Genomic DNA, 72,089 nt, shown 5'->3' on the forward strand with positions numbered 1-72,089 from the left:
TGACTTCACTCAGTATGACAATCTCTAGGTACATCCATGTTGCTGCAAATGGCATTATTTCATGCTTTTTTATGGCTGAGTAATAGTCCATTGTATACATGTACCACATCTTCTTTATCCATTCCTCCATCGATGAACATTTAGGTTGCGTCCGTGTCCTAGCTATTGTAAATAGTGCTGCAGTGAACACTGGGGTGCATGTATCTTTTTGACTTATGGTTTTCTCTGGGTATATGCCCAGGACTGGGATTGCTGGATCATATGGTAGCTCTGTTATCATTATTCACATTTTACAATTGAAGTTAAGTAACAGTGGTACATATCTTACACTTATGAAGGTAAAGTGCTTGTCTGAATTTATGCTGGTGTGCAGTGTGGACTAGATATAACCCAAGCTTTTGATTTCACAGATGGCAGGTTTACATACCATATGATAATGCCTGTCCACTTTATGTCTCTGAGGCATATGTAAAATCATAAACACAGTTATTTTTTCAGGGACACTGTGAAACAGCTGCAGTAAATAATAACTATTAGTTATGTGTCCACAAGTAATAATAATAATAATAAACAATATCCTCATCCTCCTTTTAATATTAATTTATCAGTTTGTTTTAGATTCCAGCCTGTATAAGACTCATTGTTAGCCATTGCTAGAAATTTTTAGTATTTTTGCCTTTTTTTTTCAACCCAGAATCCTGGCCAAACCAAGAAATGTTGCTCTCTGTACAACTGAATAGAGTGAATAGTTTTTTTCCCCCTAGTTAATGTTTTCATCCAGTTTTAAATTTTTGAATATCCCAAATTGCCGTAGGGTCTTATTCCCAACTCTACACTCCATGTAGGCTCAAGATTTTATCTCCTTTTCCCATGTGACTATAATGCCCCAACTCCTCTGTTACAAACCAACAATCCCCTCAAAATAGCCACTGACTGCAAGGTCTGATTTATACGTCATGGTCTGATTTTTTGTTCTCTTTTCATTTGTGAAAGGAAAATAATCTTCACCTGCACACCAGTGCTTACATACATATATTTTATCTTTTTCACACATATACATACAAACACACAGTAGTGTGGGTTGGAACATAGAACTTTTCTGATACTTTGATAACAAAGTTCCATGTCAAATTGTAGGGGATTTTACAAATTGATGTTTGTTGCTAGATTAGCATAAAGTACAGATTAAAACCTATAAATAAGAATATTTTATTCTGGGTTCATGCATAGACATCCTAATGTTCAACCAACCTTCCTGAATTGATTTTAGAGATTTCTGCAAGTAGTTATTTCCTTCCACATTTTCACTGATGTCGGGTCTCTTTATTACAACAAAGTTCGTTACTTCTCAAGGAAAAGCACACTTTTTATGGAACAGATTTTATTTATTTATTTTTTTTTTGCGGTACGCGGGCCTCTCACTGCGGTGGCCTCTCCCGTTGCGGAGCACAGGCTCCGGACGCGCAGGCCCAGCAGCCACGGCTTACGGTCCCACGGCGGTCCCACGCTCTGCGGCATGTGGGATCCTCCCGGACCAGGGCACGAATCCGTGTCCCCTGCATCGGCAGGCGGACTCTCAACCACTGCACCACCAGGGAAGCCCTGGAACAGACTTTAAATTGCTTTGTGATAAGAAACCCACTGATGTATATAATTACATAATTCCCTGACACACACACACACACACACACACACACACACACACACACTTCTTCATGGTCTATGAAACAGTATCACATTATCTCATTTCAGTATTAGAACGACACTAAGGAATAATCAGGATAAAGATTGGACCTCACTTTGAAGATGGGAAAATACACAAAAAGGGAATGAGAAGTTACTAGTGTGAATTAGTGGTTCAATCAGGACATGTATCCAATTATTCAGGTACTTTTTAATTATATATATTTTTCTTAAAGTGACTAATAGAACTTTCCCTGATAGGAGATTTAATAACGAAACTATAAAATGGGACCCTAGGCAGCCACTTACTTATGCTTTTGACCCATGGTGGTCTAAAGAGATGATCATTTATTAATTAATTGATTCAGTAATTTAAATGTTTAATTATGCATTGAGTTTCTACAATGTGACAAGAATTAGGTGAGAAACTATATGTTTTACTCATTTAAATATTTAGATGCTTTATTCTCCAGATACATAATGTACTAATTTAATCAGTTCTGTTTCTACACTGTAGAGAAAGTTAATAACACAAGTAGCAATCAAAGATAATCATTGTAACTTGGTGCTACAGATGAATCATACCTCTCCCCCATGGAATAGCACGGATGTATGATTACATATTTAACTCCTGTCCAAGATGCAACTACCAGGAAGGCTCTCTCTACCTCTTCAGCATCACCCTGACCTTATTCTTCCAATCACTGTCAGGATACAGAATGAAATAAATGTGATAATGGAGACAGTATTTGAAATTGGGATAATCTAAGATACCAAGTAGCTATATTTAGTGCTCACTCCATTTTATGCTATTAAATGTATGTCTTTATATAAATTCATTTGTGAATATAACTTCCTCATTTGTTTACTATAGGGGCAAATTCCAGATCTGAATACTACCATACCCAGGACAAGTTTTGAAAATTTGGTTTTCCATAAACGTAGTTGCTTTTTGTTTGTTTACCCCAAGTAGATGATCAGGCTTATATGAGAGATTTTTCTTTTGCCATAAATATATTTCACTAGGTGAATAGTATATAATGCCTCAATATAAAATTCTAATATAATAATTGGTTTTGAGGAATAATCTGTCCGAACCTTCACAATATAAAGTTACTATTAGTGGCTTGTAGAAGTGTGGCGTATTTCAGTTTTTTTGTAATGAACATAGATGGATGGAAGGCAAGGTTAAATGACCATCACTGTGTGGGTTAATAAAAAGATACTTCATTAGTGCACTTAACACTCCAACCAAATATTTATTTAAGAAATGAAGACATTCTTGTAGTTCTAATATAAAATCTGAAAATTCTAGTATGGCACCTTGAAGTCATACACATATAGATTTGTTTCCCATTTCTTCCATTTGCACAATTTGGCTTCTCTGAGTTTACATTTATTCACTGTGTAATGATGATAGAAAGCAACCACCTTAGGGGTTGCTTTGGTGATTAATATGTATGTACATATATATGTATATGTACACACAGTTATATATTTATAGTTATATATATTTATATATATTTATGGTTATATATATAATATATATGTAGTTATATATTTATATACAATAGCTTATCAAAGTACATGAGAAAACACAGGTACTTGTCAAATATTAGCCAGTTATTACATTTTCAATGGTTTCTACTCCCTTTAAGTACTCTTTAAAGCCATACATGTCAAATAGACATAATAATAGTAGTTTCTTAGCCTGTCAGTGAGGTTCAGGATATTTGTGCTGCTTTACCATGAATCCAGTAAGTCAAAGAGTGTTTACAGGCTTTAAAAACATCATCCCTTTAAGATGTAAAGAAAAATATCCATCTGTGTCATTATCCTTTACAACATTAAGGCCAATTAAAACAGAAAATATTACCTGCTTATAATCAAAGTAGGACAATTTGAAAGTTGTGAATTTAGTTTAATTAGAAATTTAGCTGAAATAATAGGATTGCTACCATTAAATGTATCAAGAGATCGTTTAACAAAATTGGTGAGACAAAGTAAAAATAGAAGATAAGAACTTCAGCTTTCTCCCCAAGTAGTATTTAAGATCATTTATTTCAGATCAGACACAAGGAAAAGGCCACTTACTAAATATGAACAGTAATATTCATGTTCCTTATCAAATAGATTATAACTTTTGTTGCAGAGAATTTAATGTATTGCATGAGAAGTCAGATAGAAGTTATTCCTGTTATCTGCTGTTTCCTGACATTTTCTCATGACCCTGTGTAAGGAGAGTCTCTAAGGAGAATATTATCAGTTCTTTACATTTGACTATAATCAAAGAACATTTCTACGAGCAAGGACTTTCCCCTACCCCAAATCACCATCATACACCAGTTTTCAGCCCTAAATTCAGTGCACTGAACTTTGTGGCAAATGGCAGGCGTGGTGCAGCCTGATAAAATGTGGATTCTCAGACTGAGCCTTTGCATTGTAAGGACAATGCATCTTATTAAGCCTCAACATGTCTGCTTGGTGATTCTCTCCCAGTTGCCAGAAAAGATGGATGAGATGCACATTGTGTTCATTCAGCAAACCAACATTTATAAACATGAAGTAGAAACCAATAGAGATTTCATCAGTCTGGAGGAAAAGGAAAAAATTAAATAAATAAACATAATAAACTATGAAGGAAAATTACCAGGGATATATATACACACACTCAAACAAACACTTCAAAAAAAAAAATTGGAAATGTCCAATCAGTAAATTTCAATATTTTAAATTTGTATTTTATAATGTTATGTATGTAAATTGGATTCACTGACTATTTCTAAGCAACTTAAAGTATTGTCACTGAAAGTGGGCGTCCTGCTGCCCACTACTCAAAAGCCAATAAAGAGGCGATGGTTGGTGAAAAGGAAAGTTTCCTTTATTTCAGAGGCCAGTAACGGAAGGAGGGGAGGAGGGCGGACTCCTGTCCAAAGGTCGACTCCCCCCCAAACCTCCCCCACCCCCGCTCGCAATCAGTGGGCAAGAGCTTTTATAGATTGAGGGAGGGGGTACATTCAGAAACAGCACAGTCAGCTCTGACCATCATCTTGAAATTAGTCATGCGGTGGTCTGATCAGCATCATCTTAATTGTTTAAAGAACAATTAGTCTTTAGTTCCAGGGTTGGTTTGTTCCCATTTCTTTGAGGCCAGTTCTCAGAATTGTGGCAGCTTATGTCATGGCTACAGTCTGGTCATCATGTAGTTAACTTCTTCCACCTGGTGAGGGTTTCAGTCTCTATAAGACAGCTCAATGGACATGGCTCAGAATATTATGTATAGCCCTTGAGGAGGAAGTATAGGTCCTTGACGTTGCTTAATGACTATTATTATCTGGTCTCCTTTGACTGTTTTCCTTTGCTTCTGCAATTTTTCACTTCTCTGATTAACTTGTTATTTGGCTAAAGTTTTTCTACAGGCAAAAGGCAGGCTGAGGACACGGGGGGCAAGAATCATAGGGGGCTGCTCCATTTCAGCATCTAATATATATATATATAATTCTGATCAGTTGGGGAATTAAGTATATAAGTATTTCACGATATGGTGAAACCAGCTCCAAAATTTTCAGGTGCTCAGCATTCTCACTAACTTTAAGAATAATTTTTAGACAAGAGGAATTTCTAACTCTTGCAATCCCCACAAGCCTCTTCATTTTAGAAATGTAACTATTGTTTGCTTTTATTTCCGTTACAACTGGTAACTAACACCTTATCTAATGAACTTGTATATGGCTTTTAGATATGTGTTAAACAGGGAAACGTTTAAATAAAGGTGATTCAGATGCATCTACAGTACAGACCTTCATAAAAAGTCAGTTGTGGGCTTCCCTGGTGGCGCAGTGGTTGAGAGTCCACCTGCCGATGCAGGGGATGCGGGTTCGTGCCCCGGCCTGGGAAGATCCCACGTGCCGCGGAGCAGCTGGGCCCGTGAGCCACGGCCGCTGAGCCCGTGCGTCCGGAGCCTGTGCTCCGCAACGGGAGAGGCCACAACAGTGAGAGGCCCGCGTACCGCTAAAAAAAAAAAAAAAAAAAAAGTCAGTCGTTTCTCGGGCCTGGGTGTTTTTCACATGAAAGTGTTTGGGTTCAGTGATTTTAATTGCTATGGAAATCAGATGTCTGTCCCAGATAGGTTTCTGTCAATCCTGCTGAGATTTTGCTGCAAAGGCAGAGAGCTGTTAAGAGTCCTAAGTTTCTTGTACATACTCAGCTTTTCTTGACATTGGATGAGAAGAAATGAAAAGTTTGCTGATTCCTAGGTTTCAGGATCTTTGTCAATCCTCTGCCATCCAGTAGAAGAAGAAATAAAGAATAATTGTAGAAAAAGTCAGTTCAGGCTTTTTTTAATTTATAAAGTTTATATTTTTTGAAATAGTTCAGATAATGAATACATCATATATTAGAAAATAAGAAAAATATTACAAAGCAAGCAAATAAAAAAAGCACTATGAAGCAAAACTTGATAATGTTTTGACACTTTCACATCCAAAGTGTTTTTAGCATGAAATATGTAATTATCTCGTAGGAATCAATCTATACATGCACTTTTATCTTTTTTTTAACTTTACATAAAATCATGAGTGTTTCCTATGTATTCAAAGGTTCATTTTAGTTTTTAATGTTTGTGTGCTTGTGCCATCGTTTATTAATTTCTTTATATCCGGGTGTTTGTAATTATCAGTGTGTGGTAATTATTGCTAGCTTTTTGTTGTTATCACAAACTCTAAGGCGGTCTCCATAAACACCGTCTCCTGGTGTTCACAACTTTCAATATTCCCTCTTCTTAGTGTGGGCAGGACCTGTGTGTGACTGGCTTCTAACTAATAGCATACAGCATAGAAAATAGCATGTGATTATGCTACATAAGATTGTAATATTTATCTTGCTAGAAAATTCTGTGGCTGCCTCTGAAGCAGCAAGCTGCCATACAGGAGTTGCCCTACAGAGAGGGCCACATGGCAAGGAACTGAGGTGCCTCTGGCTGACAGCCAGAAGGAAAACAGGGCTCACAGACTGGCAGCCTGCAAGGAGCTGAATGCTCCCCAGTGTGTGAGCTTAGGGGCAGATCTTCCCCAGCTGAGCCTCAGAGGAGAGCCCAGCCCTGGCCTAAACCTCAGCTGCAGCTTTACGAGAGGCCTTGCTAAATCATCTGCAGACTCCTGAACCATAGAAGCTGTGAGATAATAAATGCATGCTAAGCTTTTGATAGTATTGCTATGCCACAGTAGAAAACTTGTAAAAATGTTATAAATAATGCGGAGATGAACCACATTATACAAAATTCACTGTTCTGCTCTAAGTATATTTCTGAGGACATACTTTTAGAATAGATTATTAATGGCCTAAAAGATATTGAACATTTTAATAGTCCTGACTTTAAAAACGTATCTACCATACTATCCCCAAAGAAAAAACTTTCTATTGTAAAAGTAATTTTACCCTGGAAAATTTAGGAAATATGATTATATCAGCAAATTTTGTAAGAAAAACATGAATAATCTTAAATGTCAGTTGTTACTGTATGCCAGACGCTGTTCTAAGCACTTTACATGCCTTAACTTATATTGGATTTGCTCACAATCATGTGAGAACTATACTATTATCATACCGAATTTACAGGTGAGAAATTTGAGATGAAAGGGGAGATTTGCTAACTTGTCTAGCATAACAAAGCTCCTAAAATGTTGAGCTGGGATTCTGAGCCAGGTAAGTTGTCTCTAAAAGATGTCCTCTTAAATACTTTGCTCAAACGCTTGCTATGTAAATGGATACTGTATACCTACAAAATGCTATAAATATGTTAAAATATGGAATATATCACCAAGTTAACCCTTCAGAATCACTTTTTACTACTGGATCTTGTTGAAGTTCTATTGAGCTAGGGCATTTATTGACTGTGCCTCACCGTTTGTTCATTTATTCATGTGGCGAATATGAATGGATCATCTGCTAAGTCCTGGGCGTGATAGTAATAAACAAATATGGGTTCAGAGCATGCTTCTAGCATGGAAGGATGGATATGATAAACTAAATTCCACAAATGTGAAGTGCTCTGAAACAAAACACATGGCTATTTAAGAGGATATAATAAGGAGATCTGGGGAGTAAGGTCAGGCTTCTTTGAGGAAGGAGTCTAATTTGACATCTGAAGGATGAATAGTAATTAATTCATAGAAAAAAAGAGGTTGACATTCCACACATAGAGGACACCATGTGTACTGGCCCTATCCATAAGGAACACGGTTATTTCATAACCTTGAAAGATGACCCATGTTGTTAAACAACACAAAGGGAGACAGAGAGTGGCATAAAATATAGCTGGTGAGATATGCAAGTATAGAGCATGAAAAGCTTTATAGATCTACTAAATATTTTTGTCTCTATCATAAAAGCAATAGGCAATAATTGAATAGATTTAAAGGAGGCCTCATGTTCATATTTGCATTTAACATAAGATACTTCAGGATAACTCAGCTTACAGAATTGACAGAGCACATGATATAGACCTATCCTAATAAACTGCTCAATCAGAAAAAAAGCTTGGACAAAATTCAAAATCTATCTGCTTGTGGGCTGAAGAGCTAATAACAGCGTTAAGAATTACTGGGATAAAATTCTGCAAGGACAGTCCCAGGGTGTGTCTTAATCTGCTAGGGCAGCTGTAACAAAGTACCATCGACTGCAAGGCTTATAATAACACAAATTCATTTCTTATGGTTCTGGAGACTGGAAGTATGAGATCAGGCTGCCAGCAGAGTCAAGTTCTGGTGAGAACCTGCTTTTTGGTTCATAGACAGCCATCTATTTATTCCCTGTGTCCTTACAGGATAGAAGGAATGAGGGAGCTCAATGGAGTCCCTTGTATAAGGGCACCAATCCCATTCATGAAGGCTTTACCCTCATGACCTAATCACCTCCCAAAGGCTTACCTCCTAATACCATCATATTGGAGGTTAGAATTGCAATAAATGAATTTTGGGGGAAGAAAAATATTCAGTTTACAGCAGGGTAGAATCAAGTATGGGGATCTGCTTTTATCTCTGAGGCCAAGTCTAGCATGGGAACCTAAGAGTTTAGAGGCTAAGACTTGTTAAAGCCTCTCCAGGTTAAGGGCTAAGGGATCAGGGTTCAGCTCCCCCTAAAGTTTAGGAAATAGCCCTACAGAGCCTTCTTCCCATGAGACTGAAACAGCCAAGGTTTCTTTACAAAAGGAAGAATGAACCAGAAGAGGAATCATGCACAGACGTCTGTGCAATTTTAAACTGTCTCTGAAATTGGATTAAGAAGATCCTTGAATATTAATGTCAGGCACCTGGCCACAGCATATGCAATTCCTCATGAGAATGTTATCCTAGCCTTCAAGTTACTTCTACAAAAGTTTTGCAAATTCAGTGCCTGACACATTAAAAAAAAAAAAAAAAAAAAAGACATTATATGAGAAGAACACATGGCTAAAAACCAACAGAAACAGTAGACAACTCCAGATGTTTAGGTTGTCAGAACCAGATTTTAAGATAACTATAATTACTATGTTCAAAAGAATTTTTAAAATCTGACTGTGGTGGTGCAGAAGGTATTAGATTAACTCTCCCACAATTAACAACTCTGAATCTGGATAGGGCACAGTAGAAAATGCATTGCTTGTTCTTAAAGGAACGTACAAGATAAATTCAACACACACCCTAGATTTCTGCCGGGATGCATGTTCCAAACCATGGCACAGGGAAGGAGAGTCAAAACAGAAAGCAGGCATCTTCTGGGTCAGAGCCGTAGAGCTCAGCATTTGTGGCTACTGAGCTGGAGGGAATTTGTGGAGGCAAAGTTGAGCAAAGGAGGGAACTGAGAATCTTCAAAACTTTGCCTAGGAATTCCTTAGAGTCTTTGAACAAATACTAAGCAGTGCAAGGCCTGCCATGGTGATGTATAGTTCATTGTCATTATATCTTAAATGAGAAATATGAAGAAAACCCCTGTGTTTTAAGCAAAAGGCAAGGTGCAATGAATTAAGGCCCACCACAAACCCTGTTTTAACATCTTTATTGAAGTCTAATGCATAAGTAGATTACAGCATTCATTCTGCAAATTCCATGAAAAAGCCTGCAATTTCTGCTCCAAATTCCTAAAGCCAGTATTATCCGGTGATTATGACTGAAAAACAAGAACTGAGTTCAGAAGGTTGCAGCATGTTAAATTTACAGAGAATATTTGAGCTTTCTGGATATGTAAGTTCATTCACCATCCCCTAGGGGTAAGCTACATATCATGAAATTTCCTGTTACTCTCAGGACTAACTGTTAACGGCTTCCCATAACTTACAGATACAATTTCTTAGATTTCTACTCTCCTTTGGATCTGACCCTAACCTCCTATTCAGGCCTCAGTCTCTGATGCCCTGTACCTCACACCTGATAACATTGTTGCAAAATAGTTAATTCTTATATATGACTGGCCTTGCATACCTTAAATTTGAAGTGCCCTTTCTCCCCTTGCCTTCCTACAAAACGAAAAAATTACTTATCCTTCAAAGCTCATTTTGCGATAATTTCTCCAAGGTTTTTAGCTAGAATCTCCATAATATTCTATGAAATTCCTCTCCCTAAAATTATCCTCATAACATTTTAAAAAATTTCCCCATCCTTGAAATGAATAAGAGGTTTAAGGACTTTCAAAACTCATATATATATATATATATATATACACGCATATATATATATACATATATATATACACACACATATATCCTTTGAAAACTACGTTTTAATCTATCTCACAACTCATTTGAGATCTGATATTCATCATATCTTGGCATCTCAGTCAAAACTCTCCATGTAACATTCTTTACAGTAATTATCTCACAGTAATTATCTCAGAGAGAATAATCAATCATCCTGCATGCCTGTCTTTCCCACTAGACCATAGTCTGGGACTATGTCTCAATCACCTTTTTCATTTTATACAGATTATCACTCACATACCACTGTCCCAGAAAACTCTTTCTGAGTCATTTGCCATTCTACCCTTTTCAATACTAGATAGAGATGAAAATAGTATCTCATTGTGGAATATACAGATCATAAAGCAGAGCTATTTTCTTTTTGTTCCTTTTGGTATTTCTAACCTCTCTTAGTTCCTAGCATAAATTACTAAATCAATAAATATGTGTTGAAAGAAAGAAGATATAATTAGATGAATGGTTATATAAACAGAAAATAAGATGAAAGGACATATACATAATTTTTGGTTAATATTTAATAAATGTTTGTTGAATGAATATTTTAGAATGCCCTGAGCTGCCTGCCTTTATAAGCAACAGTGTAAGAAAATGTATTATTAGAAAACAAAGAGACAGGTAAAATTTTAAGCAGAAAAAATTAAATTTTCCAGCCTGCAATACTCTTTATTGAAACACTTCTGACCCTTACTAGTATCATAAAAATTGATTTATTTTACCAAAGTTTTACTACATACCCAATAATGTATGCTTCTCTGTTTTTCACACAACAGGATTACAAGGTAGGTGTTTAAAATGTCTTGATGGACACTAATAGTTATAATAAATATAGATAACTTTATTGGTTAGTTAGCTGTATGTCAGGCTCTCTTCTCATTTTATCTTCATAGCCATCTGATGAACTAGATACAATGTCACATTTTACAGGTGCATAAACTGTAGCTCAAAGAAATCATACAACTTGATTAAATTCTAAAGATAGCAAATTCCCATTTCATATCCCAATTTTCTCTCCTAACTACAATGTCTCTATTCTTTCTACTATAATAGGTTGTATTTCAACCTATTATAGTAGAATAGTTGAAGTTGTACATTTGTGGGGGAAAAACGTTCCTCTAAACTTCTGAGACTACCTCATATTCTTTCCGTGCTATTAGACAAATGATTTTACTTGAAAAGGCTGTCAATGTGACTTGGTTAACTTGTATAGTGCTTACTCGTTTCATGTGAAGTTGCCACTTAATACACATTCCCATTAGAAATATCAGGAAACTTATCAAAATCATAAAATAGTCAAGCATAGAAGCTTCCCATTTCACTCATAACCTTGCCATGTTCCCTGTGTTCAAGCAAAGGACAGTTCCATTGATTAAAGAAAATGTGAAAGTGAGAATAAGAGGCAGTGTAATACAAACAAAATGCATGACAAACTTAATCAAATATGTGGGAATAGAGAGAAAGTGTACAAGTTAACAAAAGTTATATAGGTTGTAAAAACAAGTTATAAAGATACTTCTCTCATCTCTCGAATTGTTGCAATGTGGGAATACTGTGTAACAGATATGAATAAAATATCCTTTTGTAAATACTCCTGAAAGGTTTTTATTCTTTATTCTCTGTCATTATGCTGTAGAGCAGGAAATAATGGGAAGAAAATATACTGCCTATTTAAATAAGTTTCTTTACATTTTAAATATGATAATGTGATGAATAATATTCTCTCTACTGTACTAGTCTGAGTGAAACAAGGCCTTTTCATTTCCTGGCTTATTCCTAATCAAAAGTCAGAATAACAGCTTTTTAAAAACTTATTTTGTACATCAACAGAAAAGTTCTGACACAACTCTTGCTCCCACCATAGCCAGATTTTTTATATTAAGGTGCTTTATGCATCCATAATATTATATTTTTATAATAAAATGTATTATTTATGTATTCATGTATTCAGTAAGTATGAATTCAGTTCCTACTATGCACCAGGAACTCATCTAAGTGCCCATAGATAATTCATTGATTCATAAAATAAATCAAATCTCAACACTTGAGGGATTCTTGTTCTGGTTGGAGAAAAGAGAAAATAAATACACAAATGAACATAAAAGGAAGCATTGATAAATGCAGTAAAGATAGTGAAGATAGAAGTGAAATTGCTACAGAAAGTGGCAGGTATGGGTTCTTTTAATTTCTGTATATATATGCACACATATATATGTGTATATATTTAATACATACATACACACATACCTATACATACACATAAATTGTCCCCTAAATGTTGTCATGCTAAAATCCAGCAGAAGTTTTGAAGAAGATGAACAGTGAGTGTGGAGTCCCTGAGATGGGAGCAAACTTATGTGTTCAAGAGACAGAAAGTAATCCAGCGTGGCTTGATCTTAGTGAATGGGTGGATAAAAGGAACAGAATTAGGTGATCAGAGAGGACTTTATAAACCATGATAAAAAACTTTTAATTCACTGTATTTTACAAAGAGGGCTTTAAGTAAGGAAATGACATTATCTGATTAATTTTGTTGGCTTGAACTAAGTCTATAGCAATGAAAATGGTAAAATGGCAAAAAGAAATACATATTTTGGAGACAGAGGCTTCAGTAATTATTGATGGATTGACTGTGAGGGTTCAAGAAAGAAAGACATCAACGATGACTCTTAGGTTTGTGGCCTTAATATCTGTGTGGATGGTGGTTCAATTGACTGCAGGCCAAAGAATCAATAGCTTTGTTATGGTCAGAATAATCCTGAGAGGGCTAAGAGATGAGATGTCAAGTAGAGAGTTGAATATAATGGGGAAGAGAGAAGAGCCTGGACTCTGGAGTACACTTGAGCCATCAGTATATACATAGTACTTAAAGTAAGTGAGCTGCATAAGATCATTTAGGAGAAAGAGTGTAAAAAGAACTAAAAAGAGGAGGCGACTAAGTGCATAGCTCTAGAGCACTCCAACATTTACAGACCCGGTAGGAAGATTTCCTCTTCTGCCCATGAAGGATTAACTGTTACAGGAATTGCCACCCACCTCACTTAACTAGAAAACTGTACAAAATATACAAAACAACTATTTTCAGACATTGTGTAATAGATATTGTCTAATTGTAAGAATGTGATCCCTAAGAAAAGAGAAACCAGTGACCTGAACCCTAAAATTTCCCTAGCTTACAACCTAGAGGCAGTTTCCAGCCTCCTGAATAGGGAGGGCCACTCAAACAGAGCCCAGGAGTCTTGCTAAACTGAGGAGACAGAGATTGGATTTCGGGGAGACAAGACAGCTAGAATTTGTGGAGCTGAGTACTGGAGAGGAGAATGTTTCCAAAAGAGGACTCTAGAATTCCTGGGAAGGGTCTCCTGGGTGAATGTCATGATCTACATATGCATGAAGTGAAACTCCATGAAGGTGGAGAAAGAACTGCCAGAATGTTAGTGAGCCACAAATTCCCAGAGCTCACAGTGGGCTGTAAATATTCATGTTCTCACCAACCAGTAGGGAAGACTTTGCCATCCACAGACATTGGAAGGCATCTCATCAGCCGTTGTCCTACCAAATCTTAAAAGAAAATCTGAAAATGATCCAACTAATTGCAAATTACTTAACTACATGACAGGTAAAACCTTACACTATTTAAAGGAATAAACAAAATCCAGCACCCAGCAACAAAAAGTCACAATGTTTGTCATCCCATCAAAAATTACCAGCCATGCAAAGAGGTAGGGGAATATAATACACAACCCAAAAAAACCTGATCAGTAGAAATAGATTCAGAAATGACAGAGATAATAAAATTAAACCACAAAACACCTGTTATAAATGAAGTGCCACATCAAGAAAGTGGAGAAAACATGAATGTAATGAGAAAAAAAGTGGACAGTACACAAAGATTGAAATTTAACTTATAGAGAAGAAAAATGCAATATCTGAAATTCATAATATCCCAAATGGCATTAATGTTGAATTAGACTCTGAGGAAGAAATATTAGTGAACTTGAAAACATTACTGTAGAGCCATTCAAAATAAGGCACAAAAATAAAGGGTAAAACACTGAAAAACAAAATAAGAGGGTGTAGAATACCTATGAGAAAATATAAAGTAATACGATATACATAAAATTGGAGTCTCAAACAATAGAAGCAGAAAGTTATTTGAAGAAATAATGGACAGACTTTTTCCAAATGTGGTGAAAAATAAACCCCCAAGTTCTAAGAAACTAAATAAACTCTAAGAGAAGATATTTTTTAAAAATCACAACAAAGTTCACAATAATAAAATTTCTAAAAGCTAGTGATTATATATATAATATATATACATATATAATATATGTATATATTTTCCACAGAATAAAAAATATATATAATTAAATATAAATATATTTATAAATAAATATAAATATATTTACATTTAATTATATATATAATAAAATATATTCCACAGAATAAAAGATATGTTAAGTACAAAGGAATAAATATAAGGCTTTTTCAGAATTCTTTCAGCAGACTATTTTCATAAACAAGCCATAAGAAAATGGAGAGATACCTTGAAATACTTAAAAATAAAAATTTTCAAACTACATTCTTAGAGAAAATGTCTTCCCAAATTGAAGGAACAAATTAAATTTTTTCAGACCAATAAGAGTTACGGTAATTAATTGCCAATAGATTTGATCTACAGTGAAAGTTAAAAAGGAAATTCTTTAAAAAAAGAGAAAAAATTATGCCAAAGGGAGATATGAAAATACACCAACCAAAATGAAGATTATCAGCAATGGTAAATAAATGTCAAGGTGTTATTTTTCACTTTGAAGTTCTATAAAAGATCCTTTTAAACAAAAATTAGAAAAATGAATTGACTGTTTATAACACTTAACAAGATGGGGTCAAAATTGAAGGATACTTTTGTAAGGTTTCAATATAGGACATGAGCTATATAATATTATTCAAAAGCAGATTTTCCAATTGTGCATAAGTTAAATATGTACATTGGAAAGGTGTAATAGGAAAGAAGGAGCCTGCAAAAGATAAAATAAAGGACAAGACAGTAAATATAAAGAAGGAAGCATACAAAAAAGTATAGGATCAAAGAAACCTTAGAGGGCTTCCCTGGTGGCCCAGTGGTTAAGAATCTGCCTGCCAATGTAGGGGACACGAGTTTAAGCCCTGGTCTGGGAAGATCGCACATGCCGCAGAGCAATTAAGCCTGTGTGCCACAGCTACTGACCCTGCGCTCTAGAGCCCGCGAGCCACAGCTACTGAGCCTGCGAGCCACAACTACTGAGCCCACATGGCACAACTACTGAAGCCCGCGCGGCTAGAGCCCGTGCTCTGCAACAAGAGAAGCCACCACAATGAGAAGCCCGCGCACCGCAACGAAGAGCAGCCCCCGCTCGCCGAAACTAGAGAAAGCCCGTGCGGAGCAACGAAGACCCAACACAGCCAAAAATAAAAAAATAAAATAAATACATTTAAAGAAAAAGAAAAAAGAAACCTTAGAAATTAAGGAAAAAGAGAATGGTCATTTATGTCAAATGTTGCTGATAACCTCTTTAACTCATTGATTAAAAAAGAAACGAAAGCTTATGATGTGACAGTCATCTCAATACAAATTGAAAAAAAAAACCCACAAAATATCCTACCTTCAGGGATGTTTTATTTTATTTTAATGAAGAGTAAATAGTTTGAGCAACATGACAATGGAGAATTAACCATTATGCTTTAGCATGCTATATATATATAATTGGTAACTTAATCAGAGCTGCTTTTGTGGAGTGATGAGAATTGAAGGCTGATAAGACTATGTGGTAAGTTAAGTTGGTTGAGGAAAAATATTCTAGACATCTAAGCACAGTTCCCTTTCTGTGTCTCTGATCAGAATTGCAGCAAATGTCAGAGTAAAATCCAACATTTGCATGAGAAATGGAAATAACAATTTGCTTGAACTAAATGAGGTTTATATGCTAGAGCTGGTGGGAAGCTTAGCCCCACCCCAACTAGGATGAAGGCACAGTAAAAGTAAGCATCTTTCAAGGAAAATTTTCTCGGAAGATAACAGAAGTAAACAGCAAAGGAATTCGAGGTCAAGCAAGGGAGTGTTTTAGTTTCGTTAATACTGTTTGGTTTTGTGTCTTATAGAAGATATTAAGCTTTTTTTCCCCTTAAATTTAGAATAAATCTAGATGCAGGGAGGTTTATAATGCAGGAAAACACGATAGAATTTTGGAGGGGATAGGGTTTCTATACTTCGTATGGAAGGTTTGTCTTATACCGAAGTAGAGACAGATGTTCTCTTGCAGCAAGAGGAAATGAAGGGCATGCATGTGCAGATGTGAGTAGGGCAGAGGAATTGCTGGTGGTGACAAGAGGTATTTTAAGGTGATCATGACTACTTTCTCTACAAATTAGAAGGCAAAGTCATCGACTGACCCTGAGAGTTGGGGAGCGCTGCTGAGCGTTAGAGGAAAGTGCGCTAAGTAAAAGGATGTCTTGGGAAGTGGAATAGAAATTGTGCTAGGGAAGTACAGGAGGTTTGTCTTGTGAATGATGGTGTGAAATCTTTGGTTATAAATATGAGGTGAGATTCAGACGAATGCAGCAAATAGTTTTAAGCAGAGTTGAAGGTTTTGTAGGTGAGAAAAGGCAAGAAAGTTGAGACTGTTTGAAAGGGATTGATTATAGCGCTGAGCTATGGAATCCAAATCAGGAGAGACAAGTGATGACATGAGAAGGGTGTGATACGTTTTTAAAAACAATGAAATAAAACTACAATAGATAAATAAATGACTATCACAATTAAGTCAGAAACTGATAGATTTGTATAACTAGAGTGGGCTATCGATGCTGATATTCATAGTGTGATGTTTGAAATCAAGAGTTTAGAGTGTGTATAGCTCTGGTTCCAAGATATGACAATGGAGGTATATGGCTGAGATGAGCTATAAGGAAAAGATAACTGGAGTTAACAGGTGAAGCAACTGACATATAGGAGGTTGAATGGGTCACCCACATAAATGACTCAATCATATCAGATCCAATGCTGTCTTCTCATAACATTTTTTTAATTTAAAATTAAATGACAAACTGGAAGAAAATGTTTACAACCTATATCACAGATATATCCCTAATATAAAAGCACTTTTAAAAAAGAAGAGAAAGTAGATCTTGTTCTTGTTTTTGTATTGTTTTTTGGAGGAAATATTAGGAAAAGACCTAGGCATAAGCTACCATTGTCTTGAGCCTGGAAGTCCCAAATATGATTTCAACTACAACATAATACTGAGGCTATGAGTCAACACAAATACAGTTGCCTAACCCCATGCTGTATAAACCAAAGTAAGATTAAATAACTTTAACATCTTAAGTCACCTTAAAAACAAGTATAATTATATCATATAAAGCATAAATTGATATATTATAGGCCTACCTTCTGCTAATATATCATAGTAGCTTTTTGATTCAAGTATGTTTTTCATGGCCCACTATAAAAATGATCTTTGATAGATAAAATATCTCATGTGAAACTTAGGCATTGGTCATACAAAAGGTAATATCCATGTTAAAACACCTTCGTGCTTATCACAATTACAGACCTCCAAATCCAATAAGGTACACCTTCCCATAAGCCTCTGCAAAGGGTAACACTACAAAAGCTGCATTATTTACAATCAAGTGTGATACACAGTAGACTCAGTGTGTTTAAACCATTATTTAGCAAAGATAGAGAATACTGGACATGATTGTTTAGGTTGGCTTTTTGAGTATTTATTATGTAGATGCCACTGAATAAATTAATATGTGGGAAAGGTAACCTAGATGCTTTAACAATTACTCTCCAGTTAAAGTAATATTTTAAATTTGAGAGAGCTCATTATTTTAAAAACACCATCCTTCACTGAATAACATCAGCAATCACCAAACTGAAAAATGTCAAGTTAGTTTTGAAAAGTATCTAATAAATCAAGATATTATTTGCATTGTCAAAGAAATTAAAAATCACAATGAAACTCTCAGAAAAAGAAAAACTGTGAGTCATATTAAAGCACAGATTCCTTTCAACACTTAAGACTCGAGGCCATATAAAGTCAAGGTTGCTGTAAACTTTTTTTTTTTTTTTTTTTTTTTTTGCGGTACGCAGGCCTCTCACTGTTGTGGCCTCTCCCGTTGCGGAGCACAGGCTCCAGACGCGCAGGCTCAGCGGCCGTGGCTCACGGGACCAGCCGCTCCGCGGCATGTGGGATCTTCCCGGACCCGGGCACGAACCCGTGTCCCCTGCATCGGCAGGCGGAGTCCACTGCGCCACCAGGGAAGCCCTGCTGTAAACTTTTTTGAAAAAGGAAAACCAGGCCAGATTAGAAGTGAGAAAAATGTAGTAAAAGTTCACAGAAAAGAGGAGACCCCAGAGATATGGGAAGGGAATATCAGCCTTTGATTTGGTAATTTAATCAAAACTGAGTGTTAATTAAATTTATTCTCTTTGGGTTTCCTGAAATATACCTGATATCCTCTTATTTTGCTGTCCAATATTGTAGAAACTATCCATTAAAGTAAATATATGTTCTACAGTCACAACATTTTAAAAAGAGATCAATCTAAGGGATATTAGCATATGTAAAATTCCAAAATTAGAATTGTTTCCTTCAAATTAATACATGATGTGCTAGAAATAAAATAATATAGATGGACTCTTGCTGAACAGGAGTATCCTCCTCCACAAAATCTGCCTCATCTTCTTTCTTACTCTTTATAGGAAGATTTTTTGAAAATTTCTGATGATTACTTCCACAAATATAAATAATAAAAATTTATCTTTATTGTATGTTGAAGATTGTGGCTCCTCTATAGTTCCTGCTAATTTTAAATTCAACATTTCTCCAACAAGATAGATTTATTTTACTTTTGTTTTCACTCACGTTGTACTCAGATTATTTATAATACCATTCTTTTCTAATTCAATAACTACTGTTTTTATTAGTTGTTTTCCTGTAATGTATAAGTGATAATTATTTTTAACTGGTTATTTGGAAATAATCTGAAATTTATGGAGTTTATAAGAATGAGAATATTACAAAGACCATCCATATGCCCTGTCTTAGTCCTTTTGGGCTGCTGTAATAAAAATGTCATAGACAGGTTAGCTTATAAGCAACAAAATTTAATTCTCACAGTTCTGGGTAGTCCAAGGTCAAGGCAGCAGCATGGTATGTAGTGGGGTCAGGGCCCCCTTCCTCGTTCTTAGCCAGAGCCTTTTTGCTGTGTCCTTAGTGGTAGAAGGGGCTAAGGATCTGTGGGGATTTTCTTGTAAGAATACTAATCCCACTTATGAAGGCTCCACTCTCATGACCTAAACACCTCCCAAAGTCCCCACCTCTACATACTATCATCTTTGGGGTTAAAATTTCAACATATGAATTTGGGGAGGACACAAACATTCAGATACCAGCACACTCTATATCTAGAATCACATATTGATAACATTTTACCCTGTTTCCTTTACCACTTGCTACCAATCTCTCTCTCTCTCTCTCTCTCTTAACTTTTATTTATCACTTATTTTTTTTTTTTTCTGGACCATGTGAGAGTAACATGTGTACATCAAACCCTTTACCCCTAAACACTTCAGTGTTTATTAGCCAACAACAGGGATATTTTCTATATAACAACAGTATTTTTTAATAATAACAAATTTAACATCTAAACAATACTTTCATCAAATATTCCATCTATATTCCAGTTGTAACAATTACTCTTTATTTTCATTTTCTACAAACTTAAGTGAAATATTTAATTCAGTCTCTTTAAAATATAATACAAGTGCTGGCAATGTGTGAAGAGAAGTAGATGTGTTACATTGGAAATTTGAATTGTGGTAACATTTTTGGATGTATTTTAAAACATTTCCAAAAATCTTTAAATAGGCATGCCCATGAATTCTATTTCTATTAATTTCTAAGGAAATAATAATAAATGTCTCCATGCTTTTAAGTTAGAGAAGTGCCTATCCCAATAATATTTATAAACATTTAAATTATAGAAAATATTTAAATATTCATCAGAGAAACAACCTGAAAGAACAAAGTAATAGCAATTATTATCTCTATTTGGTAAGAATACAGCAAATTTTCTTCTGTTTTAGATCTATGTTTGCCAGATTTTATATCATGAAAAACTATAACAAAAAAGTATTTATTGAGTGTTTTAAAATATGTATGCAAATTTTAAGCCCTTACATGTATTACACCATGTAATTATCAAATAAATCTGTAAGTTAGGGGTTAATATTATTTGTTTGTTTAAATGAGGAACATTATGCCCAGAGTTATTGAGGAAAATAGGAGAAAGTGCTAGAGCAAGGATTTTTACAAGAAAATCTAGCTCTAGACCTTATGCTCTTAAATCTTATGCCATAATGAATGTGCTACCTTTGCAATAGGGAAAAAAGAACATACAAATGACTTCGAAAAATTGTAATATATTATTAGAACAGTGATTTAGAATAATTTCAATGTTACTAAACATAAACCAGTTTATTATTTAGAATGTGATTGTTACACATAAATCTGATTTATAAGCAGCAATCACATTCACTAAAATCTAAAGTCAATAACTTAATTTTTCCATCTGATGGGATAGATCAATTTCAAATAAATTCCAGGAATATAGGGTTTAAATGCTAAGTCTGTTGTTTAAAAGAAAGACAAAATAAATTAAAGTCTGTTGATCATCCAATGTAAAATGTACTAAGATACATTTGAAAAATAGGATATACTACTGAAATAGAATTAACTTTCAATTTCTCATTTCTTCTTAATGTAATATTTCAGTAGATTAACTGTTATTAAGAAATTTAAATGCAGTGAAAAATTATGATCCAGAGAGAAGAAGAACCTTTTGCTGAGAAAGCAGTGCAGTGTACCACCTCCATCCAAGCATAAACATACTAGAATGACCTTAACGCCTACCTTATTTTTTTATGTCTGTCTAAAGCTGTGAAGTATGCCCATAATTAGGATGGTGGAGTAAGGAGAAAATAATAAAAATGTTTGAGGGCAGAATTTTTGCAGGGAATGAATAGGAGCGATTCTTGGATTTATAATACACACCTTCAACTTCAACTGTCATGCCACTAAACACACAGTGTACGACCTTACAAGAGTATATTGCTGTTTTTCCCCTCCTGTCCTGTGTAGAGTTGTTTGGTTGACTCTGTTCTGGTCATGTTTCCTATATGCAAGTAGTATCCTAACCAAATATCGGGATGATCCTCTGTGGATCTCTGGAGCTCTCTGTGCAGTTTCCCTTTTTTCAGTACTCTGCCCTGCAAATCTAATCCACCCTCAACCTCCCCTATTGTAGGTCTCTTCCCCCTCAACTCAGAGAGACTTAGGGTTTTTCTTCCCTACTGCAGGCTGGAAATTGTCTTCAAGCACTAAGTTCCTGCAAACCTAGGGTCAGCTCATTTATTTCTTTCTTCTCTGGGATCAGTCCTTTGCTGCCTAAGGATCAGGATCTGAAAATAGCATTTTCATAGGTTTTGTCCTTGAGGGAATTTCCACTGAAGTTCATTCTCCATGGGTGGAAACCTTTTGATTCCCTCTTCCACCATCTTTTTTGCTGATCCTGCTGTTTCTGTGTTACTTAGTTTTGGGGCCATGCTTCCCTAAGCTTCTAAGAGCCATCTCCGCAGTGCCTTGTAGCACACCCTCCCTGGGGTCTAGCCAGGGTGCTAAATAATGTGTCCTGGCAGTATTTAACATGGGGAAAGTGTCCCCATATTAACAATGTCTCTGTTATCCACCTTTATGTTCCCTTTCACTGAACACTGTCAGAATCCTGTCCTATACATATTTATCTGACTCCTGTCACTACACATTGTAGGGAAGGTCCTGCAGCTCCTGGATATAGTCTCTTTCTTCTGTGTACGGAACCTGTGCTTCCATGGTTAGGTGATGCTGTGACTAGACCCTAGAGGGATCTCTCTAAAAAATAAAGTTTATTAATCACAAAAAAATTTTAGTAGTGCATTGGAGGCCTCAGAGAAGGGGAATGATTCATTCCAGAATCTTAGACCTCTCCAGGTGAGAGGTCCAAGAAGGCCTCACCAAACAGGTGAATACTGAATTGGATCAATCATTTAACTTTAACCAGCAAAATAAAAAATACTCTTTTGAATCCTGGATTTTAGTGCACTCATATTATACAAAAATCTTGAACTAGTCTATCCTGACAGCAATCAATGTTGTCGCACTCAACACAGTAAAGCATCATCAAATTATGAACTTAATAAATGATAGGAAATAAGGATTTCTAACGGATCTCTCAGCTCACCCTTAGCCATCATGACACTAGATTTTTTATATTTAAGACAGGAGTTAATGGTGCAAATCCAAGGTGCAAAAATGACCAAAATAAATTGAGCTAATATAGCATAAACACACCTGTGATTGGTGTGTAACTGAATTCCAATGATCTATTTTTATAACAACAAAATATATGTGCTTCTCATAATAAGATTATATTCTATTCTGCCTGGCTGTTACATTAAATCTCATACCAGGTAGAGCATCACTTAAAATGATTGTACAGCACAAGCCTGAACAAGATTTTCAAGTTTATGGGTGGCCCTGACATACCTGCACCTAAAAAAATGTGCCTTTATGCTTCAGTGGGCACCTTCATGAATAGTAGTTACATCTGCTAATTCTTTGTCCATTATATTATAAAGATGTGTTTTTCCTTTGAAAAATCTATCTGACGTTTTTAAGGTGACTTTAAATCTTAGATTGTTTTGAGATTCATAAGAATGGCAATATCTTCTAGTGACCCGTCTGATACTTCCATTCTACTCAATTTTTTTGTGTATGTGTGTGGTACACGGGCCTCTCACTGTCGTGGCCTCTCCCATTGTGGAGCACAGGCTCCGGAGGCGCAGGCTCAGCAGCCATGGCTCACGGGCCCAGCCGCTCCACGGCATGTGGGATCTTCCTGGACCAGGGCACGAACCCGTGTCCCCTGCATCGGCAGGCGGTCTCTCAACCACTGTGCCACCAGGGAAGCCCTATTTTTTTCTTTTTTGACTGCATGGCAGGGCTTGCAGGACCTTAGTTCTCCGACCAGGGCTTACACCAGGGACCCAGCAGAGAAAGTGCCGAGCCCTAACCTGGACCCCCAGAGGATTCCCAGTTCTACTCTCTTCTTGCTGACTCAGATCCTACTGAATACTTCACTGATTTCTGAAGGGCCTAGTTCCAATGTCCAGCCAAGATGATTAAAAATTTCTAGGTAAGTCTGTGTTCTCCCAACTTCCAGTATTGGTTCTGGACATTACTTAACGCTTATAGAACAAACACACATTTCTCTTCCACATAACAAGCTATCAGATATCTGAAGATAGCTTGAATGACGTAATTAACATAGATTCTATTTCCTAGGGTAGGGTGGGGGAGACTAGTTTCCTTCCTCGGTAGGCTAGACCGTGGTTGGCATAGCTAAAATAGGTGTATGTGATATTACCCAGAACCCATTTATGATTTTCTCGAAGATGTTTCTAACTAGCTTGAATTATATGTTTCCCCAAGACTGTAAGTTGCATAAGAAGAGATATCACAACTTACTCTATTTTTTAAAACCGTAATTTAAGACAAAATATCTAGAAGAAAAGGATTTCAGATTTTACTAGGGTTTTAGGCGCTTACTGAGTATCAGTGATATATCAGGCACTACATGCCATATTCGGGAAGCAGATATAGTAAGATATATAACCTGTCCTCAAGGACCTTATGATGTGCTGAGAAAGAAATTCACACAAATAACTTCTGTATAGCAAGTACCTATACGCAAAGTGCCATCAGAGCACAAAAGATGTGATAATCTTTCCTGGGTTGCAGCGAAAGGTATTTTAGTAGTGGAGACATTTAATGTGAGATCTGATGAATGAGAATTTATAAAGCAGATAAAAGAGGGAGGGCATTCTCGAAAGAAGAAGGAGTTTTGGCAAAAAATAAAGAGACATGAAAAGTAACATTAGTTGTTCAGAAAACAGAGCCAGTAGGAAGTGAAGAGAGATGTGGCTAGATAGATAGGTCCAGCCAAATGGCGCCTCCTTGAGTGTGCCATGCAAATGAGATTGCACATTAGTTTAGAGGCCATGGGTAACCACTGAAGGGTTTTTTAGCAAAGCAGTAACATTCTGAGTACATATTTTTACGAGAGTCTATAATAGTTCTGTGGAAAGTAAACTGATGCTGAAGGTAATAAAGTTTAAAAAAATTTTTAAAATGTTTCAATAATTCAGTAGTTTCAAAAGTGAACCTAAGGTAGAAATTAGAGGAAGTTGGGATCTGAGAAACAGTGAAAATAGATAACTCAGTGGACTTGGTGATTGGTTGTAAGGAAATGAAAGTCTAAGTTACCTCAATGGTTTCTGCCTGTGGATTAGGTGATTGAAAGATGGTTTTATTAATTCATGTAAAGGATACAGGGAGATAAGTCCATCTGGAAAAGAAACATTGAGTTTTGCACATTTTGATTTTATGATCTCAGTGAAAATTAAAAGGTGATGAAGCTTAGTAAGCAGTTAGAGATATGTGTCTCAAATACAGCAGAGGTATCTGCATTGATGAGTAACAAAAGCAAAGGTACATATGAAAATAGAAGGTGACTGGGAAAAGAGTATTTAAAAGGCATGCAGTGGAATTGGTCATGATGAAGATACTAGGAATTATAAGGAGATACCACTACACCCCCTTGAGAAGGGCCATTCTCATTGTATTCTGTGTGCTTAAGTCCTACCGAGTTGTCTAACTCAGGGTCTCAATTCATCTGATGGATACTATTTTTTTCCCCAGGAATATTGAGATATAATGAACATACAACATTATATAAGTTTAAAGTATATAATGTGATGATTTGATACTATTGTTAAGTTACTATTAAGGATAAGATTCTTAATTTAGTTTCATACATTTTGGTAGCAATGATAAAAATAGAAAATGTAGTGTCTGCTTAGTAGGAGCTCACAGTGTTTGTTTATGTATGTGTAGTGGTGTGCGTGTGTGTGCGCGTGCATATTGTAGGATGAGTTTAGTCATAAGACGATTGGCTCTGTTGCTATTTTAAAATAGTTGCTGAAATCAAATGACTCACCAAATAAAGGTTGGTTTTTCTCATGACAGAAACAGTGTGGAGTAGGAAAAGAAGATTCAGCTCCATGGGGTCACCCAGAGACCCAGCCTGAGAGTGAGACTCTGTTAGCCTCAGTATGAGCCTTTCTTTAATGTATCTAAGCCAGCTTCTCCAAACAGCTCCACTTTCCAGACAAGAGGGAGAGGGAAAGAGAAGGTTTAGAGAAAATGGCTTTGTTTTTAAGGAAACTAAAGTAGTTAATTTTACTTTTTCACATAAACCTTTGGTCCAAACATAGTTGCATGGTCCAACCTAATAGCCAGTGAGGCTGAAAAAAAACAAAACAAAACACATGATCATAGTGGAAGGATTTGGCAACACTGGGGAGACATCTGATCATGGGTTGTAACTGATGTGAGGATACAGTCATACATACACAGCCTCGAGTGGGAGTGGTTGGCAAGGATAAGAAAAAATAGAGATGACATTGAATGGCCTTGAGAGCCAGGCATCTCTTCTGCTTGCCTGTAGTACATGGATTGAGTGTAAATAGGAACAGAGTAAAGTAAGTCAAAAAGAGAAAAGCAAATATTGTATATTAACGCATATATGTGGAATCTGGTACATATATGGTACAGAATGAACCGGTTTGCAAGGCAGAAATAGAGACACAGGTGTAGAGAACAAACATATGGACACCAAGGGGGGAAAGCAGCGGGGGTGGGGGTGGTGGTGGGATGAATTGGGAGATTGGGATTGACATGTATACACTAATATGTATAAAATAGATAACTATTAAGAATCTGCTATATAAAAAAATTAATAAAATAAAATTCAAAAAAAAAAAAAAAAAAGGAACACCTAAATTTCACCCCAGCTCTGATTACAGCTATCAAGACAACCTGCCCTTTAGGGGCATCCAAGATTGATTCTCTGTTATACCAATCCTCCAAGCTGGGTGATTTCTCTCTTCTTGTTTATCACACAACTAAATCATTATTTAAGTAAGTACAAGTCATTGTGTAGGCTACTTGTTTCATGTCATTTCCTCTCTTCATCTACCATTCCTAAGAATACCTGAAAAACAGAAAAGTGATAATACCAAAAGATATGTTATTTCCAGTTATCATAAAACAGCATTAATTCAATATTCAGTACTGGAGTTGCAGACTTTTTTTCCCTAAAGGGCTAATAAATAGTAAATATTTTAGGCTGTCATATCTATTCATTTTTGATGCTATAGTATAAAAGCATCCAGAGATACATAAGTGAATGTGTGGCTGTGTTTCGAGAAAACTTTGTTTAGGGCCAATGAAATTTTCATTTCATATAACTATTGTTATTATTTTGATTGTTCTTAGGCATATAAAAATGTAAAAACCATTCTTAGTTCATGGGTCATTCAGAAGCAGCCAGCAGGAGGATATGCCCGAGGGCCATGGTTTGCTGTTCCCAGGTTTAGTATGTGGCATGAACCACCCACACTGCATCCACAGCACCATAAGTCAGCACACCACCTCACCGAATATTTGGAAAAACATACTGTGGGGCTTCTCAGTGCATCTGCTCATCCTCCAGAGTTGTTCTGAATCTCACCTTTATTTGATCTCAGGACAAATTGGTAAGCTGTCTGTGCCCATTACTCACTGGAGTGAGAAGGCTGAACAATTAGGAAAAGGAAATTTGCTCCTCTTGTACTTCGAGGCACTACTTTGTCTTCCTGCAGATATTTCCCTCTTTAGGCTTTTTCAACTGGAAAGAAAACCATACTCGTGTGCTTCATCCCACTCAAGACCCAAACGAAGCCATGATGTTCATGACAATGATATTTAATTGCATCACCAAGCGTGTACCATGAAGTTTCTTGATAATTGTTGAAGTTATGTGGAGTACCCTGCTGGCTTTCATTCTTCCGGCTCTTAACTGAAAACAAAGTGCTGCTTCATTGTTGTTTTTTGTCATTGCCTAATTCCTAATTTATGAAGGCAGACATCAATCTGCTTCTGAACACTTGCATTACACTAAAGTACTCTCTCTGTATAGTATCTTACCTACTGACCTGTTAAGTGTCCAAGGAAAAATGTGAAATATATATATATATATAGTGAATATGTGCTCGAAGTATCATGCTTTAGTGAAACTTACAGCTTTCCCCTTCAGCTTAAGTACAAAGAATGATTGGGCAGCACTTCTGCAAAAGTTCAAATAAAATCTATGTAATAAGTACAGTGGAATGAGGGCTAAATATGCTTTTAAAATTATTGGAAACTATATATCACTACTTGAACAGGTCATCTATCACACAATCAAGCTTTTATTGGAAATTCTGACACCAATCTCCTTCCCTAGAAAACCTTGAAACCCTATTTTAAAAGTAGAATCACAGCAATGATACTGCAAAAGGGAAAAAAAAAAGATAAAAATGCTTTTCATTTGTGTCTCCTATAATGTGAAAATTTATAGTTACATTTCAACATTTATTATTGAAAATTTATGATTACACTTTAACAATTATTCTTTCAGTAATATAATATCTAACTTTACATTTATCTACTTTATTATCCTCTACTAACAATTCATTTTAAATACCAAAAGAAAACTCAGAGAAAGCTCAAGGATGTTAAGAGTGAAAAAGTAGAAGAGATTTAAAAGAAGAGGATTAAACCCTGACTTCCAAATTTATTAACTGTACAGTTCTGGCCAAACCTGTTAATATCTGAACCTCAGTTTGCATATTTGAAAATAAGCTTATTTTCAGAATTATAGATAATATAAAAGAAGTAATGAATGTTATGTGTGAGAGATAGTGAATGTGCAATGTCAATATGAGTATTAGAGTCATATATCAAAATAGTTAACCCCATATCCTAAGCCTCATATTTACATCCGCAGAGCGTGAGAACTGCAGAAAGACTTAGAGGCCATCTCTTAACCATCTCTTAACCTGCATCAGATACAGAAACTGATGCTCAGAGATAGGAAACGTTTGATCTGAGCACATCCAAAGAAATAATAGTAGTTTCTGCTTTAACAAAATGGTCTTTAAATTTCTGATTCAATGTTCATTCTCCCACAAAGTATCTGCTTAGGGTTGCCATGTTTAACAAATAAATACACAGGATGCCCAGTTATATGTGATTTTCAGAATTATTTATTTATTATTTTTATTATGTGTCTCATGCAATATTTGGGACATGCTTATACTAAAAATTATCTGAAATTCAAATTTAACTGGACAACATGTATTTTACCTGACAGCTCAATATAGGATAAAAAAAGGCAATGGTTACAGAAACCTAGACACATGTAGTTTTTTTTGTTTTTTTTTTTTGCGGTACGCGGGCCTCTCACTGTTGTGGCCTCTCCCGTTGCGGAGCACAGGCTCCGGACGCGCAGGCTCAGCGGCCACGGCTCACGGGCCCAGCCGCTCCACGGCATGTGGCATCTTCCCGGACCGGGGCACGAACCCGTGTCCCCTGCATCGGCAGGTGGACTCTCAACCACTGCGCCACCTGGGAAGCCCCACCCAGTATAATTTTAAAGAGGATTTACTTATAAATAATACCTATGTTTCCAAGGCTATGCCAGTCTGATGTCATCTTTTTACATCATCACTGTCATTTCCATCATAATTACTATTATCAAGGGGGCCACCATTTATTATTGAATGCTTACTCTATTCCTGGAACTATGATAATTACTTAGAAGTCAATTCATATATTTATATAAACCTTACAACAATCTTAATAGCTAAATTCTCATAATTCTTACCATTTTTTTCCGATGAGGAAACCAAGTCCAGAAATTAAAATAGGGAAAATTATTTAGAATACCCATGATCACATTGATCACATAATAGGTAACAGCACATTTGGGATGCAAACACAAGACTGTGTGTTTAACTACTTTTGGACATCTATAGGAGACACAAGATTGTATTTTTTTGCTTCTGATTTTAAACATTAAAATCAGGATCTACAGCTTCTTTGAAATGAACAAAGTATGAGCTGCTCCCAAAGCCCTAATTCATGAATTATTTTTACAGAATAACCATGGGTTGCTTTGCGTATGGCTGAAGACAGTCATCTCAGTTATTGGGTAAAATGAACCAGTTTTCTACTGATATTTTACAGTTTTGCTTTAATGGGGTATTGTCAGTTCCTCAGTCCTTTGGGTCCTATGATAGTAAAATTCTACTCCCTCTTTCTAAGAGCAGTGCTGCCTATTTCTTTTGTAATCAAAAAGCTTAAAGGCTCATTGTAGCTAATAATAACAAATAATTGTAAATGTGTTGAGTGTTTACTGTGTGCCAGGTGCTGTTCTTAATGTCATGCATGTGCAAATTCATTTAACATGCATAAAAACTTTCTAAATTTGGCACTTTTATCCTATTCGTATTACGAATGAGGACACCGAGGCCCAGAGAGGCTAAGTCGGTTGCCCAATATAACACAGCTGGTCAGTGTCAAAGACGAAGGCACCAGAGCCCCAGTGCTCAGGCTTACAGTGTCATACAACCACTCAGCGCCCCCTAGTTGGGACACATTCTTCTCTAAGTACAAAACATTCCTCTTACAGTTTGTTGCTCTCATCCCCGAGGGGACTATCATTGTGCTACTGATAACTAACAAACATTTTTCTGAGATTTCACTCCCTGTTTATACCTAAGACCCAGATTTCGAATATCGTGAGAAAACTCATAACAATCCCTTCATTCTGATGCTCAGTACTCAGGACAGGGCCTTCAGAGGCAAATCTCTGTTCTCAAGTTAGATTTCTTTCCCAGCAGCCTCCTTAATCCTGCCATCTCCCTGAACACCCCTTATGCCATCCAGACAGAACTAGGTGAGTCTGAATCCCAGCATAAGTATGCTTGTATTCTAATCCAGACCATTGCTTGGTATACAAAACCTCAGGAATTCTCAGTGCAGATGAGAAAGGGGGAAAAACAGGAAAGTTACCGGGAGGAAGTTATCTCACAGAAGAAATGGAATAGGTTGGAGGTAATGGGTCTTTTTTCAATTATGTGTAAAATTAAAAGAACATGAACGATCCTTGTTATTCATCATCTCAATGCTTATGAACATCCAGTTGTTTGAAAGCAACTCTCCCTTTGAAAGGTTTGCAAGGACAGGTTTTAATGATCTTATGCTTAATTAAATCTTTATTGAAAACTATAAAACCACAGCACCTTAAACAGGTTTACTGAACTAAAAAAATGGCATTTGAAGAACATAACTAATATACTTTCTCATCTCAAAAGCTTAAAGGGTGATGTTTAGCATATTTAATTATCTTTGAAATAATTTCCTTTAAAATTTATATATCTGAGGAGAATGTAATTCATACTTTCTTTTGTAAATAAAGTGTAATTCTATATAATTCCTAAATCCAATAATTACAAATGAGAAAATTCAAGTCCATTGGTCAACTTTTTTTAAGATCACTTGAGTCTATTTTGGCATTTCTTATCACAAGCGTAAGTCATGTATTCAACTGTTTCCCACTAAATAAGTTACTATGATGAATCATATAAAATTATTACTGTTCTATGCTAAAAGATCTACGAATTGGAAATTACAAACATTTCAGCCTAATATCATGTTATGATGTATGTTTATACTTACCACAGGACAAAGACTGTACTGAATCTCTTGGCAAAATTTCAGATTCAGTAAATTTTGGTCCTAGTACTTGTCTAGCTGTTCAGTGATTTTTGACTGACAAAAATTATTAGGTTTTTACCCACATAATTCAAGAGATTTTAAATTTGTCTCCCTGCTTTCAATCCCTGGCCCTCCAGCCAGTCCAACCTTCAGAATACAACTAGAAGAATTTTTGGAAACACTGGAAAGACGTGGCAATTGACAGTATAAATACAGCTAGTGTTCTCTAGCATCTGGTTGATAGGAAAATCCATATATGGCAATGTTCTTCTCTAGCAATGCTCTCCAAAAGCTCATTTTGCTGCTGAAATAAAGGAAGGGACGATTCCTCTGAAGTCACATTTTTGAAGGGCACGCTAAGGTTTTTCAGGTCTCTTCTTAACTTTTCTTTTTGCCTTTTCGAAGAGTTCACTACCTTTATTATTCTTGCCCCATACAAAGTTGTTCTCCATTCTCTAACATTACTCTTGCTTTTCCATGCTTTTGCACATCTTAGAACATTTTGACCATTTTACTTCCTGGTAAATTCCCACTGATCACTTTACAACTCTTTATGTTAGCTTTTCTGAAAGTTTTGTAAAAAATCCTTTTATATGTAACATTAACCTTGTTCATATGGAATAATCATGTTCCAGGTGCTCATTAAAGCAGTTTAGATATATTATTTAATTCAGTTCTCCCATAACCCAATTAAGCATATATTTCTAAAACCCCACTTTTACAAATAAGGGTAATGGGGCACAGAGAGTTAAAGTAAATGTTCCAAATTCATACAGCTAGTAGGTGGTAAAGCCAGAATTTGAACTTAGCAGTCAATTCTGGAGTCTACTCTCTTAAAATCTGTACTGAATTCCTATCCTCTGTAGTCTTATGACATTTGGAACTGATTTATAAGTAAATGTTTGACTTATAAGTATTTACTTACTGATCTGTCAATTCAGATAGAAAATTTGAACTGCTAGAAAGAGCAAAGTATTTCTAATGTTTTATATTCAGCATGTAAAAGAATTCATGCTACTTTGAAGTGCTGAATGGGTAAACAATGGATTCCTGAATGTCTTCAGCTCTTTTTGAAGAAGGAAGTTCCTTAAACAGTGAGATGGCATTTGAGATTAGCTTACATTCTTATGACATCACATCCAAGTATTTTCTGATAGTTTGTTAATCTAGAAGGTCGGGGCCTAAAGAAACATTTTGATAGTTTAATCCATGTGTTTATTTCAAGTACAATAAATCTTGTAAAACAGAGCTGTGGAGACTTTGGATAGAGGAATTTTATCTTCCCTATCTTCCCTAATCTTCTCATCTGGTAGACCTCCTTCAATCAGAATTTAAAAACTCAATTTAATAAGATGTCATTATGATAATGTTATCTTCATCAGTTTTTGCTCTCATGAAATTTAATCATGACTTTAAAACTAATTTTACAATTCTTAATATACCACATTAATTCTCTTATTGAACGTACAATTACAAGAAAAAATTTTCAGCTGCCATTAGCCTGATTCAACTTTTCATAAAACCAAGTGATGCCCTCATTCCACAACCCATACTTCTGACCGTACAATGAAGAGCACAGAATTAAGAGTTCAAAGACTGGGGTTCAAGCCCAGATTTTTTTTCAGTAATGATCCATGTGAGCTCAGTCAAATCACTTAAAAATAACACCTTAGCTTCTTCAAGAGAAAGACCACATGTATGTCATTCTGTGTGGGTCTGGCAGAATAATGATCGATTAATTAAATGGGCTGTCTTGGCAGTAAATTGAGTCCAATTGTGTCCATCTGAGAAGTGTGGGAAAAAAATGAAACAAAAATGTTGGGCTTCTAGAAGTTACAGGATGAAAGATCCCAAATGTATTATTATTATTATTATTTTGGTCTTTGAGCAAGATGTCAGGGTTATAGTCATGAATACATCTACACTCTGCAAAGTGGGTGCTTTCAAAGTTTGAGTTTCCATATTCAGTAGAGATCATTTGTATTAGGAAGAGATGATTTGTAGTAATCCACTGATAGATGCAAGAAAGTCTTTCCTTCTGGTTAGAATGGCATCGTCTGTACTCTTTCTTGGAGCAAGTAAAATCTGCATTAACACATGCTATTAAAATGGGGCAAAATGGCATTAGCCGATGTGACAATTTCATAATCAACAATGAAAAACACTATCTAGCACGTTCTTGTTTACTCTTCTGTGTTAGAATAAGGTTGGCACAGATTCTTAGATATCTCATCTTTGATTACACTTGGCAGACTACCTTTCCCAGAATAAAGACTTAATAAATGTTGATTTATTAAATTCAAGGATCCTTTTGCACTCCAAATGAATGTCACTGCATGTTTTAGTGCCACCCTATGTTTAGTGGGGATTATCTATGACATATTTGAGTGTTTTTCAGAATGTGACTTATTGGCCATCTGTATCAAAATCATCTGGGAAACTTGTAAAAGTGCAGATTTCTGGGTCTACCACAAAATCAGAATGAAAGTCTAACCATCTATTAAGGGATATGGGTTAAAACCTCTAATCAATCCTCTGAATCTCCAATCATTAGAAGTTTCCTTTGTACTAGATCTTTAAGCCAAGCACAGTCTCCTGATTAGTATATGATAATTAACTCTTTGGCTTTAATACAAATAGTCTCTTCTTAGTATGACACAGTTTTTTAATTGTTAAATAAATTGTTGAGTGAATTCCTATGTGGCACTTTTAAACTGGCTGAAACTGATACATAATATTTTTTCAGTTAAATTCTAGTAGGAGATATTTTGACATCTATAGATACGTACTTTTTTTTTTTTTAACCTATTGGGATTAGATGACGGGAAGTGAAATAACATTGAGAAAATTCTCCTTGCAAAGTCTTAATATCAACTATCTTACCTGATTTGCATTATAATTTAAAAGGTAAGCATTTTGGGGTCTATTTTACAGACAAGAAAAAAAGCACAAAGAGGTGATGTGACTTTTTCACGTTTTTACAGCCGTAAGCAGCATACCTGAGGTCCAAATCCACAGCTGGTTAATACCGAAATCCTTGAGAGGAGCTTCAAGATGGCGGAAGAGTAAGACGCGGAGATCACCTTCCTCCCCACAAATTTCATCAGAAATACATCTACATGTGGAACAACTCCTACAGAACACCTACTGAATGCTGGCAGAAGACCTCAGACCTCCCAAAAGGCAAGAAACCCCCCACGTCCCGGGGTAGGGCAAAAGAAAAAAGGAAAAACAGACAAAAGAATAGGGATGGGACCTACACCAGCGGGAGGGAGCCGTGAAGGAGGAATGGTTTCCACACACTAGAAGCCCCTTTGTGGGCGCAGACTGCGGGTGGCGGAGGGGGGAAGCTTCGGGGCCGCGGAGGAGAGCGCAGCAACAGGGGTGCGGAGGGCAAATCGGAGAGATTCCCGCACAGAGGATCGGCGCCGACCGGCACTCACCAGTCCGAGAGGCTTGTCTTCTCACCCGCCGGGGTGGGTGGGGCTGGGAGCTGAGGCTCGGGCTTCGGTTGGAGCGCAGGGACAGGACTGGGGTTGGTGGCGTGAACACAGCCTGTGGGGGGTTAGCGCGCCACGGCTAGCTGGGAGGGAGTCCGGGGAAAAGGCTGGACCTGCCGAAGAGGCAAGAGACTTTTTCTTGCCCCTTTGTTTCCTGGTGCGCGAGGAGAGGGGTTTAAGAGCGCTGCTTAAAGGAGCTCCAGAGACGGGCGCGAGCCGCGGCTGAAAGCGCGGACCCCAGAGACGGGCGTGAGATGCTAAGGCTGCTGCTGCCGCCACCAAGAAGCCTGTGTGCGAGCACAGGTCACTCTCCACACCCCTGTTCCGGGGAGCCTGTGCAGCCCGCCACTGCCAGGGTCCCGTGATACAGGGACAACTTCCGTGGGAGAACGCACGGCACGCCTCAGGCTGGTGCAACGTCACGCCGGCCTCTGCCGCCGCAGGCCCGCCCCGCACTCCGTGCCCCTCCCTCCCCGCAGCCTGAGTGAGCCAGAGCCTCCGAATCAGCGGCTCCTTTAACCCCGTCCTGTCTGAGCAAAGAACAGGCGCCCTCCGGCGACCTACGCGCAGAGGCGCGGCCAAATCCAAAGCTGAATCCCGGGAGCTGTGCGAACAAAGAGAAAGGGAAATCTCTTCCAGCAGCCTCAGGAGCAGCGGATTAAATCTCCACAGTCAACTTGATGTACCCTGCATCTGTGGAATACCTGAATAGACAACGAATCACCCCAAATTGAGGAGGTGGACTTTGGGAGCAACGATATATATATATATTTTCCCACTTTTTCTCTCTTTGTGAGTGTGTATGTGTATGCTTCTGTGTGTGATTTTGCCTTTATAGTTTTACTTTTACCATTTGTCCTAGGGTTCTGTCTGTCCATTTTATTTTCTTTTATTATTACTTTAAAAATTTTTTCTTTATAATTTTTTATTTTAATAACTTTATTTTACTTTACTTTATTTTATTTTATCTTCTTTCTTTCTTTCTATTTTTTCTCCCTTTTATTCTGAGTGGTGTGGATGAAAGGCTTTTGGTGCTCCAGCCAGGCATCAAACTGTGCCTCTGAGGTGGGAGAGCCAAGTTCAGGACACTGGACCACAAGAGACCTCCAAGCTCCACGTAATATCAAACAGCGAAAATCTCCCAGAGATCTCCACTTAAACGCCAAGACCCAGCTTCACTCAATGACCAGCAAGCTACAGTTCAGAACACCCTATGCCAAACAACTAGCAAGACAGGAACACAACCCCATCCATTAGCAGAGAGGCTGCCTGAAATCATAATAAGGCCACAGACACCTCAAAACACGCCACCAGACATGGACCTGCCCACGAGAAAGACAAGATCCAGCCTCATCCACCAGAGCACAGGCACTAGTCCCCTCCACCAGGAAGCCTACACAACCCACTGAACCAACCTTAGCCACTGGGGACAGACACCAAAAGCAACGGGAACTACGAACCTGCAGCCTGTGAAAAGGAGACACCAAACACAGTAAGTTAAACAAAGTGAGAAGACAGAGAAACACACAGCAAATGAAGGCGCAAGGTAAAAACCCACCAGACCTAACGAAGAGGAAATAGGCAGTCTACCTGAAAAAGAATTCAGAATACTGATAGTAAAGATGATCCAAAATCTTGGAAATAGATTACAGAAAATACAAGAAACGTTTAACAAGGACCTAGAACTAAAGAGCAAACAAGCAACGATGAACAACACAATAAATGAAATGAAAAATTCTCTAGATGGGATCAATAGCAGAATAACTGAGGCAGAAGAACGGATAAGTAACCTGGAAGATAAAATAGTGGAAATAACTACTGCAGAGCAGAATAAAGAAAAAAGAATGAAAAGAATTGAGGACAGTCTCAGAGACCTCTGGGACAATATTAAATGCACCAACATTCAAATTTTAGGGGTCCCAGAAGAAGAAGAAGAGAAAAAGAAAGGGACTGAGAAGATATTTGAAGAGATTATAGTTGACAGTTTCCCTAATATGGGAAAGTAAATAGTTAAACAAGTCCAGGAAGCACAGAGAGTCCCATACAGGATAAATGCAAGGAGAAACACATGAAGACACATATTAATCAAACTATCAAAAATTAAATACAAAGAAGAAATATTAAGAGCAGCAAGGGTAAAACAACAAATAACATACTAGGGAATCCCCATAAGGAAAACAGCTGATCCTTCAGCAGAAACTCTGCAAGCCAGAAGGGAGTGACAGGACATATTTAAAGTGATAAAAGGGAAAAACCTACAACCAAGATTACTCTAACCAGCAAGGTTCTCATTCATATTTAACAGAGAAATTAAAACCTTTACAGAGAAGCAAAAACTAAGAGAATTCAGCACAAAAAAAACAGCTTTACAACAAATGCTAATTGAACTTCTCGAGGCAGGAAACACAAGAAAAGGAAAAGACCTACAATAACAAACCCAAAACAATTAAGAAAATGGGAATAGGAACATACATATCGATAATTACCTTAAATGTAAATGGATTAAATGCTCCAACCAAAAACATAGACTGGCTGAATGGATCCAAAGACAAGACCAGTATATATGCTGTAAACAAGAGACCCACTTCAGACCTAGGGACACATACAGACTGAAAGTGAGGGGATGGAAAAAGATATTCCATGCAAGTGGAAATCAAAAGAAAGGTGGAGTAGCAATTCTCATATCAGACAAAATAGACTTTAAAACAAAGACTATTACAAGAGACAAAGAAGGACAGTACATAATGATCAAGGGATCAATCCAAGAAGAATATATAACAATTGTAAATATTTATGCACCCAACATAGGAGCACCTCAATACATAAAGCAAATACTAACAGCCATAAAAGAGGAAATCAACAGTAACACAATCATAGCAGGGGACTTAGCACCCCACTTTCACCAATGGACAGATCATCCAAAGTGAAAATAACTAAGGAAACACAAGCTTTAAATGATACATTAAACAAGATGGACTTAATTGATATTTATAGGACATTCCATCCAAAAACAACAATATACATTCTTCTCAAGTGCTCATGGAACATTCTCTAGGATAGGTCATATCTTGGATCACAAATCAAGTCTTGGTAAGTTTAAGAAAATTGAAATCGTATCAAGTATCTTTTCCGACCACAACGCTATGAGAGTAGATATCAATTACAGGAAAAAAATCTGTAAAAAATACAAACACATGGAGGGTGAACAATACACTACTTAATAACCAAGAGATCACTGAAGAAATCAAAGAGGAAATCAAATAATACCTAGAAACAAATGACAGTGAAAACACAATGACCCAAAACCTTTGGGATGCACCAACAGCAGTTCTAAAAGGGAAGTTTCTAGCAATACAGTCCTACCTTAAGAAACAAGAAACAGGGGCTTCCCTGGTGGCACAGTGGTTGAGAGTCTGCCTGCCGATGCTGGGGACACGGGTTCGTGCCCCAGTCCGGGAAGATGCCACATGCCGTTGAGTGGCTGGGCCCGTAAGCCATGGCTGCTGAGCCTGTGCATCCGGAGCCTGTGCTCCACAGTGGGAGAGGCCACAACAGTGAGAGGCCCGCATACCGCCAAAAAAGAAAAACATCTCAAACAACGTAACCTTACACCTTAAGCAATTAGAGAAAGAAGAACAAGAAAACCCCCAAAGTTACCAGAAGGAAAGAAATTATAAAGATCAGATCAGAAATAAATGAAAAAGAAATGAAGGAAACGATAGCAAAGATCAATAAAACTAAAAGCTGGTTCTTTGAGAAGATAAATAAAATTGATAAACCATTAGCCAGACTCATCAAGAAAAAAGGGAGAAGACTCAAATCAATAGAATTAAAAATGAAAAAGGAGAAGTAACGATTGACACTGCAGAAATACAAAGGATCATGAGAGATTACTACAAGCAACTCTATGCCAATAAAATGGACAACCTGGAAGAAATGGACAAATTTTTAGAAATGCACAACCTTCCGAGACTGAACCAGGAAGAAACAGAAAATATGAACAGACCAATCACAAGCACTGAAATTGAAACTGTGATTAAAAATCTTCCAACAAACAATAGCCCAGGACCAGACGGGTTCACAGGTGAATTCTATCAAACATTTAGAGAAGAGCTAACACCTATCCTTCTCAAACTCTTCCAAAATAAAAGGGGAACACTCCCAAACGCATTCTATGAGACCACCATCAATCACCCTGATACCAAAACCAGACAAAGAAGCCACAAAGAAAGAAAACTACAGGCCAATATCACTGATGAACATAGATGCAAAAATCCTCAACAAAATGCTAGCAAACAGAATCCAACAGCATAGCACAGGGAGATCAGCTCGGGGCTTTGTGACCACCTAGAGGGGTGAGATAGGGAGGGTGGGAGGGAGGGAGACGCAAGAGGGAAGAGATTTGGGAACATATGTATATGTATAACCGATTCACTTTGTTATAAAGCAGAAACTAACACACCATTGTAAAGCAGTTATACTCCAATAAAGATGTTAAAAAAAAATACTGAAATCCTTCTATTTCCACCTGAATATGTGCCTTGTTTTTGACTGCCATTGTCTTAAAGACAAGTGTAAATTACAAGCATTTTGATCTTAAAACTACCCGGATTAATTTTAAAGTTGGCTTATATAAATGAATGACATTAGTACGTACTTTAAAAATTTTTTAAAAGACCAGAAGGTAAAAGAGTCAGCAGACTATCACCACCATTGCAGAAGGATGAAATACAACTGCTTTGAACAATAAAAATTCAACTGCTCATAAATTATAATATAGTACTTATTAACCACAAATGTGACATTTGCTTAATAAAAGTTTCCACTGGAAAGCTGAAGAAACTACCAGCTTGAGTAGAAAGAGAAGGAAACCTATTAACAGTTAAGTAGCTCGTATTTGTGTATGTTTTTTCTAAAAAGTTCTACAAAATGTTGCTGATGTCCAGTGGCTGGTATGATCATATCTGGGATAGGATGCTTTTAAATAATAACCAATTTCAAATCTTTCAAGTATGTTTATTTAAAAAAAATAAATTCAATTGATGAAATGACTAAACATATTCTAGGAAGAATTGTAGCAATTTGCTTTAAGAAACAGAAAAAAAATCACATCTGGTAACCTCTGCAGTCAGCAATAGGAAACAATGAAACAAACTTTTGATGTGTACTTTGTTTGCTGTAAGTAAACAGAGTGAACATTAAAAGTAGCATATTCCCGAAAATGGGCCATGAAACTGTTCCAGCTATGTTAGAGGCAAATTTTTCAAACTGTTCTCAGCACTTCCAGGCCCAGGACATTGGTTGGTAGAAAGTGTGTTTCCTTCTCAGTCTGAGCCTGTTTGAATAGGTGCTATGCAAATATAAAACCTCATTATCCTCCTCATAGGAGCTTATTGTTAGAGAATGCAAAGCAATTGCATTCTTTGCTTTGCCAAGCAATTGCATTCTTTGCACCCTGGTGCAACAGCAATCCTTTTGAGCAGTTGATTTTCTCCACTCACATGTATTTATATTTTAGAAAGACAATTTAGGTAGCTTTTGAAAAGTGTTCACTGAATATTTATGCAGTAAGTTTTCATACTAAACATTTCTGTAGATTGCATTGTGTAAGATAACTGAATTTTCCTATAAGCAGTGTCATAAAAATGATTGTGTTGTTAATTGCAAGCCGTTTATTATGGAAGCAAAAGAAGTTTTCTGTATGCCTTAAAATTGCACTCATTTAGGGCTCCCCTGGTGGCGCAGTGGTTGAGAGTCCGCCTGCCGATGCAGGGGACACGGGTTCGTGCCCCGGTCCGGGAAGATCCCATATGCCGCGGAGCGGCTGGGCCCGTGAGCCATGGCCGCTGAGCCTGCGCGTCCGGAGCCTGTGCTCCGCAACGGGAGAGGCCACGACAGTGAGAGGCCCGCGTACCGCAAAAAAAAAAAAAAATTGCACTCATTTAAAAAAATGTGTTTCTGTCAAATGCAGAGAAAATGTTGTAAGAGGATTGATAATGATATTGTGAATTAGTAAAATATATCACAATTCACAGAAGACTTTAAATGCAGAGAATTCTTGTCCTAACAATTTTGTGATAGAAAAGATTAGTACCTGCACTGTGGAAACTGCAGGTCAGCGAGATTAAGCAAAATGCTGTAGTCACACATCTAATAAGTGAGAGAGCTGGAATCAAAATCCAGGTTTCTGGTGTATAACCTCTACTCACTGTGGGACAAGTAAACAACCTCTCGTAAATATTCTGCAATCAGAATACATGTATGTTTGTTTTCTGGCCAAGTATTAACAACCTATACCTTTACTAAAGCCATATGTACATACATACATATGTATATATACTTATTTATACATATATATTTTGTTAATGTGTTATGCACTGGGGGATACTAAGGAGAATTCATCTTGGTCCCTTCCTTGTTCTAATTTCCTACTTTCCAAGAAACCCTCTGACTCATAAATTGTATTTCCAAACATTTGCTCTGGAAAGAGATTGTTCTTGTTAGAATGTGGAAACTCTCTAGATGTTCAAAACTTATATTGGCATCTTTGAATAAATAAACCTGTTGTGTATTTTTTTCTTCCTCATCAATAAGTTATTCAATATCAGCCCAACAGCAAACTAAGATCTGTTTAAACTCAGACATTGAATTTTAGGTTCGTAGAAACCTAAAGCTAGACCATGGCTCCATTGACCCAAATTACAACGTTCTCTCAGGACAAAGTTATTTTCAGTGCTACATTGATCATGTGATGTTACAGGAGTTGTGTGACTCCTGCCATTTCAAGGTTTCCAGAAAGCCAGAATCCCAAACCCTGCATAAAAAGTCATCTGGACAGGCATGACCTCTACAGTCATCACAGTATAGCATGTGCTTTCTGTCATGTTCATGGATGGATATTGTGTCCCTTCCTTGGTTCCCTGCAGGATCCTTAGAGTGTGAAGACTCATTACCCAGCTCAGCCATCATTGTTAACAAGTGGAGAGGATGACAGAGGGCTAAACAAAACAAGCTGAGACATTAACTAGCTTTCAATAAACAGACCGCGGGGTAAACACATACACCTTGAAAATGCAGAGCAAGGCTGCTTCTTGGGTCTGCTACCAAATGCAGTGTCCATTGTTCTTGATAACCAAGAGGCTAACACCTCCAGTCAACAAATAAAACATTTAGTTTCATTGTCAGGGAATGTTTTGTGAGTGGATCAACTAGTGCCATGTTTCTCTTTTTTCTAGCATATATTTATTGCCCATCAACCACTGTGTTTGGGTTCAGTTACAGCTATGAGGTCAATTCTGATTAAATATGCTCCACTTACTCTGGACATCTATGAAGTTACTCTGCTTTTGCACAAAAAATTCAGTTCTGTTGCTCATGACTGCAATTTAAGGTTCTTTCTGTCCTCTGATCTTTGATCTGTTTGAAAACCAAGCGGCACAGGAATATCGGCAGTTTAGTTCTCAAGTGTCTGCATTAAACATGGTGGCCTGCAAGTCACATCTTTACTTCCATTCAACTGAGAATCCTGTCTTCAAGTTCTCAGCTTTGGAACCTCTTGTCATTTACATAAACAGTGGATGCACCAAAAAAGATACTATTATCAGCATAACCTGTATGACACTCTACTGACTTTACTTTCTAATAAGCAATACTTGGATTTTTCAAAATAGATAATAGGAAGTTTGGAACAAAAGGAAATAACTGATTTTTCTTAAGATCTATCAAGTGTCAAATATTGAACCAGGGATTGAGGTTAAACTCTGTTATCTCATTTATTCTTTCCCAAACACTTTTATACAGATCAAGAAGCTGAGCTTGGGCGTGATTCAAGCTTGTTCAAGTTTGTTGATGCAGAGCCTCTTTGAGAACCCTGGTTTTCTCACTCAAAAGCATGTTTTGGTATAATTTTAGTTTAGTTTTTTAAGCATATTATGTATCTGGTACTTACATGGATTTGAATTGTTTTGAAGGAACAATACTCAGGGTCTGTTCGATGTCATCCGTCTGCCATCAGTACAGGTGCTGTAACTTTCATTACAGAACATCAACCCTGCTAGCACATCAGAAGCTATGGATTCCTCTTCAATTGACACCATGGAATAACTATAGGAGAAGCCCTGCCAGACAGCTGAATCACGCATTAGTTGTTATTCAGCTCTTGCCAAATTTATGCCTGAGAAAACTGACGTTCAAGTTGGAAAATTTACGACTCTTCTGTTTCTGTTATCAAAGTTCTAAACCTAAACCTAAACCAGGTTAGATCAGCAAAGGGTAAAATACCAAACACATATACTGAAAGCACTGAATGTGCACTAAGTGACAAACCCATACTATTCCCATACTATTCCCTGGTGTTTTATTGAAATCTAATATGTAAACATGTAATAAATAGTTCACCTTGAGTCAAATAATTTGTGGTTTCTTCACTGATTTTTTTTCTCCATATGATAGATTTTCCCTCAGAATGTAAGATCAGGGAAGAAATAACAACTTTGTCTGTCTGTCAAGAATTAATATTCTTTTTTTAAAAATGATACAAAGATAGAAGCTACTATCCTTTCCTTTTATATTGGATGCCTAGGAGTGTAAAGCTGAGTTTAGTTCTCATGTGCTAGATTGCTAAAATTGTTTCATAATTTTCATCTATTAAGTTTCTGTCTCTTCTGTTTTGGGGTTCTAATCATGTTTTAAAAACATTTTTATACAAACTCTCATACACCTATACATCAGCTAAACTGAATAAATTATCTAATTTGGCATGTGTATACCATTAAATTGTACACTGTTATAGTCATTTTTTTTCTCAAGGTAAGAACTAGTATGCTTGAATCTGTCAAGTACTGTGAAATATCCAAAATCCAAGACTAAGTGGTTGTTCCTCTCTTTCCAATATCTGTAACTAAATATCCATCGATAGAGCCTGTGAAAAGTACAAAATGATAAGTTCAGATAATATTCCAATAGTCCAGAGAGAAATCACAGATGATACTAATAATAGCATAGATTTATGGTGTCTAACTATGAACCAGACATTGTTTAACGTACTTTACGTCTATAAATTTTCATCTTCAAAACCAACCCGTGAATGGTAACTAACATTATCACTCACATTTTTCAGATAGGGGAATTAAAGCACAGAGAGGTTACATGACGTGCCAAAGTCACACAGCTGGTGAGAAACAGAATTGAGATTTAGCTGAGGCAGTGTGGCTCTTGAGTCCCTATTCTTAAGCAATGTTCTATGCTGCCATTCAGAGATCAGAATTGCTAGGGCTAGTCCGGGAAATTGGGAGAGTTTCCTAGGGAGGTTAAGATGTAACTACATAAAATTTGAGGTTTAAAACAAAATAAATGATTACCATTGTGTTTGTACTTTGAAAACAAATTTCATATTTTTACATGGTTTCAACTTTTCTTCCTTGTAGAAAACCCTTTATGGTACAAGGAGCAGCTGTGCGTGTATCAAGGATTGGGGTGTAAAGGAGAGAAGAAAGAAAATTTTACAGGTAAGTGAGTTGTTTTGATTGATAATGAAATGTATTTATTCAATTGCAAATTTAGAAGTCTCATTCAATTCAAATAATGCAATTCAGAATTTAGCTTTCTTTTTACTTTGTCACTATGGTACAGAGGTTTTGAAAAAAATAGACCTTCGTGTTCAATTTTGAGGGGAAGGGTGGAGGGCAGAATCGCGGATGGCATTTAGAGTTCATTTGCTCTTATTCGGAGAAGCTGTGTGTGACACGTCACTGGGGCAATGTCCTGGCAGCAGGGTGGCACTGGGCCCCGGTGTGGGTTGCGGAAGACTGTTCTCTGGCAGCTTACTGTTCCTGAACAGGCCGACATTTTATAGGGACTATTAGAAATGCATGAATTCTGCACACAAAATGTCAACTGATAGATTAAGAAAGAGCAACTTGCTGTAGTCACTAGCAGTAAAATTTCTTTAGCTTTCACCCCATTCTGCTCCATAGATATACTGTATATAAGCTTGTACCATTTCAGATGAGATCATTTGACACCCAAAATACACAGTCAAGTGAAACTTTTGCGATAAGAGTGAAAATTTAAAGAAAAATGAAAATAGTAGTATTTCTCCATCTTCAGTTCAGAAGCCAAGGTCATGGATTATGAATTTTAACCACTCAAAAATCATTCTAGACAAAAGATGGCATCTTTACTCCACTTGCTTATTACTTTTAAAGTATGTTCCCGTTTAAGCTTCTGCTTTAAGTCTTACAAATTGGATGCTAATACAAAAAAAAAAATTAACCACATCATAAAGCCATTGAATTTAATAACATTTTTGTATTGAATTTCATAGTCAGTGATGCTGCCTCCCATTATGTCTAGAAATCCAGAGAAAACTGAGTGCTTGAAAAAAAAATGTATGCTTAATATTTATGTAACCCTTTCAGTATGATGTAGCTTAGGAAGCTATTCCTAATGGAAAATGAGATGAGCCATAAAATTTGTCCCTGGAGTACTTAGACTCTCAAACACTGGACTTCAGGCACAGCAGAAGACAGCAGTGTGTTCATGGCATCTCCTTTACCCATGGCTCGGCTCACGTGTGACATAACAGTTACGCGGCTTCATTCCCAATTTTAGCGTATATTACCTCAACTTCCTTGTCATCCATAAGACTGCTCGGCATACACATTTACGGCTGCTTTTCCAGCACATTGAATTCCATTTTCTCACCACAACTTCCGGGACTCCTTTTTGTTAAAAATACATGTAGATGATGTCATCTATAACTTAACCACAGCTCTGCCTAAACTGTAAGTAGCAAATGATAATTAAGTTATTCAATTAATTTTAATGCTGTTAAAATCTGTTTTGTTCACTGGTATAAACATTTAAATATGCTTTTGTGGATAAAAGTGAAATGATTACAATTTTCCCGTATGAAAAGGTAGAAAGTTCAATGGAGGAAGCCCACAGAAAAGTTTGAAGTCACATGAGTCCGCATAGTTACGCAGAAAAACATCACCTATTGGGTTTAAGTGAGAATGTTAGTCATCTCATTACTCGTGACTAGTAAAGCTGTCATTTGTGCATGATTTAGAATTTGAATAGTGGGTGTATAGGATACCTACAGTACTGTTTAGTTTCTGCTTTGCTGGTGTCTTGTCAATCTGTCATTTTTTGGTTGTGGAAAATAGGGATTTAATCATGCTTTAGGGAGACTGTGTTGTCTGAGAAGAAAATGGAAATGAACTTAAAATGGAAAAAAATGTAAACATATTTAGTGGTGTCCTGACTCATAAAACTAAAAGCACGGTCTGTCCAGGGTAGAATGCAAGGAGCGGGTACTGCAGTTAGGAGGCTTATCATTTCCTCTGTAGACTGAGATCACTTCTGAAATATTTTATACTCTATTAAGTTATACGAAAAATAGACAGGAATATAAGTCAACACTTGTTCATCATTTTACTTTTTAATTTTTTAACATTTTGGACTATGAACCGTCAGTCGTCCCATACTTATTAATTAAGCATCTACTATGTGCAGGGCTGTGTGCAAGGCTCAGTGAAGAGATACAGAGCATATTAAAGAGATCATATGGTTGAATGTTTCAGACTTTGATTTCTGGAGCCACACCAGCTTGTGTTTGAATCCCACTCTTCCACTTACTAATGGGTAGTCACGGAGGAGGTACTTACTCTTTTAATCTCAGTTTCATTTCCAAAATGGTGATAAAAATAGTGTCTGTGTCATATGAAAGTTTTGAAGTGTAACGTGACTGCATACATAAAATATTTAATGCCCTTTGTGGCTAGCACGTAATGAATACTCAGAGTCTTAGTAGTAAATTCATACTATTGTTGTCACTGTTCACGTTCATTTTTCAAAGAATTAGAAGAAGAATTTCAAGGAATTCAGTAGAAGAAAATTGAACTAACAAAATTATAAATAAAACTGTTGCACTGTGGAATAATCTCTTAAGAGGAAAATCCCCACAATATAAATAAAAACTTAAGTTGAACTTAGATATATAGGAGAAATTACAAATATGCCATTAATTAGTCTATTTCCAACCTAAAATTAATTCCCTAATTAAAAAGAAGGAAGAGAGTCCTTTTCACCTTGGGAGAAATAAGAAATTATATTTAATAAAATATTTTGTAATGTATGTCCATGACAAAATAAGTAGGCCAGATGAGAAAATTTTAAGTAAATGACCAGCATCTGTAATCCCAACATTCACAGATGACCACACTCAGTAGTTTAATGTATTTTCCTCCAGTCTGTATGATGTAGTTTTTAACACGATGGATATTCTATTGTACATTAAATTTTATGTCTGCTTTTGACGTTAAACCTTATACTATAATAATTTTCCACATCTTTAGGAATTCTTTATTAGTTTCATTATTCATATCTCAAAAATTCTGCATTTTATGAGGCTACACTCTCAATGCATACGGAATAGTAAATGTTTTTGTCACCAGTTTCTAATTTGTAAGACAATTAGAGAATATGACTAGACACCAACTAATATACTTGAGATGTTCAAACAGTTACAGCTTTAAAAAGAGGCACGTTATTAAAATTCTTAAGAAAATTTTCATTAAAATTAAGAAGCAAATGTTTTTGTGTTTATTGAAAAGTGAATAGAACATCATTAAGGAACAAAGAAGGTGTTAGGATATTTAGGTCATGAGCAAAAAAAATTGAAGTAGAAGCATAAAATGTTAGGTGGTGGTGGTAGCTGAAAAAATTAATAATAGAATCTCAATCAAATAGAGCTGGGAGACCAGAGGGGGAGCTCTCATTCTCTGTGACAATAGTAGAGCCCAGAACCTCAGTTGAATAGAGCTGGGAGACCAGAGGGGGGCTCTCATTCTCTGTGGCAATAGCAGAGCCCAGTAGGAAGAAGCAGCACTCCTCTTCTTTCCTGGCAAGGACTCAGCCAATGAAAAGCCAGGGACTCTGTTTACTAGAGCCCTCCCAACTATTTTTTCCTCTCTCTAAAGAGTTTGCTTTCTCTTGCGTTGTAGGAACTTGCACTAGGCTTACCATGGTTGCAGAACCTGGGCTGCAGTTCTCTACTGATCTCTACCTAGACCCATTTTTGCAGGAGAAATATCTGAATCTGTTTGTTTCAGGTCACCATAGTTTACCTGAATACCAATAGTGCATACTTTAAATGTTGTAAGTGAAAACTGTATAATGTGGAGGAGGGAAGTTGAAGAGACAGATTTTGTTTCCTTAGGTGATTTTTTTTATCTCAACCGTAGTACTTGAAGCGGACTAAGTACATAAGTATTGCTTAGATGTTCTAATATTTTGCAAATTATTTTCACATGCAATATATTGCAAATTGTCTGAGCAAAGTACTGAAAAAAGTAATATTCTTTTCTTTGTAGTATAAGTTGATGAAGTGTCAGAGAGTTGTTTTTCATTCTCTGAAATAAAAATTTTGTTTTGTTTTGATTTCACACCCAAACAATACATTAGTTGAAATAAAATGTGTATTTTGTGCCGTCAAAATTTTGTACACATTGTTGCATTGCCTTTTAAATTATTTTCCTTATGTTATGCAGAGACAAAAGGCTTTTACATAAAATGTGTGTAAGGCAATGTACCAGTTACTAAGGATGTATGGACAAATTACCCCAAAACTTAGTTGTGTAAAACAACTATTTGTCGTGCTCATGAATATTCTGTTTCAGAAATTCCAGCAGGGCACTGTGGGGTGGCTTGTCTCTGTTTTATAATATCTGGGACCTCAGCTGGAAAACTCAAAAGCTGGAGCTAGTGTTATCTGAAAGCTCATTTATTCACACATGTGGCTTCTGGTCTGGGATGACTCGCAAGTTTGGGGACTGAAGCAGCTGGGGGTTCTGTGCATCTCTGTGTGTGTGTTTGTTCCACATGGTCCTTCCAGCATAGTGGCTAGTGCATTTACAGTAGCCATACCTATGGTAGTCAGGGCTTCAAAGACACAAGATGAGAGAGAGAGAGAGAGAGAAACCCTATCACCTCTTATGACCCAGCCTCAGAAGTCATGTTATGGCACTGCCATGGTCCTCTACTGACAGAGGCAGATTCAGAGTTCCATCCAGGTTCAAGGGAGCATAGACACAACATCTCAGTTGAAGGGTGTCAACATCACATGTATTTAGAGCATATGAAATGAGCTGTATATTGGTGTGTCAATCTCTGGGAAATATAATTTGCCTCAGGCATGAAGGCTAGTAACAATAGCATCACATTGGAATTCCAACTACCCATTCCAAGAAATATTTCACCATTACTTTTGCAGTCCCCACATGCCTTACTTTGAATGTATTAACCCCTCTCTTCCTTTCGTACATCTTCACTTCCCTGTGTTTTGTACCTCTTTCTGTAGGTTTACCAAATGTGCTTTCATGCCATCTCACAGTGGATTCACGTGCAGCACATGTGTGTGCAGAGTTGGGTTTCATATATTATTAATAATACTAAATGCCTTCTTCTGCATCTTGATCTTTTCCCCTTGACCTGTGTGCTTAAGATTTCTTCCATACTGTTTCATGTAGCTTAAGCACATGCATTTTACATGAGCCCTACTATTCTGTTGAATATATTTTCCACAAATTATCCATTTTATTGATGATGGGGTTTGGGTTGTTTCCAGTTTTGTTTTATTTATCTCTCATCTCTAGTGTTTCTGTTGTCATATGAGTTTCTTTGAATTTTGCTTTTATATAAAAGGTTGCTATAAATATGCAACTTGCGTGTATTATGTGCCATAAGGATAAAGTTCATTTTTTCCCCAAAGGAATTTGGAATTTATCCTAGCACTACTAAGTGAAAAAAATTTAGTTGGAAGTAATTTCAAGGTTATAGAGTGTTGCCAAAACTAGTACAAAGAAATTATATACCCTTTAGCAGGGTTTAGCTGTTATACCTATGTCCATGTTATAAATATATATATGTGTGTGTATGTGTGTATGCACATATCTACATAGATATGTGTGTGTGTAAATTACATTAATCATGGTGCTTACCTCTAAATACTTTCATGTGTATTTCCTAAGAATGGGAGTATTATTAACTTACATAACAGAATCATAATCAAAATTCATAAATTTACATTGAATCAATACTTTTATCTATCATCTATATTCCAGTTTTCTGAATTGGCCTAATCTTGTCCTTTATAGCATTTTCCCACTGTAATACAGAATCTAATCTCTAGAGTCAGATATTACAGACTTGTCATGTCCCTTTAGCCTGTAATGTTCCCAGAGACTTTCTATATCTTTGATAACATGGACACAATTGAAAAATATAGAGTCCATCTCCTTTTTCAAGAAAACAGTCCCTATTTTGCATTTGTTTCTTGATCATGTCTACAATGAAGTTATGCGTGCATGGTGTGTTTCAGGGTTTCACATCTGGAGAAACATGATGTCCACTTGAAATATTCCTTTTGATTACCTTGAAGGTGTTCCCCCAATTCTCCACTGTTAATCTCCTTAAAAAAAAAATTGTTGTTAACATTTTTCTCAACTAATAGACAATTAATTGGAGAACAGCTTAACACCATACAAATACATGGATCATCAAAATTTCTCCTTAACTGTGGCATCCACTGATATTTCTTGCCGGACAGTCTTTACCATCGTAGTTCCAATATAATGATTTTCCAGCTCCAGAAACCATCCCACCTTTAGTATTCTACCATAAACAATAGACTTCACTTCTCCTGTATTTATATATGTATTTATCTATTTATTATTGAACAGTAATTAATTCCTATGTTTAATGGTTTATCACTGATTACTAAATATAATTATTTCAATGCTCAAATCCTCCCAGATTTGGCCTATGAAAGCCTTCCCAGTAGGGTTCCTCTGTGTTTGGGACTGGCTCCCATCTGACTTTCTGGCATGACAATATATTCAACGCTCACCTTGGACCTGCTGTACCCTAACAGTGGAATCTATTTTTCCAAGGTGCTATAGTTCCTGTTTATTAGCACCATTTACTTGAGTCCAGTGTTTTCCTATTGATCAGTAATGTTACCCCTGTTACACATCAAGTTTCCACATGTGGATGGGACCTGTCTTGGCTTCTCTATTTAGTTCTATTAGCCTACTTGACTGTTACTAAATACATAGGAAAGTCTCAATACTTTCATGTTAATTATTATACTGTCTGCTTGCTTAATTATTATACTGTCTGCTTACTTCTTATATTTGCCAGGGCATTTAAGTGGATAATTGGTATAATCTTGAAATAAATAAGGAAGTAATATTCTTAATTAAAATCATTCCAAAAAACAAACAAACAAGAACTCCAGGCACAGTTAGCTTCACCAGAAAAATTTACCAGAGTTAAGGAAGAAATGATGCCAAACTTACAGATTCTTCCAGATAGATGAAAAAAAAAGCAGTTCTCTGCCTTTTTGAGGTCAATTTGTTTTTTGTTTGTTTGTTTTTTACATCATCATAATATTGATTTAAAAACACAGGCCTTACAGAAAAGGAAAATTTCGGACCTTAAATATGATCTTAAAATCATAAAGAAAATATTAGCAAGGAAATGTCAACAAAATATATATTATGACCTGGTTGTTTTTAGTCTCCAACATAAGCCTGGAAATATTTTTAAATCAATGTAATTGGCCACCTCAATAGAAAAATTAGAGAATTATATCAATAGATGCAGATCAATTAGTTGAAAACATTAAATATCCATTGATAATTAAAAGCAAAGAATATTTTTATTCTGATACAAGACAGCTACAACAAATGAAAAAGAGAAAGCATTGTGCTCGGTGGTGGAAAGTCTAAAGCTTTTTCTTTGAGATCAAAAATAAGAAAAGATGGCCATGGGATCTACTTTTATTCAATGTTTGTCTGAGGTCCTAGCTAGTCCGTTAAAAGAAGGAAAACAAACAAATTTATAAGTAGTGAGGGCATAAAATAAAAGTGTTATACTACTGTTGACATTGTAGACTACTGTTATATATGTAAACTAACCAAGAGCATCTATGGATAATTATTAGAATAAAGCAGCAATATAAGCAAGTTTGCTGGATGTAAGGTCAATTTACTCCATCCTAGTCCCTACCCACCCCCAGAAAAATCCCATTTAGATGGAGGAATATACCATATTCATTTATCAGAAGTCTCAATATCATAATGTCATTTTATCCAAATTCTACCAGATTTACCCATTCAAACTCAAATGTGGTAGTTTGTTGATTTGCCAAGCTGATTCTGAAAATCATATGGAAATGCATATGGCAAAGAATATCCAAGATAATCTTGAAGAAGAACAACAGAATGGGAAAACTTGCCCCTACTGGATATTAAAACTTATTGTAAAGTTACTATAATTGAGATAGTGTGATATTTGCACAGAAACAGGCAACTAGACCAGTGGAACAAAATAATGACTCAGAGGGATAACCACACATATATGGGCATTTAACTTATGAAAAACATGGCCCCAGAGAGTAGACAGAAAGAAAGTGTTTTTAATATTTATTTGGTGCTGGGAATAATTGGTATTCATGTAGATATCCATATCCACAGCTTGTACAGAAATTCTAGTGGATTGTAGATCTGAATGTTAAGGAGAAAAATAAAAGCTATAGTAAGGTAACAGAATTTAAAGACTTCTGTACAGAAAAATATTCCTTAAACAGGACTTAAAAATCTTTAAGAAGGTAAATATTGGTAAACTTTGATGACAATAAAATATTTCTGCTAAAGAAACAACATTAATTCAGTAAAAAGGCAAGTACGTACTGAAAGACTATATTTGTAACTCACATAGTTGACAAACATTGCATCCACAATATGTAGGTAAATCTTCCAAATCATTAAGAAAAAAACGGCAACCCAATAAAAATATGCAGAAGACAACTGAACAGCATTTCACAAATAAGGATATACAAATAATCAATAAACATACGAAAAGATACTTTAAAGATATTGGAAAATAAACGTTAAAACCACAAGAAGATAACCCTATTTCCCCAACAGAAGGCCAGAAATAAAACTGCCCCAAAATTTGATAATACCAGTGGTTGGAAAGAATGTGGAACAAAAATTACTCTCATTAATTTCTGTAGGGAGCATAAATTATTTTTTAAAAAACTAGGAAAAATTAGTATGATTTATTTGTATTACAATTATATTACTATTATTAGTATTGTATTAATATTATTAGTATTACTATTTGAAGATATACATTCTTTATGATACTATAATTTCACCCTTAGATATAATCCAAAAGAAATTCACATATGTGTGCACGAAAGGCATTTTAAAGAATGTTCTTAGGGGCATTATTGTGATATCAGTACACCAGTTCTAGAAACAACCCACCAATGGTAGAATGAATGTACACAGTTGTGTTGAATGTATCAGATGGGGCAACGCGCAGCTGAAAAAGAATGAACTGCAGCTATATACATCAACACAACTAATCCCACAATACAATCTAGAGTGAAAGAAATAAAAAGAATACGTGATTCAGTGGTAAAATAATACAGAAAGATGAGTGATGCCCAAACAAGAGAATGGTTACCTAGAAGTGGGAGAGGGTTAATGTCTGGGAGGAAAAAAGGAGACTTTGGGGGTGTAATGTTCTAGCCTGACCTGTGTTATGGCTATTTAGGTGTTCACTTGGTGATAAATGAACTGAACTTTCCATGTCAATATATGCTTTTCTAAATTTGTGTTCTGTGTCTTAAAGCCAGTTTGAAATGAAAAAAGACAAGCACGGTGAAAATGAAAAATGACTTAGAACTAAATGTCAAATGAGCACACTTATATCAAACTTTGCATTTAGAGATAAATGTCTACATTTACAAGAAGTTATTAAAAATTAAAGGAAACTTGAAGAAAAAAGGGTTAATACTATGAAGGAATTGATAAAATTAAAACTGAGCAGTTTAAAGAATAATTAACAAAACAAAAAATGAAAGGTTTGGAAAATAAGATGGAAAACTGGATTAAGATAGAAAAACACAGTGAGTGGACTGAGAGGATGAAGGTGACTAGAGAGAAATAACCACGTTAGGAAAGAAAAGAGAATTACTACGGAGGATTAGTAATTCTGTCAGTTTTTGTTTCAAAATTATGGATTGGAAAGATATAGACAAGTTCTTGAGAAAAAATTTTTCCTCTTTGGAGGGATAGAGTAGTGTAGTATAGAACTGGGGAGCAAAATTAAAAAGATTTAAATAGTATTTGTAATTAATTACATATTTTATTTAAAATATTTGAGACCATGTACCTTTTTTGTTAATTTGGAGGGCTGGGTACACATAGGTTAGTTATAATATTATTTATAACTTTCAGTATTTCTTCAAAAATCTAAATTTGAATTGATTCTTAAATAAATCTTTAAAGAACCACAGAATTATTCCATTTTTAAACAATTCACATAAGTCAAAAATGGTGAATTCTCAATTGTTTGATCAGGAAATTGATTATATTTACCAGTGCTTCCTAGAGTTGCAAATAGAGCCTGTAATATATTAAGGACATTTCGTGTTACAGGCAGAAAGTATTGATTGTATTGAGTGAGCATGACAACCATTCCTGCTGTGTAGGTCTAACGCGTACCCTCATTAGCTTACCTGCTTTACTGTGATGGTTTCCAAATTCTGCTCCTTACAATTCATGTCGATTTTAAAAGACTCATCCCAACCTGCCATACCTGAGCTTGAGATATTTTAACACCTGCTTATATTTCTACCATAGCCCCCAAATCGATAGCATAATATTGTAGGACCTTCATGCACTCTATTCTATATTCCTCATTTTATGCACTTCACCTCATAAGCATTGTAACTGATTTATTGAGAGCTTTCAATTCTAGCATATTTTTTCATATATTAAGATAATCACATTGTTTTCTCTTTTTTTCTGAGATGGTAATGAATTACCTAAATTTTTAATGTTTTAAACCAAACCATACAGAATACACATTACTCTGGTCAGAGAACTGCTTTGAATAACACCAGTCCTTTGAAATTTGTTCAGACTTTCTCTCTGCCCTACATATAGTCATTTTCTTGGTCCCAGTTTCATGTAAACTTGAAAAACATGTGTACTCCTTGCTGAATATAAGGTTCTATTAATGTGTCAAGTAGATCAGTTTTTAGTTGCACATATCAAATTTTTTATCTTCTTCCTCTACAGTTTACTGAGAGACATGTGTTAAATCCCTCACCATGATTATGGATTTTTTTCTTCATTAGTTCTGTCAACTTTCATTTTACATATTTGAAGAATACATATTTTTGGTTCATACGTATTTAAAAATTTTACATCTTCCTGTTTGATTGACTTTTATCATTATAAAATGTTCCTTTTTTTATCTCTGGTTTTCCCTAAAGCCTTCTTTGTTCAGTATAGCTCAATCAACTTCCTTTTGGTTAATGTCTGCACTGTATATTTCTTGCCATTTTTTTTACTCTCAACTCTTCTGTCTTATTATTAACGTGGTGCCTGGAAATAGACTAAGACATAGTTGCATCCAGACTTATTGGGGAGTATACTCAAAATGTATACTGATAAAGAAGGGATTAAGTCAAGACTGATAAGAAGGAGAAGCAGACTGCAGTGTGGTTGCAGCCGAGGTCTCCGACGATCCTGCAAGGAGCTTCGTGGCTAGAATGACTCTTTGGAGTTGCCTAGGTTAAGGTGGCCAAGGGCCATCCCTGGGAATGAGGTGGCATAACCTCGGGCGAGGCAGTTCCCTGCATTCAAGGGTAAGTCCCAGTGCAGGATGCAGCTGTGGGTCTGTCTTCCCAGCAGTTGCGAATGGCTGTGAAGGCCTGAAAAGGGAACATGGGTAGAGCAAAATAGTATCCACTGAAATCATTTAAGGGCCATCCTTTCCAAGGAATCTCTTATTGGATTTTACCCTTTTTATTCAGCCTTAAATATGTGTCTTTCAACTGGAGTAATTTCATTCACAGTTAACATAATTACTGTTACATATAGGTTTAAGCTTATAATTAACTTTGGTTAGGAAACAAAAGAAATTCAGTTCACCTATCCTGTATTCTTTCTTCCTTCCTTTTTTGCCTTCATTTTAAGAAATATGTTCTATGTGAGGTGATGAATGTGTTGACCAAACTTACTGTGGTAATCATTTCCTAATACATACATGTATCAAATTGCTATATTGTATACCTTAAAGTTACACAGTGTTATATGTCAATTATATCTCAGTACAGCTTGAAGAAAAATACATGTCTGTGCTTTTTCCTTCTATTTGTTTCTAGCTATACATTTGTTTAGTATTCTCTTGGGTGGTTACCATAGAGATGTAAATGAATACTTTTATCACTTTGGAAATGGTACAGGAGCCTTGAAAGACTTTGGGAACATTTATTCTTCTCCAACCTACAGAGCCACAACTAATGTGTACAAATTGTGTGTGATACCCTTTGCAAGGTCCTTGTGTATATAGATAATTTGATTTAAATTCAATAAATAAAAAATTATGGGATCATGTGAGGTTTAGTTATTTATTAACTAGTATTTAGAATGAGAAGATATGAGGGGTTTATGTGTTTGTCTATTGTTCTCATTGTATATAAAGATTCGTCATGGTTTCTAGACATCATCACTTTCTGTTCAGGTCTAGAAACCATCTCTTCAAGGTACTTTAGTATCAAATTTCATGTCTCCTGATGCAAGAAAAAGAGAGCAAGACTGTTATTATTTACTATCCTATGACTTTTCAAAATATGTTTATTTTGAAACAATACAGATCTTCTTGTCTGCAGTTTTCTAATTTCATTTATTTAATGCAAGTTGCACAATTACTTATGATGCTGAGTCATCCATCGTGCTGCTTGTGTGAACTCTGGCTTCCAATTTTAATATTGTTACTGAACTTTGTAAATGATGACCAAAAATGTAATTCTTACCCAGAGCGTGCAGGAAAATGCACAAAATACCTCTTTTTCTGGTCATGTTCGATTAACTATTCAGAATTCTATAGTCTAAATGTAGAACACCACATCTTCCAACAATGTCTTCTCTTGAACTCTTTAGGCCGTATCTCTTAGTTCCTAGAATGTGAACTTTTTCTCTGTTGACCTTAACTTTGCCTTTCACACACCTGCCCCCAGCAAGCAGAATAGGCGAGGAGACTGTAGGCAGAGCAAACAGGGCTGTTCCTTTTCACATCGCTCATCCAGCATGGCTAAAACTGGCCATTGACATGTGGCTGTAGGTCTATCACCCTTAGAATGTGAAGAGCAAATAGTTCTGGAGAAAGGAGACAGACATTCTCTTATTCTGTAAAGCGTGCCAATGCATGTCAGTTTTCTTAACTCAGCAAGTCCTAAGCATGGAGAATCATGAAAACATTCGCATTATTTTGACACTCTTTTCTCCTTATGTAAGTCAAATTACTCATGTTAGACCTTTTACCATGTTGCATATGTCTTTTCTGTATTATATGTTATTTTATACCATTTTCTTCCCCTTGTTTGGGTCCTGATTTTTTTTAACCTATTTTTAGCTGAAAAATGTTCTTTTCATCTGTGTCTAATATTTTGTTAAACTCATTATTTAAGTTTTTAGTTTCAGTCATTGTATTATTTAGTTCTATAATATTCATTTGCTTTAAAAAAATTATTTCCAATTCTTTTTTGAATTTTGGAACATTGTAATTTAATTATTTAAAAATACAAATTATAGTTATTAGAAAGTCTGTGTCTGATAACTGCAGTATCTGGATATTATTTAGATCTATTTCTTTTTTGCGGTATGCGGGCCTCTCACTGTTGTGGCCTCTCCCGTTTTGGAGCACAGGCTCCAAACGCGCAGACGCGCAGGCTCAGCAGCCATGGCTCACGGGCCCAGCCGCTCCGCGGCATGTGGGATCTTCCCGGACCGGGGCACGAACCCACGTCCCCTGCATCGGCAGGCGGACTCTCAACCACTGCGCCACCAGGGAAGCCCTAGATCTATTTCTTTTTTAAAAATTTTTCTTAGTACTCTGACATTTTATTCCCTTCATCTGTGAAAGCTTTTTATAATTGAGTGTCAGATATCATATATAAAAAATTATAAAAATTACGGGTAACTTTGGGTAGTGCTTTGTTCTTCCAGGGTGAAATTACCACATATTTGTTTAGTTTAGTTTAGTGTTTTGTTTTTTAGGCAACTTGTTTAAGAGTCATTGACTTTATCCTATCACAGGTTGAAATTATTTGAAGTTAGATTTAAGTCCTTGAGAGACTGGTCAGTTATTGGTTTACTTTGTCACCTAAAGTATGTCTCTTTGGGGTTATAAGCCAAAGCCTGACTTTTTAAAAATCAGGTCATCTGTTCCTTGTAAGTCTCTGGCCTTCAGTTTCTCACCCTGCCCCCACATTTTGTGAGGCTGGAGAAGATACTGTCGACTTCCTCATGAGATTCTATGGGATTCCATTGATTTGTGAGTTGAATGGTTTGAAACAAGTAATTCAGCCATTATTAGTACATCATAACTGTCAGACTGCTCTGAATTTGATGCAAATAATTTCTATATTTTTCTAATTCAACCTGAATATAATATTATCAACTAAATCAATAATATTCAGCCATACATGTAATAAACACCCTGGGAACACATTATTTACCAAATATGAAACTCTGCAATGTGACACAAAATGATGGAAATGACAGAGCCTGTCAGGAATCTTCAGCAACATATTGAGAAGGTTTAAAATTAGCGTTTAGATATAAGTAAATGTTAGTAAAGGATAAAAGCAAATATTCAAGTTTGAACTACCTTCACATTCACCTGAGATGTATGGAATGACTCTTCAACTCCATTGTAAACATTTTTTAATAATATTCATAAAAATTTGCGTTGCAGAATATATATATTTTTACTTCACAACAGGAGGATTAAGACTCAGAGAGATAAAGTTTCTTACTTAGTATCACACAGCTTGAAGGTGTCAGAGCAAGGATTCCAACCTGTATTATATATGTGCAGTGTGTGCTCCTGAAACCCTAGTGTTCTTTCCATTCACTGACGCTGCTTCATTGAGGCATATACCTTCAGAACAAGCACATATTTAATCTCTGTTTGGGTTTGAATGAAGTAATATATTTGTCACATGACACTGTTTAGGACAGAATATAAGTAAACATGCAGAACAAATCATTACTTTCCTCAAGTAGTCAAAATCTTTCAGTATAAATTTAAAGATTAGCTTAGGTTCTCCCATTGCTCTTAGGTCATAATGAATTTCTTCTTCTACTTCCGTATTTTCATATAGGTCATGTGTTAAGTGATTTCTTTCCTGTGTTGCTTCTGACTCAGTGAGCATCATGTGGCTTTTGAGTCAACTCAAACTGATGTTTAAAATCAATTTCTTTTGTTCACAGTTATCAAGTCAGAAAAAGGCGTTTTCTCTGACTTTAGGAAGAGAGACACTAGATTTTCAAAACAGACTCTAAATTTATCCTGAAGAATTTGTATAAATTGAAATTGCTTAAAAGTCTCAGTAATTCTGCAGATCAGGCAGGAAGGCATCCAAAGTCTATTACAAATGCTTGTGTATGTCTATCTAGCGAAAGTGGCAGGTGCAAAGGATCAGATTGTGAATCTATGGATTTAAATTTAGAATCTGTTTTTTTAAACCATGCCTTGAAAAGAGAGGAATTAACAAGGGCTGTTATAACAATAGCTATTTGTTCTATTAAGTTGTGTTTTTGACTAGATTTTTCTCTCAACACTTAATTTTAACTGTATGGATCGGAAACATATGAATTTCTTGTATATTTGCACAATGCTATTCCTTACTGTTTACTTTAGCATAGTCATTTGGCAGAAATTTATAGATATTTTATTTAATTTTAATATTTTAGTTTTTTAAAAAACCCTCTTGTTTTCAGTTCAACCCAAATGATATGTAAAGAGAAATAAAGTTAGAAATATGGATTAGATGCAGAGTCCAGAGGACATTGAGTACTGGCTAAGGAATTCAGACATTCTTAAGTAAGCAATGGTGAGTCCATGAACATAACTAAATACTGGAAGAAGATAATCCAAAATGTGCTTTATAAATAACAATCTGGCTATCACGCATTCAGCCCACTAGGATGGGCCTATTAGGCACATGACCATGCCAGTAAGAAGAACTTTTAAGATTGTGCAGGTAGTAATTTGTAAGTGCCTGTATTAAGGAAGTGATTATAGTAAGAATATTAAGCAGATACTTTTAAGATACCAGAGAACCAGAATTGACAGGATCAGGACATAATGCAGTGAACTGTGAATGAAGTGGGAGATCGATCATGAGACCATTTTATTTTTTTAGTATCTAGGTGAGTAAGGGGATGGTAATAACATTTACAAATATAAAAATGCATATATTTTCTAATTTAGACTTTGGACCTAGAAAACAATTAAGAAATGATGTGCAGATTGTGTTCATCTGAATATAGGATGGAAGTTTTAGGGAGAGGTCAGAGCTAGAGTTTTAGGTCCAAGTGTTATTTACTAAATTTGGCTGACACCTGTGAGCTTTAATGATCTTTCCAAATAAAAACTACTAACAGTAAGTCAATGTTTCCTAATATTTCCCCATCAATACAGTAATTATTAATAAACGTGACCCAGAGATAACTTTCTGGAGGTCATCTTAAGGAAATATAAACTAGAATATTTTATTATGTGAAAAATGGTATGTGAGGGATTGTATTAAAAGAACTATAAAACCTTATTCTTTTCAATCTCTGGGAATCTAAGCTTTTATGAAAGGCAGCATCATGTATTACAGTGTACATCACTATCCTCTCACAGATATAGTTACCGTCACCACCATAGCTTTAGTCATGTCAGTCATAGATTCAGGCAGATCCTTATTAGACTATTTTTGACCAAATAAGTGTTTTTTAACTCTGTGATTCAGCATCATCCACTTGAACTGGGGCACCTCTGCTAGTTCAGCCATGCCTACCCCAGCCCATTGACTTTGCAAGTTCTTAAACAAAATTCTCTTTGCCTCCTGGTATTCTGTTTTTTATGGGGGGGGGGGTTGAAACTTATACCCCCTAAGTACATTGCATTTCTATTTATTTTTCTTCTTTATCTCTTTGCTATCTTTAAAGCTATGAGAGAAATAGCTTTTATCTAAATTCCTTTTTCAGTAATGCTACAAATATTATCAAAACATCGTATATTTTAAAAATATTCTCGATCTTATCCAGCCAGCGAGATGGTGGAATAGGAAGTCTCAGAGCTTGTTTCCACACAGAGACACCAAATTAACAACAATATATGGTCAAAAACCCTTTATGAGAAGTCCAGAACCAGTTAGTAAGTTGCAGCACACTGAAGTAAGCTTAAAGCCAAGAACAGCCACGTTGAAACTGGCATTAACATTTTTCTTTTCACCCACATCAGCCCCTCTTCCAGGCTGGTACAGTTCATGATTGGGAGTAAAAGCCAAACTAGCAGCTTCCCTCTTGGGAGGGAAAAGAAGAGTGAAAAGTATGTCCAGTGTTCTGGCCTTTGGGGATGCTGCCTGAGTGATTAACTTCTGTCTTACCTGATTTGGGTACCTGCATTCCTTGGATGGCTGGGGAGCATAGAGAGCAAAAGAGAGCTCAGTGGCTTGTTGGCAGCACCAGAGAATCTGCAATACCACAGGCAGACATCAGCGGGAGCAAGAAACTACAGTTGTCCCTTGAGCAACTTGGGTTTGAGCAGTGCAAGTCCACTCATATGTGGATTTTTTCAGCAAACACATACAGTATTGTGATTGGTTGAATTCATGGCTACAGAACTTCACATACAGAGAGCCGACTCTAGGGCATGAGCACCCACAAATGTTGGTATTCTCGGCAGATCCTGGAACCAATCCTCTGTGGATACCAAAAAATGACAGATGGCTGTACACGCTTCTGAAAAAGAAGCTGGCAAACCTCTCCAATTGTGGAATTCCATGTATAAGCCCAGAGAAGACACTTTCCCATAAAAAGGTTTGATTGGTGATCTATAGATGGACTGATTTGTGAAAGCCTTCCCCTGTATAGAGATAATTCTTCAAGACAGGGAGAAGACAGAGAGCTTATTTAAAAAAATTATGGCCCCAAACGTCTTAAATCTGAGGAAGGGATTCAAATTCAAGAAACTCAAAGCATTCCACTTATGATGCATTCAGAAATATCCACACTGAGACACATTATCATGAAACTGTCAAAACTCAAAGACAAAAAGAGAATCTTGGAAATGTCAAGTGAAAAAAGACTTGTCACGTACAAGTGAGCTCCCATAAGATTATCAGTTGATTTCTCAGAAGAAACATTATACACAAGAAGGAATAATATAGAAGAGATGGATACATTTGTAGAAACATACATCCTATCAGGACTAAACCATGAAGAAATTAAAAAAAAAAATCAGAACAGACCTATAACTAATAAGGAGATTGAATTAATAATAAAAAAAATCTTCTAACAAAGAAAAGCCAAGGAACAGATGGCTGCATTGGAGAATGCTACCAAAAATTTAATAAAGAATGACACCAATCCTTCTCAGTCTCTTCCAAAATTTTGAAGAGGAGAGAATATTTCCAAAGTATTCCAGAAAGCCAGGATTATTCTGATACAAAAATAAGACCACACTACTACAAATAATGAAAACTAGAGACTAATGTCTGTAATGATATTAATGCAAAAATCGTCAGCAAAATATAGGCAAACTGAATTCAACAACACATAGCAAGGATATCATTATAACCAAGTGAGATATATTCCTGGAATACAAGATGGTTCAACATATGAAAATCAGTGAATACAATACACCACTTTAACATTATGAAGGATGAAAACCACATGATCATTTCAATTGATGCAGAAAAAGCATTTGGCAAAATTCAAGACATTTTTATGATAAAAACACTGAATAAACTAGGACTAGAAGAAAATTACCTCAATATAATAAAGTCCAAATAAAAAATAAAGTTTTATGTAATAAAGTTATAATAAAATAATATATGAGAAGTCCAGAGCTAATATCATACGCAATGGTGAAAAGCTGTGAGATATTTTTCGAAGATCAGTAACAAGACAAGGATACCTACACACATCACTTTTATTCAACACAGTACTGGAAGTCCTAGCCAGAACAGTCAGATTAGAAAAAGAAACAAACAAAAAATTCCAAAACAGAAAAAAAGTTAGGTAAAATCATCTCTGTTCACAGATGTCATTGTCTTATATGTAAAAAACAAACAAAAAAAAAAAAGAAAAAAACCTAACGATTCCACAAAAGAACTGTTAGAACTAGTAAGCATATTCAGCAACGTACAAAAATTAGTTGTGAATCTGTCATTAACAAAACTACCTCAAAAGGAAATCAGGAAAACGATTCCATTTGCAATATCACCAAAAAAGAATAAAATGCTGAGGAATAAACTTAATAAAGGAGGCAAAAGACTTGTACACTGAAAACGATAAAACATTGCTGGAAGAACTAAAAGAAATGAACAAATAATGGAAAGACATCTTGCATTCATGGATCGGAAGACTTAATATTGTTAAAATGTCCATATTACCCAAAGTGATCTACATATTTAGTGCATTCTCCACCAAAATCCCAATGGTATTGTTTTGCAAAAATATAAAATACCATCTTAAAATTCATGTGGAATCTCAAAGGATCCTGAATAGTCAAAACAATCTTGAGATAGAAAAACAAAGCTGAAGATCTCACACTCCCTGATATCAAAACATATTGCAAAGCTGCAGTAATAAAAAGAGTACTAACATAAAGACAGACATATTGACTGAAAGAAGAGAATAGATAGCTCAGAGATAAAACCTTATGTATACAGTTAAATGATGAGAAGAGTGCCAAGGCTACATGATGGAGAAAATATAGTCTCTTCAACAAAGGGTGTTGGAAAACTGGATGTCCACATGCAAAAGAATGAAGTTGGATCCTTACCTTACACCATGTACAAAAAATAACTCAAAATGGATTAAATGTAATACCTAAATGAAAGACACAAAACTGTAAAACTCCTAGAAGAAAATATAGTGGAAAAGCCTCATAACTTTGGATTTGGTAATGATTTCTTGGATATGACACCAAAAGTACAGGCAAAAAAAGCAAAAATAGACAAATGATACAACACCAAACTTAAAAATTTCTGCACACAAAGAAAGAAATCAAGAGTGAAAAGGTAACATACAGAATGGGAGAAAATATTTCCAAACCATATTATCTGATAAGGAGTTAATATCCAGAATATATAAAGCACTCCTACAAGTCAACAACAGCAATAACAAAATCCAATTAAAATATAGACAAAGGACTTGAATAGACTTTTCTCCAAAGATGATATATAGAAGGCCAACAAACATAGGAAAAGATGCTTGACATCACTAATCACCAGGAATATGCAAATCTAAACAATGATATATCATCTCATATTCATCAGGATACTCAATTTCAAATAAACAGAAAATCACAAGTGTTGGCTAGAATATAAAGAAATTGGAGGTTTTTGGAGGTTTTTGGAGGTTTTTGGAGGTTCCTCAAAAAATTAAAAATACCATGTAATCCAGCAATCCCACTTATGGATCTCTATCCCAAAATGTTGAAAACAGGATCTGGAAAAGATATTTGCACACCATGTTATTGCAGCAGTATTCCCAAGAGTTAAGAGATGGAAGCAACCTAAATGACCATTGATGGATGAATGGATAAAGAAAATGTGGTATATACATGCAATGGAATATTATTCATCCTTAAAAAGGAAATAAATTCTGTCATATGCTACAACATGGATAAACCTTTAGGACATTTGCTAAGTGAAATAAGACACTCACAAAAAGACAAATTCTGCATGATTCCACCTATAAAATGTACCTATAGTATTCAAACTCTTGAAAACTGAAAGTAGAATGGTAGTTACCAAGGCTGTGGGGAGGAAAAAAAAGGAAGTTGTTGTTCTAAGGGCATAGAGTTCCAGTTTTGCAAGGTATAAAATTTCTAGAAATTTGTTTCACAGCAGTGTGCATATAGTTAATATCACTGTTCTGTACACTTAAAAACTGTTAGTCTGGTACATTTTGTGTTATGTGGTTTTGGCCACAATAAAAAATTATTTTACATAGATATGCTTTATCATCATAATAATGTATCAGATAGCTAAAAAAAACCCTTATCTGTATTTACTCTTCTGTTTATTATATTACTGTCTGATTTCCATGGTAGCCTATTCTTCACATTTACAAATTGTTTTATTATATATTTTGTCTATAATTTTAATATTTGAAACTCATTTTCAGAGAGCGTTTAGTTTTTAAAAAGGGTAAAATAAGTGAGCCTCACCAGGATTCTACTTATCCTTTAATAACTCACAAAAATTCCTCAATAATACTCATTATTTATTTATGTTTGCCATTTTTGTCTACCAATATGAGCTTTTGATACTAATAAATCAAACATTTTGGATGATGAATTTCAATTTTCTTCTGATTCTGAATACTAATAGATATTTAGGATATTAAATGTTTTGTTTCACAGATGTTTTGAACTATCTGCTTTCTACATTCAGCAATCATTAACTACTCAGATACTTCATTTTAATTTCATTTAATTTCATTCTAAAATGTAATGAACATATATATAAACAACTTGCTTGAAGATATGTTTATATTTTGCATACATATGTTTTTCTTGTGACAACTGAAGTAGTTTTTTTTTTTGTTTGTTTTGTTTTTTTAAATATATTTATTTATTTGGGGCTGTGTTGGGTCTTCGTTTTTGTGCAAGGGCTTTCTCTAGTTTCAGCGAGCGGGGCCCACTCTTCATCGCGGTGCGCGGGCCTCTCACTATCCAGGCCTCTCTTGTTGTGGAGCACAGGCTCCAGAGGCGCAGGCTCAGTAGTTGTGGCTCATGGGCCTAGTTGCTCCAAAGCATGTGGGATCTTCCCAGACCAGGGCTCGAACCCATGTCCCCTGCATCGGCAGGCAGACTCTCAACCGCTGCGCCACCAGGGAAGCCCTGAAGTAGTTTTTTAATTTATTTAGTTTTCATCTAATATAATTTAGATAAAAAGAAATTTTAAGTGAATGCTATTCTCTCTTTTTTTTTTCCAAGTACTTTCCTGTTTTGTAAATTAACCTATAGTTACTATAAATTGTCCCAATATAGCATTGCTCGTTTTAAGTTCTTATCTCCATGCCATTTCTTATACAAGGCATTCTTCTTGGAATTATCTTTACTCCCCTTTTCAACAAGTTTCTTCCAAAGCCTTTAAAACAGTTCTAACCAACATCCCCTGTAAAACCCTCCTGATGGCTAATCACCACGTTGATTTAGTTGGTTCTTGTTTGCTTTCATAGCACAATTCATCACACAAGAAGGTAACCAAAAATGTTTTTAGAATTTCAATGAATGATTTTGATTTACATGAATAAATTTTCCAGTTTTATATTTTTTGAAAGTTCTATACATGGTTACATCTTACATGAAGAGTAAAAGAATTTTGTCACTAATTACAAGTGGGATTTACCAGAAGTTTCTTATGTAGGGATGATTAAATCAGATGATTATATATATTAATTATTATCAGTAAGCTTCAGTTGCATTCATTACATATGACTTGAGGGTCTGTTATGATTCTGAAAGGTCTGTGTAGGGATTAAAAGTCTATGTTCTTATCTGGATGCTTTGGAGTCAAATCAGTCTTAATCTGGCTTTGGAGTCAAATTGGCCTTGATGTGATTTGGGGGAAATTACTTAAACTTTTGTGGCTCAAGATTTGTAATAGAAGAATTACTGTTAAGGGACATTTTTTAAATAAAAGATTACTTTTCTTTAATGTCCTCTAGTCTCTGAGTTCTTACAACTCAAAGATTATGTCTTAAAATTTCAATCTGTGTCCCAGTGCAGTATCTGACACCTAGCAAGCACTTACCATGTGGGTGAGATGAACAGATGGGTAATGAAATTATTAATGCTTGTGAGGAGGAAGAATATAATTCTTGGGGCTGATACTATCAAGGAAGAATTCCCAGAAGAGATGAAAATTGATCTTTACATTGAAGGGCATGTGGGACAGAAAAAAAGGAAAGAATATCCAAGTTGTGCATCTAAGCCAAAAGTATATTTTCATGGTAATCACGTGAAAACATTTTCCAAATGTCAAAACCCATAAAATATTTATTAATAAAGGTGTTTGCAACAAATTTTCCTAAACATCTCAAATCTATGCTGTATTTATGTTTGCCTAGTCTAATGAATAGAAGTACTTTACATTTCTGATCAGCTTGCCTGCAATGCTGGAATTTGAAATAGTTGAAATTTAATTGCTTAAAAAATACTCCCTGCTTCTTCTCTTGCCCCTTTATTTTTCTCTCCCTTTTTCAGTCAGTTTGAAGGGGGAAAAAAAAAAAAAAAAAGACGCACCGAAAATCCATTTGATAGGTTCTTGTGCCCTCTTGTGGCAAATCCATTTTGCAGCATAAATACTGCCCAATCAGGCAGGAGTCATCAAATTGCTGACCAGCCCCTCCTGCCTCTCACTGGAAATGCTCTTGTAGGCTCCACACAGAGAGTAGGCACTAACACATCAGAAATAATGGCCGCATCGTAAGTAATTTGGTGAAACTGAGAAGAGTTCAGTTGTATCTATACTTTTAAAAAAACATTTTGTTTTCAGAAGCAGTATGACCTTGGGCTAGCCACTCAGTTGCACTGAGCTTCATTGCCCTCATTTTTCAATGGAGATACTCCTATGTCAAAACAATTTCACAGGAATGCAGTATAAATTAATGTATATTAAAGTGTTTCATTATCTAAGTGGGCAAAATAAAAGGGTTTATATCATTATTACATTTTTATGGCATATAGTTCAAATAAGATGTATTTAAATAAATTTATTCAGTAGGATAACTTTTTATTTTGACTAAAAATCTTGATGACTAGGTCTGGCCTGGTGTCAAAAATATTAAATTCAGGAAAATAAACAACTATATTCTGTATAAAATTACCTACCTAATTACTCACTATATATATATATATATATATATATCTCCTAAATACAAAAATATTTTTTAATTCAGAGAGGACAGAGTCATTTGCAAAAAAATCAAGTCAGTTATTAGATATGTATCTATTCACTCGTTCATCAGATAGTTAAAAATAATCTACAGTATGCCAGTATTAGCTTAAGACTAGGAAAAATATGGTGAGTTCCCACATGGAGCTAATGTTCTAGGAAATAAACACAAACTAAATAATCATATCATAAATGTAAAAAATGAACTGTGGTGATACATGAAAATGAAATATGCAGGTATCAGGATGTTTAATTGGGTAAATTATATTACCTAGGAAAATAATGCCTGGGCTGAAATCTAAAGGAATAACAAGCATTACAGGGGCAGAGGGTCAAGGGTGGGTTTGGGAGAAAGAAATATTACAAGCAAAAGCTGTGTCTGGAAGGCAGAAAGACACTGAAAAAAATGAAAATGTCAGAAAGCAAGAGAAAATATGGTTTTTGAAAAGGCAGGAAAACTGAGTAGGCATGAGCACTGTGGCCCTATGAATGACATTCATTCTTTACTTTTAGAGTCGCCCATTTTAAAACTTCAGTTGTACAGAGTTTTTATTCCCCAGGAATTTTGTAACTTAAAAACAGCTTTAAAAAGCAGATGGAAAACAGAGGTCACACCAAACCTGGCGTGCCACTCCAGCACACATACATACGAAGGTACACGCTGACAAACACACAGATACGTTGAAAAGGAAGTTAACTGTAAAATTCCTTTGGTATTTAATGAATGATAAAACTTATTAATTGATAAACAGATAAATTTGTGATACTGGTTGCATGCTCTACAACATATGTTTATCAATATCTATATGCATATGATTTTTGTATGCTGCTTCTTTTGGCTCCTTCTTTTGCCTAATTCTTCTTTTGTGTAGGCAACTTTTGAAACGGCTCCCAGTGAGTCTTAACTCTTAGTGGTCCTGCCCTTGATTATTTCCCTCCCCTTGTGGTTGAGTTGGATCTAGTTAGTGGGATGCTTTTAACAAATAGAATTCAGCAGAAATGACAGAATGACTATTTGTGGCTAGGCTTCCAAAGACAGTGATTTCACCTTTCAGGCATTCTCTACTGGCTCTTCTCACACAATGGCTCTGACGGAGAGGGTAACTGAGGGCAAGGGACCGAGGGCAGATTCTGGCCAATGGCCAGTGGGAACGGAGGCCCTCAGGCTCACAGCCCTAAAGGAATTGAATCCTGGCCACCACCGCTGAGGGAGCCTGGACGCAGATTCTGCGTCAGCTGATCCTGCACCCCTGGAACGTGACATTGTCCCCAGTCAGCATCTTGACTGAAGCCTTGTGAGTGAGGTGACCATCCATCCTGGTTTGCCTGGGAACAAGAGACTTCCTGGGATGCGGAACTTTCAGTTTTAAGACCAGGAAGGTCCTGGGCAAACTGGGATGAGTTGGTCACCCTGCCTGTAAGAGCCTCTGAGCCAGAAGATCCACAGAAGTTGAGATAATAAATGTAACTTGTTTTAAGGCAGTAAATTTGGGGGATAATTTGTCATGCAGCAGTGGAAAACTAATACACTTATATTCAGGATTCAATTCGGGTATGAGTTCTCAAAGAAAATCTCTGAGTCTCGGGTGTGTACCTTGAGACCCCTCCTCAAATCCTCTACAGTATTCTGTCCTTTTTCCTATGAGAGCATCTGAAATGCTGTCTTGTTTTGGTCCACTTGGTTTTTCTTTCAGTTCTGCTAGACTACAGACACTCTGTTAGTATGGCCCATGTTAATTCCCCAAGAAAACCTTAGTAATGTTACAGAATAGATATCACAAGCTGAAATAGTGATGTGTATGTCCCCTGACTGGCTCTTCAGTATACTGGAAAAGATGTCATTACTTGAGGAGACAATATTTCATAAGTTTAAAAAATACTTTATTTAGTTCAATTAAATTTTCATCTTCTGTGAGTAGCATTAGATTTCTTGTATATTTTTCACATTGTAAAAAAAGTTTTTAAACTTACTCCTTTTTTTTTTGTAAAGCCAAAGCTATTTTCACAAATCTAAACTCCTCACTGTATGATTAAAGATATGATTAAGAAGTAAAGGGATTTTGATTTTGTGGCCAAGGTACTTTAGAATAAATTGAAGTCTGTTGTAAGTAATAAGAAACATAATAGTTCTGATTACATTCACATAGAAATAACTTAAAACTCAGTTTTTATTTCACTAAGAAGCATGGATAGCAGTCCTTGTATAACGATGATTAAGTAAACGAAGATTAAGTATTGGAAACAGAAATGACAAAATGGTAAAACTTTGTAAAAAATCGACTTTGTCTATCATAAGTGAATAGACTTGCCAGACATCAGGAAAAAAAGAGTTTGTAACAGACAATATGAAATCCTATTAATTGAATTAACTAAAACACGGAGCTACATGAGTATCATTCAGTTCAGTCTCTGTGGGCCGCTTTTCTTTTGTCTTATTCTATGGCTGTAGTTTGAGCTCCAGGCAATTGCCCTTTAAATGTGAGCACTAGGTGTGTCTTAGCACAAGACTGAAGAGCATGGCTACAAAATGCACTAGTGCAATATTTCTGCAAACCAAAAATGCATCTTAATTTTTTGATCCTTCTAAAGATGTTTTTATAATGTAATATGGGTCAGTTATTACAGTCCTTCTAAATGTAGTCTAATGATTTATTTTTAAAGTGCACTTTCTCCAATTGTGAAGCAAACATTTATCAACCAAGTTTGCTAATATAAGACTCTACCCACCCACAAATGTCACCCCCACTGTGATTGTCAGGCTTTACTTGTTCATTGGGAGCTATCTTCTGCTCTTTCTGGAGTGAGCAGGTAAAAGAGAAAAGATTTTCTTTTTAATCACTGAAACACAGACTGCAAATAAAAGCGTTCCTAATGGCAGTGTCATAAGTGTAGGAGGAGACAGGTCTCACGCAGGATGCAGCAAATAAGGACAAAGAAAACGTAAATTCTTGCCTCAGAAAATTTATGGGAAGAAGCTACTACATAAAGTGAGGTGTTGGATTCAATGATTTGTTTATAAGTAAGTAGTCCAAAACTTTTGAGCTCTCTAGAACATAAAACAAAGAATATTCAACACTTACTGCTTTTTAAGGGCCAAATATTTATGTGTTCAGCATATCAAATATGAACACTTTAGATGTTCATATTACAGTTTATTTGCAAACTTTCATTGGAAATAATTTGGTTAACAGTGTAAATGCTTTTATTGGTTATTTGATGCATGTTACAAGTGATGTGCAAAACAAGAATTTATTTTATTGCTTGTAAAACATTAGTATTTCTAGTTCTAATTTGAAAAGTTGCATTATGCTTCCGAAACTTCATCTGTTATTCTGGCCTTTTTTACTTTTCTATAGAATTTGCAGTCCTTACCTCATACAATCTATGAAAAATGCCAGGAGATTATCCATAAATAAAGCTGTGAAATTTACTCATTTCTGAAAAGGCTATGTGCAATCTTGCTTATAGATTTATTCTTGCTTCAGAGAGAGCTATTAGTTTCCTTGTGTCAAAGTGAACTATGTTTTAGTACACAAATCAGAACATATGTTTTCTATGGTATCTTCTATTTAATTAGCAGTTAATCATCAAAGATAACATGCAAGTTAGAATACACTGTACTTAGAAAGCTAGACACTTAATCTCTCTAACAGATTGTACTATATATTCCAAGTCTCGTGGCCCACCATTATAAAAGAAGTTATATCTGGAATGTTTCAATAACATCTAAATTGTGTATGCTCAACCCAGGGCTAATTAGGCAGAACTCGATCTTACTTATTTTTAGTTTCCCTTCTATGTCTTGTATTTAATGAAGTTTTTACCACATATTCTTCAATTGAATCAATTAAGCCCCCTAGAAAGTATTGTCAAAAACATGAGTTAATTTTATATTTATACTTTTATGAACGGAAGCTAGATTTTATACAATTAAAGAAGATTCTAAATATTAAAAGCAGTTGTCAACATAAGATCAACACAAGAGACTGGGTTCATGCTAAGAAAATCAAGAAATTTGAAATTGAGACACATGCGTGAAATATTCACACATTATTATTAGCTCATGTTGTTAATGAGATAAATATCATTCTGAAAAGGTTAGTTGTGACAATAGAAAAGATGTGTCATGCCACTTCTCACTATGTACCCATGATAAGGCTGAACTGTTGTTTGTTTTACTTCTTAAATTCCGTATCAAGGAAGGTGTGTCCTTACTCCTCTCACAAAATATACAAATTCTGCCCATAGCCCAAGTTCTAGTTTAAAGGCTGTTTGCATCATAGACGCTTCTTGGTAGCTGCTGTATCCTGGATGCTTATAGGACTCGTTAC

The sequence above is a fragment of the Phocoena phocoena genome, chromosome 14 (assembly GCF_963924675.1).
Source record: "Phocoena phocoena chromosome 14, mPhoPho1.1, whole genome shotgun sequence".
Classification (NCBI taxonomy): Eukaryota; Metazoa; Chordata; class Mammalia; order Artiodactyla; family Phocoenidae; genus Phocoena; species Phocoena phocoena.